General features: G+C 42.4%; 2 protein-coding genes across 2 annotated transcripts; one reads left to right on the top strand and one right to left on the bottom strand.

The window, feature by feature from the left end:
• The first annotated feature begins 9,296 nt into the window (after positions 1 to 9,296).
• Positions 9,297 to 41,184, top strand: FHIP2B (FHF complex subunit HOOK interacting protein 2B). The gene is made up of 17 exons (XM_063448480.1): positions 9,297 to 9,478; positions 21,020 to 21,098; positions 21,481 to 21,689; positions 23,981 to 24,085; positions 24,193 to 24,312; positions 26,226 to 26,336; positions 27,180 to 27,382; positions 27,462 to 27,573; positions 29,544 to 29,620; positions 29,898 to 30,087; positions 31,360 to 31,520; positions 31,598 to 31,714; positions 31,847 to 31,925; positions 32,568 to 32,711; positions 34,011 to 34,151; positions 34,585 to 34,685; positions 39,351 to 41,184. The coding sequence occupies exons 1-17, from the start codon at positions 9,434 to 9,436 to the stop codon at positions 39,451 to 39,453; spliced, it is 2,097 nt and encodes a 698-aa protein (XP_063304550.1). The 5' UTR covers positions 9,297 to 9,433; the 3' UTR covers positions 39,454 to 41,184.
• An 8,204-nt stretch (positions 41,185 to 49,388) lies between these two features.
• On the bottom strand, positions 49,389 to 60,361 carry NUDT18 (nudix hydrolase 18). The gene is made up of 4 exons (XM_063448479.1): positions 60,345 to 60,361; positions 54,790 to 54,947; positions 54,426 to 54,639; positions 49,389 to 51,301 (listed from the first exon to the last, which is right to left on the bottom strand). The coding sequence occupies exons 2-4, from the start codon at positions 54,943 to 54,945 to the stop codon at positions 50,754 to 50,756; spliced, it is 918 nt and encodes a 305-aa protein (XP_063304549.1). The 5' UTR covers positions 54,946 to 54,947; positions 60,345 to 60,361; the 3' UTR covers positions 49,389 to 50,753.
• Positions 60,362 to 67,689: the final 7,328 nt, after the last annotated feature.

Genomic DNA, 67,689 nt, shown 5'->3' with positions numbered 1-67,689 from the left:
TCCCGGTATTTCAGGGCGGACGGCTCGGATCTGTTCCCAGAGCTGCTGCAGAGGTTCGGTGTATCGGCAGTAGTGAAGATTTCTGCCTTACAGCTCTGGGTGCCCCTCCGCTGTGCCGACTGTGCTGTTGGGTTCGTGTGCACGGGGGGTTTGGTGCCCCATCCCGCCTCAGAGCCCGGCGATATCTGTTGTGCCGGACGGCCATCTTGGAGACCCGAGGTATCTGTATATAGTAGCTGCGCCTCGCTGCAGGACCTATCCATGAGGCCACCTTTGATTCAGCTTGGCGGTGAGTTACTCCCCGGCTGTGTAAAGCCTCCCTGAGACCTGTGCAGAGCCAATCAAAGGTTTCCAATGAGGACCTGTGTGTCCTAAGGCTGGTGCTCTGCATTTCAGGCACTGGCTGGGTGGCCTTCGTGGACAGGCTGTGTGGGTTTGTTGCCCCGCTTTGCTTCACCTCCCTCTTGCTTGCTTTAGAGATGTGAATGGGTGTTGCAGGCTGCTGCTGCGTGCCTCGAGTTTTGCAGTCGCTTGCGTCCGCCATTTTGGAGGCCCTCACCTCCGGTCTGTTTGTTCCGGCTGTCGGTCCCGACTGCAGGCGTGCAGCCGAGCCAGCTCCATGTGGCGGGGACCGGGATATCCCCCCCGGTCCGTAGAGGGGGATGCTTGGTGCTTGCTCGTGGCCCGGTGTGGTGAGCAGGAAGCGGCCGCCTTCCCAGCCCGTCCAACCCTGTAGGCCTCACTCCGCCGTTTCGGTTCCCAGGCATTCTGCGCGATAAGTCGGGTGTCCGCAGGTGTGTGCTGGTTTCCCCAAGCTTTATATACGCAGTATGTGGTTCCTTCTGCGGTTCACCCTCAGATATTAGGCTGCAAGTGTTCCGATCGGCGGGAGCTCGAGCAGAGCACGTCTTGCTCGCTTGCTTGTCAGGCTCCGCCCCCAGAACTAAATTTTTTTAAAAAATTCTTATTTTCTCCCATTTTTTTTATATTTTATTCAGATTAAATTGTTTTTTTATACCTAAATATTTCATGTTAAATGAAAGCCATGTTTCCCCTGAATAAAATGATATATAATAAGTGTGGGTGCACATAATATGAAAGAGGCGAATTACGCCTGAACAGACATATAGCGCAAATTCAAGTCTTTGTTTACATTTTGTTTTGATCACAACGTGTACATTTGGCTCAGTCCTTAACCCCTCAATTTGAACGCCAATTTTGGCCAGTGTTTGTGATCAAGTGGCTACTAAAAAAGACTGGACATACCCCATTTGCAATATCTTGGGTTGTCTACTATTCCAAATGGTATGCCATCATGGGGGTAATTTTCATTCCTGGGCTACCGTACGGTCTTAAAGGCAACATAACCAACCTGGCGAATTTCAATGTAACAAAACTGAAATGCACGCCTTATATATTTGACTCTGTAACTTTTGAAAACACCATAAAACCGGTACATGAGGGGTACTGTTATACTCGGGAGACTTCGCTGAACACAAATATTAGGGTTTCAAAACAGTAAAACGTATCACAACAATATCGTCCGTGTAAGTGCCATTTGTGTGTGAAAAATGCAAAAAATTTCACTTTCACTGACAATATCGTCGTTGTAATACATTTTACTGTTTTGAAACACTAATATTTGTGTTCAGCTCAGTCTTCCGAGTATAACAGTACCCAGTGGCGTACACATGACCCATGGGGCCCCGGTGCGAAAATTGATCCGTGGGCCCCCCCCCTCGCGCTTACTCTGTGCGGGCCGGGGCAGCAAAACATGGCGGCGGGCACCTGGTCGCAGGGGTTGCAGGGCTGCGACCGCGGTATGTACGCCAGTGCATGCAGATGCACACACACTTAAAGGACCACTACAGACACCCAGATAACATCAGCTCAATTAAGTGGTCTGGGTGTCAGGTCCCTCTAGTTTTAACCCTGCAGCTGAAAGCATAGCAGTTTCAGAGAAACTGTTATGTTTCACTGAGGGTTAATCCAGCCTCTAGTGGCTGTCTCACTGACAGCCGCTAGAGGCGCTTCCGCCATTTTAAGACACTGAACGTCCATAGGAAAGCATTGAGTAATGCTTTCCTATGGGCGGTTTGAATGCGTGCACGGCTCTTGCCGTGCATGCGCCTTCGGAGCTGAGAGGCGGAGGGATCCCCAGCGCCATGGGAGTCCGCGCTGGAGAAATGTAAGTGCTGAAGACACACACACACACTCTCACGAACAAATGCATACACACTAGCTAACAGACACACACATTTACTGACAGAGACACACTCAGCGGCAGACATACATACGCACTCACTTACAAAACATACACTCTCACTGACAAACACACACTCACTAATAGACATCAAACAGACTCACTAACACACACACAAACACACTCAGTAACAGACACACACAGTAACACACTCACTGACACTCACTAGCAGACACACACACTCTAACACCAACACTCACACTAACACACCCACACTAACACTCACACACACACTAACACTCACTCACACTCTAACACTCACACTCACACACACTCACTCACACACTCCCACTTACACACACACTAACACTCACACACACTAACACTCACACACACTAACACTCACACTCACACACACACTTACATGTTTTTTTTTTTAAATTTAATCCCCCCAGCCTCCCTACCTTTTGGAGTGCTGAGGGGATTCCCTGGGGTCCAGTGATGCTGCTGGGCTCCTATGCGGCTGGTGCGCGAGGGAGCACTCTCCCCTGAGTGCTTCCTCTTCAGCTCCCTCGCACGCCGCGTAGGGATGCTGGCGCCGGAAGATGACGTCATCTTCCGGCTCCGATATCAGTGCGGTGCGCGAGGGAGCTGAAGAGGAAGCACTCAGGGAAGAGTGCTCCCTCGCTCCCCGGCCAGCCTGACTGCCCGCCGGGTGTAAGCAGGGCCAGCCTCAGGGGGCCCTGAGGTGGCCGGCTCCTGGGGCCCCCAGGAGAAGAGGCTGGCCCAGTGGGTACATACAGGGTCGCAGGGGCGGCCGGGCCCCGTGGTGGGCCGGGCCCGGTCGCAGCCGCGACCCCTGCGACCCTGATATGTACGCCACTGACAGTACCCCCCCACCATGTACAGGTTTTATGGTGTCTTGGAAAGTTACAGGGTTAAATATAGTGCTAGCAAATTAAATTCCCTGGACTTTTGGCCTGGGTTGTCAGGCAGGTCCCGCAAATTGTAATTAATAAAATTACCTAATTATGTAAAATTATTACATAAATATATACGTAGAATTATTATATGTATATATATATACACATATGTATATCATTTTTAAAAATTATTTTTATTTATATATATATATATAGGTATTTATATAGAGTGATATATACGTATATACTTATGTATATAGATATGTTATTTCGTTCTACATGTATTTTGATATCAATATATATATTTTAATTTTAAAATACAGTTAGAACGAATTTACACATATTTTTTTACTTATTTATTTAATTTTTTTTAACGTATTTACATATTTATTTATTTTATATATAAATATATATATATAATGAAAATTATATATATATATATATATATTAAATCAATATCATTGTACGTGTATTTTGATATTTACATTTATAATTATATATATTAATATTAACACAGTATTAGACAGTGTATGTGTATATATATATATATATATATATATATATATACACGGTACATATATATATATATATATATATATATATGATCACTATATGATCTAAGTATATATTTTATTTTAAACTGTAACTTTAAACTGTAACTGTAACTTTTTTTTTTTTACTTTTTACAGGCAGCAGGGGGATTACCTGTCATTATAGGCACTCCCCCGCTGGCATTGACATGGACGGCTATGCCTGTAAAGTGCTGTGGCATTTACTGGCGCTATAGTGTAATGTACAGTGTTGGCGTTTTAAGGGGTGCTTGTATATAGTTTTAGTGTTTTAATACAGTGGGGTGTTTGTATGTAATTTTTGCGTTTGATTGTAGGGGTGTGTTTGAATGTAATGTTCACTTTTAAATGTGGATGTACATTTGTGTGAAGTATTTGAAGTATTTGTGTCTGAGTGAAGGGGTGTGTTTGTATATCCTTTTGGAGTTTGAATGCAGTGATGTGTTTGTATTTAATATTTGTGTTAGATTCATAGGCGTGCGCAGCTTATTGCATAAGGGTGTGCACCCTAAAGCACAAACACACACGCCGCGTATATATATATATATATATATATTTATATACATATATATACACATACATACACACACACACTGCTGTGTGTGAGGGTGGTGTGTGTGTGAGGGTGTGGTGTGTGTGTGTTTGTGAGGGTGCTGTGTGTGTGTGTGAGGGTGCTGTTAGTGTGTGTGTGTGTGTGTGTGTGTGTGTATGTGTGTGTGTGAGGGCACTGTGTTTGTGTGAGGGTGCTGTCATGTGTGTGGGTGCTGTGTATGTAAGTGTGATGTATGTTTGAGGGTGCTGTTAGTGTGTGTGTGCTGTGTAAGGGTGCTGTGTGTGTGGGTGCTCTTTGCGTGTATTGTGTGGGGGTGGGGGGACCATTTAGTTCACTCTCGTCGATGGACACTACAGGGGCTTGGTCACAAGGACTGCGGAACCTGACAGGCCCCTGTTCAGCAGTAATCTTTCCCGGTGCTATAATCACAGCACTGGGTAACATTCCGCGGTGCCCCTGTGAACTTTTTTTAAATGTGACAGCTGGCTAGCAAGCACGGGCCAGCTGCCACATAATTAACCCTTTCCTTTTCACGGGTTTTTAACTATTTACCCACTGGTTGCTAGTGCTGCCATTGGGCAAATAGTACTTCAAATTATTGATTCACTTGGAAAAAAGCAAGTGAATGCTAATTTGCAAAATGTGTATGCCTCTGGATGCATTCAGTTATGAATCTAATTATACATTGCTAAAGCACCAAATGCATCTGGTTAATGGCTGCAGATTCGTTCGGGCCATTCAAAATCTAACTATACTTGGCTTTAGTAAATATGAGAATAGCCATTGTGGTAGGAATTCGATCAAAGCCGCTTTATTGTTATACATAGTTACATAGTTACATAGTTAGATAGCTGAAAAGAGACTTGCGTCCATCAAGTTCAGCCTTCCTCACATTTGTTTTTTGCTGTTGATCCAAAAGGCAAAAAAAAACCCCAGTTTGAAGCACAATTTTGCAACAAGCTAGGACAAAAAATTTCTTCTTGACCCCAGAATGGCAGTCAGATTTATCCTTGAATCAAGCAGTTATTACCCTACATTGAAAGATTATATCCTTTAATATTCTGTCTTTGCAAGTATGCATCTAGTAGCTGTTTGAACATCTGTATGGACTCTGATAAAACCACTTCTTCAGGCAGAGAATTCCACATCCTGATTGTTCTTACAGTAAAAAAAACCTTTCCTTTGCCATATAGACGAATATTATTCATGGTTATCATTAAAAATTTACTTTAATATACAGCTTGGGTTTGCATATTGTCTGGCGGGGACGGGATAGGCAACTTATTTTAGACAGAGGTTGTAAAAGTGTAGTAACTAAATACACTGAGTCAAACCATTAAACCCATCTGCCTAATATTGTGTAAGTCCCCCTCGAACTCGAAAAACAGCTCTGATACGTTGAGGCATAACCTCCACAAGACCTCTGAATATGTCCTGTGGTTTCTGGTACCAAGACATTAGTGGCAGAACTAATGTAGAGAGGACCCTGGTGCAAGATTGTTTTGGGGCCCCCTTTAGCAAAAGGATGGACAAAGGGTAGGTCCCCATCTGTCAAACTACCACGATGGTAATGTTTCTGTTTGATTGAGGAGGTGTGCTTGTATGTAGTGTTGGCTTTTAAATGCGGGTGTACATTTGTGTGCAGTAGTGGTGTTTGAATGAAGGGGTGTGTTTGTATATTTTTAAAATTTGTATGCAGAGGTGTGTTTGTATGCAATGTTTGTGGGTTTGATTGCAGGGATGTGTTTGCGTGTTGGTGTTTGATTGCAGGGTTGTATGCACATATGCATATGTGTGTGTCAAGGGGTGTGTATGTATTGATCTGTGTGCAAATTTGTGTGTATCTGAGTTTGTGTGAATGTGTCTCTCTGTGTCAGTGTGTGTATATGCCAGTTTGCGTATGTTTCAGTGCGAGTGTGTTTGTGTGTATGTGTGTGTCAGTGTATTAGTATGTGTGTGTCTGTATATCTCTATAAGTATGTATGTAGTGGCAGTGTTTGTGCATATGTGCATATGTGCATACAAACACACAAACACTGCTCACAAATACAACCCTTCAAGGATGGGCAAATGGTAAATCCCCAGCTGGCATATAATCGTGATAGTTCGACAGATAGGCATCTACCCTTTGGCCACCCTTGTGCTAGAGGGTGCACAAAAATATTCTTGCAATAGGACCTGCTCTACATTAGTTCTGCCACTGGATATAAACACTGACAGATTCTCACACTTGCAAATTCACACATTGACACACAGATACACGTACAGACAGATACACTGACACAGATACTCACTTACAGATTCACAAACTGACAGATTCACACATTGACACACACTGACAGATCCACACACCGACAGATCCATACAATTGCATATTCACACATTGACACACGGATTCACAGACTGACAGATTAACATACTAAAACGCAGATTCACAGACTGACAGTTTCACACATTGACACAAAGACTCACACACTGACACATTCACACACATCTTATATGTATTTACAGCCACATACCATTTGTGTAGAGTAGGGTGGTCCTGCTGATGCTGGCTGATGGGCCCCATGAGTGTGCGGGCCCCGGTGCAGGCACACCAGTTGCACTGGCGGTAGTTCCGCCACTGATTAGCAATAATTCCTGCAAGTTGTGAGGTGAGGCCTTCATGGAACAGAATTGTTGTTCCAGCACATCCTACAGATGCTCAATCGGATTGAGATCTGGGGAATTTGGAGGTGAATTCTTGGTCATGTTCCTCAAATCATTCCTGAACATTTTTTGCAGTGTTTCAGGGTGCATAATCCTGCTAAAAGTACTGCAATCAGGGAACACCATTGTTAAGAAGAGAGTAGGAGGTACATGTCAAGGTAGCATCAACATAAATATCAGGACCCAATCACTGTGTGCTCTGACACGTTTTTATTATGTCCAGAATTAAAAAATTTCAGCAATATGAGCTACAGTAGCTCTCCTGTGTGATGAGAACGGACAGGCTAGTCTTCACTCCCCACGTGCATCAATGAGCCTTGGGCACCCATAAACCTGACGCCGGTTAGCCGGTTGTCCTTCCTTGCACCACTTTTGGTAGTTACTAACCACTGCATACCAGGAACACCCCACAAGATTTGCCATTTTGGAGATGCTCTGACCGAGTCATCTAACCATCACCATTTGGCCCTTGTCAAAGTCACTCATATATTTTCGCTTGCCCACTTTTCCTGCTTCCAACACATGAAATACAAGAACTGACTATTCACTTGCTGCCTAATAGATCCGGCCACTTGATCTGGCCATATTAGTAATAATATAATCAAAGCTATTAATTTCACCAATCAGTGGTTTTTATGTTGTGGCTGATCAATGCCATGTTGTAGTGAATAGAAAACGGACAGGCTTGAGTGGAGGAATTTTTCCAGATAAGCTATTTTTGCCTCAGTATTGCTATTTCAAGTCAATTTGTAAAAATCTGGAGTTTAGTGAATAACCCCATGAATTGCAAAATGTATGCAACAATAGATGATTTGGAAAGAAAAACCTCAGATACACATACACTGACATACATTCACTGACAGACAGACTCACAGACACATATACGACACACATTTTCTCGTGCACTCACAAATTGTTATTTTTCTTTATTTTTAAGTTAAGTCCATCCAGCCTCCATTGGTGGACCCGGGGGGGGGGAGAGGGCAACCCCCCTGAGGCTCTTCCCTGCTTGCTAATGCAGGACTGGCACTGTCCAAGCGCTGCCAGCCCTGCAATGTGCCTTCACGGACCAGAGGGGAGATCAGAAAGAGGACCTGGGAGCTCAGCCTGCAGCTCCTCTGGGTCCTACTCTTGCAAGCACGGAGTGTTGCCGCGGTCACTCTCACCACTTGGACCACCAGGGATTCTCCACCGGAGCACCAGGGATTGAGAAATGCGGAAATTTATTTATTTTGAAAATGTATTTATTTTTATTTTTTTAAAATTATAAAAAAAGCCCTCCTACACTCCTCATCACACATTCACACACTGTCCCCCCAAACACACACTGCCCCACACACATTGGCCCTGCATACACACAAAAATGCTCCTATGCCCTACTACAGCCGCATATCTCAGCAGACCCCAGGTAAGTTGTCTAAAGGTTCTTAAACGGTTTGACTATTTACTCTGGGAGGGGGTCCCGGCACTCCTGGCACCATAACCACTGCACAGAGCAGAGAACATGGATTATTTCTTTAAATAATCTACAAGTGCTCCTCCCGAGATCAGGCTCTGGATCCGCCACTGCCAGCCTCCCTTAATTTGGGAGAGCTGAAGTGGATTATTTTAGTGGGGTCCAGTGTGGGGCTGCTCTTATCTTCTTACACTGCTCCCTCTTGCATAGTTTAGTGATGCCGGAGCACAGAGTTACATCATATTCCAGCTCCCGGGATCACAGCAGGAAGCGCGAGGGAGCAGAGCAAGAATACACAGAAATCCGCGATCCCTTGCCAGCTGCTAACAATAGGAAGACCCGCCTGTCTCGTGGGGCCCTAAGGTAGCCAGCTCTTGGGCCCCCCCATAATATGAGGCTAACAAGGCATCTGCTAGAGGTTTTTTGCCACCCCCCTGAAACGTGCTGGCCAAGGCAAATGCCTTGCGGTAGATACAGATATAGATAAGCTACTGCAACTCCTCTACAGTCACATTTCTGTTTTTTTCAGCATATTTTCTTGCATTTGGTTTTCAATTCACTACAATATTTAGCTAATAAACTCCATTTATCAAAATGTCTTGGGACAAAGCGTTAAAGAAGGAAACTTTTAGTGGAATAAAATCTATTGAGAAATGTGCCCAATACACAGACTGCTGGTGTGATATTTACTCTTATGGTTATGAATTTGCATTAATAAACTCTGGCCGCCCTAGTTCAAGCATTATCAGAGTGAATACATGTCACTAATGTCTTGCTACATTGTAGTAGCAGTTGCCGTGTGGCCAGTCAGCGTGTTAAAGCGAGCATTACCCCCGGGTGAAGCCGTGTGCAGGGGGCGGAGCGGCAGGGAGAGAGGGCGGGCCGGGGAGAGCACCCAGGAAATACCGGGGACTCGCTGAGGCCTGAGTGGAGGAGGACACGTTCATGCTTTGTCACAGCACTCGGGCCGTGTTTCATTAGGACAGTCCGGCCGGCTGACGAGGCCTGTGTCCCGGGGCCATGTGGAAAAGCCTCGGCGCTCTCCTACAGCAGGCTGTGGAACCGGTGAGTGTCTGGGACACCAGGATCAGGCCAGGCCGAGGCTTTACAGGCCCGGATAGAAGACCAGCTTGTGGACCTTTATAATAACTATCATTGTAATACAGGACATTAGTTAATGTGGATAAACAATCACCTGATTATTTGGCACACATCCTCCCAGGGTGCATATGTAGCCAGTGGGACCCACACCTAGTTATCATTGTTTGCTTCCTTAATAGCCTTCATTTCATAACCCCCTCATCGCTTTTAGGGTAAGGGGGTCAGGAAAGCATGCATGCAATGCACTTCCAAAAAGTAAATCTCTCTTTAATTCTTATGTGCAATTATCTGGTCAGCTTCCAACCATTCTCAGTTTAGTTACTATTTTAATGTTGTTTTGTTAACCCCTCACATTTATTTAATCAGCGCTCCACTACACATATTTTTCTGTATTACTATTTTAATGTGTCTGTAACCCATACTGCCCAAGTGTCCATATTTAGGAGAGACAGTCCCTATTGTGAACTAAAATCCCTGTGTCTCTGCATATTGTTGGTGTGCCTGATTATGTACAACACAGCTCCACAGCAATAATAAGCAAAGTAATGTGGTTTAAAAAAAAAAAGTTAAATGTCTTACCTCCTGTTTAGTAACTTTACATGCCCTTGTGTCTCTTCCTGTCCCACCAATGCTAAACTTAATGACCTGTAGGAGGAGGGTTTAAGGTGATGGATGACACTTGGAGATTTAAAAAAGAAAACAACAAAATATTGCGTTCTATAATTATAAAAATTGCACATTTTACTTTCATAAATTATTAGTAATTCACCAAACATTTCAGCCATACTCCTAAAATTAAAATATCCCTGTTTGTCCTTTTGAAATGTTGGGATGTATGCCCCTAGGAAAGCATTGGGAGTCTAATGTACATGCACAGCAAATGTCACGCTTTGCCAATCATATGGTCTCTGAGGCCATCTGATTGAAATAGCAAACTTGGCTGTTTTGGAGGAATCGCCTCGATTGTCTTTCAGTATTTTACAGGTTTTGTTGTTGGAAAATCGGCCCAGGAGGCTCCTCAGTTCTCCAGCATTTTAAATTAATGCAAAGGGTCATTCTAAGCACTTTGCAGACATGAAACCTTTTTGGTTTTTTTTTTGCCAAATGTCTATACTATCCAAATTGTGTATACAGTGTCCAAGGACAAGGCTATCTATTTTTTTTCCTGGTGAGAACCAAGCCAGGGACTGCTCATTTCTAGTCTGTGGCTCAGCTGGTGGCAAAACACAGCCAGGTTCACTGAGCAGTGAAATAGGCTCTGTATAAACTGGTAGCAGTTGCAGACAGGGGATAAACTACTCGTCCCATAAACTTGTGCTGGGCATGGGTTTATAAAAATCAGAATGAGACACTCCTGATAATTTTATAACATGACAGGAGGCTTCCTATTTTGCATTAACTCTCTTTACTAAACTCCACAGCAGTAAAGAAAAACGTAAAGAGTAACAAGTAAATCACTGAGCAGCATAGTATATAAGGGTCATGCTGCCTGCACAACTTCCTCTTTCTTTACTGCTCCATCGCAGACAGGTCAGACTTTTTGCTCCCCTGGAGCTTTATTTACTTATTGTACATTAATCTTGATTATATTCTACTATTATCATTATTTGCTTTTACTATTATTATTATTGCTTTCTTTTTACCTGTATTCTTGTTCTGGGCTGTGGGACTAGGGGCTCTCTGTGGGTTTCCACCCTTCTTTCCTGCCCCTCTAGTCTTTCTGGGACCCCCCCTTGGCTTCCCCTCGGTTTCCCCAGGTTCCCCCACTGCCCTCCTAGCCTGGAGTGCCCTCCTGGGCTTCCTCCTTGCGGCCGAAACCATTCGCGGCCGTTTTCGCGCCGGCCCGCTTCCAAACGCAGCCGGCCTCCAAAAATTTAGTCCCCGGCTTGCGGCCTACACTCGCGGCCGCCATTTTGGATCGCGAGATTTCGCCCATCTTAATTTTACCTCGTGCATCTCATTGGGGGCTCAGTGTGACTGTACTAACTTGCTGTTACCCCTACATTGCTGGTTTTTTCACCTCCTTTGTGTCTGGCACCCCTCTTTATATCAGTATCACATGCTGTGACATAGCTCTGCATTGCTGGACAGTTGAGGCTGTCTCATATAGTGTGCTGCACTATGCATTATATCAGTATTACATGCTGAGACATTACTTTGCAATGCTGGACAGTTTGTGACTGTCCTATATAGTGTGCTGCACTATGCATTATGTCAGTATTACATGCTGTGACATTGATTGGCATTGCTGAACAGTTTGAGACTGTCTCATATAGTGTGCTGCACTATGCATTATATCAGTATTACATGCTGTGACCTTACTTTGCACTGCTGGACAGTTTGTGACTGTCTTATATAGTGTGCTGCACTATGCATTATGTCAGTATTACATGCTGTGACATTGATTGGCATTGCTGAACAGTTTGAGACTGTCTCATATAGTGTGCTGCACTATACTTTATATCAGTATTACATGCTGTGACATTACTCTGCATTGCTAGACAGTTGGGGCTGTCTCATATAGTGTGCTGCACTATGCATTATATCAGTATTACATGCTGTGACATTACTTTGCAATGCTGGACAGTTCGTGACTGTCTTATATAGTGTGCTGCACTATGCATTATGTCAGTATTACATGCTGTGACATTGATTGGCATTGTGCCTGTCTAGGATTACCTGCTCAGCATTCCATCTGCTTCTAACAGACTGCTATTCAGTGTGACTGTCCAGGATTACCTGCTCAGCATTCCATCTGCTTCAAACAGACTGCTACTCCTATCAAGCTCTATCCTGTGGCTGGGTCAGTCAGGTCAGTGCTGCTGCCTGTTTATTATTGTGACCTGCACTTAAGGGTCCCAACCCTGTGCAACCGGGGTGAGCCCCCACTATAAATACGCTGCTTATTGGGAGACTAGCTGTTGCAGTTCTCTCTAACTGGGTGAGCCCCAGTTTTAAAAGGTCACTACTATACCCTGCTGGGGTTTATACTGGGCTCTGTTCCCATACTATTAAACTGACCCTACGCCTGCTCTCAAGACCTGGGTGCCCGTTTATTACTGTGCCTTTCAGTGACATACCAGCCTACCCTTATCATGGAAGATTCCCAGAACGTCCCTGTGGACTTCCAGGCCATGATTAACGCAGCTTTCGCTGCCTCTGTGGAAAGGCACTCTCCAAGGCCCGAGCTTCGGCTCCTGATGTACCTAAAACCCGCAGACGTCCACGTCACGAGTCGGACTCCGAACTGTCCGACTATCAGACAAGGGATGAATCCCGCCCTACAAAACGCCATGACAAAGGCGAGGACTATGCACCCAAACCACCCAAGGGTAAGGCACCTGCCAAGCGTAAATCTGCCAAACTACACACCCCGGCCCCGCGTCAGGAGTACTCTTCAGATGAAGAGCAGGGCCCTGCCCAGTCTATGTCAGTGCTGGATGAGTGGCAAGCTGACGCTTCTGAGTCGGATTATGACGCATGGGGCTCGGATGAGAAGTCTGTCTCCGCTTTCATGCGGGAGACCCTCCTGGGTGCGGCCCAGACAGGAGGTATCGAGGACACTGCGGATGCAGAACCTCCTCTTGACTCAGACACCATTGTGGACCCCTCAGGTCAAGCGATGTTCAACCCCCGCAACATACGGCACCTCAGATCGGGTGACTGGTCGCCTCCAGAACACCTTTCCAGGTTCATGCACCTGTGGCTCCGCAAACCTCTGGAGAAAGAGGTCCGCAGCCGACTCAGGTCTGAATGCCCACGCCCTTCCCTGCCGGATAAGGTCGCTCAGACCCCAGAATTTGACAAGGTTATGACGACCTTTATGATGCGCAGTGGCAGAGACCCTCGACGAGGGGTAGAGAAAGGCCTATGGGGCGCCCAAGATAACCTACTGGATTCCGTAGGCCCCCTGGCTCGCATTATGTATCTGGCGGATGACGCCTACGCCAAAGCCGATTCTTTCTCCACCGAAGACATCAGGGAATGGGCACATGATATTCGTGAGTGGGCACTACGGTGTTTTGTTTCATCGGAAACACCAATGTTACGCTCTCTTCGGAGAGACGAAAAGCAGCGTTATACCGTATTAACGGTAAATTGGCAGACCTTGGCACAAAGGAGATTGGGCCCCAGGCACAAGGGAAACTTTTCGGTGAACCGTTCCTCAAGGAACTAAACAAACATGTCAACGTGTTCACCTCCCTAATAAGGCGCAATCCTCTATGCGCAGAGTTTTCAAGAGCAACCCTACCAGAGGGGTTTTTGGAAGGGCTGGCCGGCAACGGGGCCGTGCCGCCAGCCGATTTTGGCCTTCAGGCCCCCGTACTCAACCTACTCCATTCTATCCAACAAGTGTCTACCAGCAACGACCCTTTTCCAGAGGCTCGGATAGAGGCCGTGGACCCCGCGGACGCGGACGTTCCTGCTTTGCTGCAGGTAAGGACCCATATTCCTCCGTTGTTACCATGCACCCGCACTGCGGGACGTATTTCCCTTTCTTTCCACAATTGGGCCGCCCTATGCTCACCTGGCAGTGTCCCTACTGGGATCTCTGGGTTTCATGGTGAACCAACAGAAATCGGAGCTGACTCCTACCCAAACGATACAATTCCTCGGCTTCGAGATCGACTCGACGACTTGCACTCTGAGACTACCAGCCTCAAAGATCACAGCCATTCGCAAGGAGATTCGCAGGGTTCTCCGACTCCTCTCTGCTTCCATTCAGGCCATATTTCCGGGTCCCCTCCACTACAGGGCCATGCAACGTCTCAAGGCGAAGTACCTATGCCACAGGCCTACTTACGACCAACCCGTCCCGGTAACGACGGAGGTTCGCGAAGAGCTGTCATGGTGGCTGGACAGCATGCAAGCCTGGAACGGCAAGACCATATTCGGAGGCACCCCAGATTTCATATTGGAATCAGACGCCAGCCTGTGGGGATGGGGTGCCACCAACGGAACCATCTTCGACTATTGCCTCCCTCGCAACATCACGCTACAGGCAGAATACTTACCGGGAGAGATCAACCTCACAACCGACTGGTTCTCTCGCCACTGGAGAGACGTCAGCGACTGGAAGCTAAACACGAGAATCTTCAGGGCACTGGCAGCCCGGAGGGTCCCTTTCACCTGGATCTGTTCGCTTCTCGCAACAATCACCAGACTCCGGAGTTCTTCAGCTGGCTCCCGGACCCGGAGAGCAAGGCGACGGACGCATTTCTCCAACGATGGCCAACGACAGGAGCCTACGCCTTTCCCCCATTCTCAATGATTGCGAGAACATTACACCAGATGCGGACGCAACAGATCAAACTGGTTGTCATAACACCCTTGTGGCAGAGCCAACCATGGTTCCCGAACCTCCTGGCCTCCTCCTACAGGGACCCTCTCCTCCTACCCTCCTTCCCGGACCTGCTCACGGATCCCAAAGGGTATCTCCACCCACTCCTCCTGGAAGACCGGCTACCCCTGGTGGCCTGGTCTCTTTCCGGGGTTCCTGGCGAGTCAGCGGACTATCGCAGGCTGCTAGGGACCTCTTCTGGGACTCATGGGCCCTGGGAACTAGACGCTGTTACCTTTCAGCTTGGGCCTCCTGGTCTACTTGGTGCATGGAACGGGACTCCGATCCCTTTACAGCACCTATTCCCATGATTCTTAATTTTCTCTCCTCCTTGTTCTCCTCTGGCCGCTCTTATCGTTCGGTCAACGTCGTTCGCTCCGCGATTTCGACGGCTCACACCCCCGTCGGGGATCTCCCGGTCGGCAAAGACCCTCTGGTCTGCCGCCTACTCCGCGGTATGCGGCTCCGCCGCCCCCCGGCCCCCAGATACCCTCACCTATGGGACGTGGGACTGGTTCTCCGCTTTTTCAGGGATTGGCTTCCGAATGACCGCCTCTCCCTACGCCAACTATCCGCTAAGTGCGCTTTCCTCCTTCGTCTAGTATCTTTCCGACGGGTTTCGGACGTTCGGGCTTTCAACGTGGACGCTTTCGAGGTGGCCCCTGAAGGGGTCACGTTCCACATTTCCCGTCGCACTAAGTCGGGCTCGACTTCGGTCTTTTACCCCTTCTTTCCCGACGACCCGCAGCTCTGTGTCATGTCCACCCTTCACAGATATGTTTCGGTTACCTCCTCACTCCGGTCCTCTACGTCGGGCCAACTCCTAGTCTCCTACGTACGCCCTCACGCCCCAATCTCGGTCACCACACTGGCCCGATGGATCCGATGGATCCTTTCCCTCGCAGGTATAGACCCCGCGTTCGGCGCCCACTCCGTTCGCGGAGCGGCGGCGTCTTCAGCCTTCCTGGCAGGGGCGTCCCTTTCGGATATTCTCCGAACGGCGGACTGGTCTAAGGAATCCACTTTCCGTACATTTTATTTTCGCACTCCCCCTTCTGCTGGGATGTCTCTTCTTCAGCGTTAAAATTGCAAAATAGGAAGCCTCCTGTCATGTTATAAAATTGAAGATTATGCTAGCTTTAGTGTACTAATAATCTTAATTTTAATAAGGACAGGAGGCGAGTATTTTCCCTCCCTTCTGTTCCCTACCCTGACTCCTCGGGGGAGTGGATCTTAAGGTGATGGATATTGGGATTTATTTTATAGTCACTCTACCTTCTGGACATATTTGGAATCTCTTCCATCTCTATCCCCAGTATTGCCACCTAACAGACAGTTTTAGTTGTACAACATACTTACCCTAACACATATTTAGCCTCTGGCCAGTTTACTATCTGTTTGTACTGATTTAATTTACACCATTTTGTTAAAACACACAGGCGTGAACTGTTACGGTTCATTACCTAACCGATTTTATACTCTCCTTTCAGTGTAACCCTCTTCAGGACCTCCACTGGTCGCTGGTTTGTTAACCTCACGACTCTGTAAGATGGGATGACGGCTTCGTTTGGTCTTACCTCCTATCTCGTTACCAGGAGTCTCCTCAAGTTCCGCTCGCCAGAGACCACAGTTACAGTTTCGTTGAGTTTCTGGATGTTCGAGCATCTATCTGGACTTGGATGTCGCTTCAAGAAAGAGGAAGTTGTGCAGGCAGCATGACCCTTATATACTATGCTGCTCAGTGATTTACTTGTTACTCTTTACGTTTTTCTTTACTGCTGTGGAGTTTAGTAAAGAGAGTTAATGCAAAATACTCGCCTCCTGTCCTTATTAAAATTAAGATTATTAGTACACTAAAGCTAGCATAATCTTCAATAGGCTGTGCTCTCGTATAACATCCGTTGTGTACTGTAAGCGCTGGACTAGCTAAACCTGCTCACACATGAATATCAAACACACACTCTACCTGACAAGTGCTTCAAACGTTGACCCTCACATTTGTATGCACACATAGTATGAAAGGTAGCAATAAGTGCTCAGACTAGCCTGTACAGTATAAACAACATCTTTAAGTTCTCGACCGCACATGTACTAGGATTAGCATGTTATGCAAAAACTTAATTGAGTTTACAGTAACCTTGAGTGACAGCAAGCCACTAGACATAGTGAGAAAGCCACATAAGACTAAATGCATATTGTTTATGCCTGGATATAACCTGTTTTAATCTTATTGCACCAACTTGTTTTGACTACAGTAATAGCATATTGTTCGTATGGTTCCAAACGCAGTATCAGTAATATGTTAATATCCTTCTCATACAGCTATACCTCTACTTTATGTACATAAAACGAGGCTGACAATCCTTGAGGTTTTTTTTTTTTATATTGAAATGTAATATCCCCACCATCATGTATGACTCTTTATTGTCTTCCCCTCTTTATTCTGTATCCATGTAATCTTATGCCTCAATAAAAGAAAGATTGTCAAAAAAAATAAAAAATCAGGCTGTTCTCTGATGAACAAATATGGAGGTGATATTTGAATGCATTATCTCTAACATTCAATATATATATATATATATATGCGCGTGTCAGTTTTTAAGTAGACATTCCCTTTAATCAGGATAAGGTAACATTTAGCACTCCAGATGTAATGGACTATATCTCCCTTAATGCTCTTGCAGCTATAATGCTGGCCGAGCCTTAGAGGAGAACTTGTCCCCGCTATCAGTGAGAACACCTATGAGTCATAGCTGCAGCACTGGAGTGTATCTCCTATCAGCCTAGGACAGTTTGTAAGATATGTAAAATCTCGTGGTCACTACTCTATCCTAATTCTCCTTGGCCTGTCTGCGGCTTTTGACACTGTTGATCATCAACAGCTTCTTCTCATCCTCCGCAATATCGGTCTACAAGATATTGCTCTCTCCTGGTGCTCCTCCTACCTCTCCCAGCGCTCTTTCAGTGTTTCTTTCTCTGGCTCTGCTTCTTCTCACCAACTCCTCTCTGTTAATGTCCCCCAAGGTTCAGTCCTTGGTCCCCTACTGTTCTCCATCTATACTGCCTCCCTTGGTAAACTCATTAGCTCCTTTTGGCTTCCAATATCATTTCTATGCAGATGACACGCAAATCTACCTGATCTCTCCCCGTCCCTCTTGACTAGTGTCTCTGACTGCCTCTCTGCTATTTCTAACTGGATGGCTGCCCACTTCCTTAAACTAAACTTGACCAAAACTGAAATTCTGGTCTTTCCTCCCTCAAGTGTTGTTACTCCTGTGTCTGTCTGTCTCCAAGTCAACTGGGCTACCATCAGCTCCACCATGTGTTCTCTTTGACTCCAACCTCTCCTTCAAGCCTCATGTCCAATCTATCACCAAATCCTGTCATTTCCATCTCAAAAACATTGCGCATCCGCCCCTACTTAACGCCAGATGCGACTATGATATTGGTCCATTCCACTGTCCTTTCTCGCCATGACTACTGTAATCCGCTTCTCAGTGGTCTTACGTGCTCCCAACTTGTGCTGTTACAGTCCATAATGAATGCTCCAGCGAGGCTCATCTTCCTGTCCGCCCGCACCTCCCATGCCTAACCCTTCTGTCAGTCCCTACATTGGCTTCCTATAAAATATAGAGCTCAGTTTGAAATTCTGGTTCTTGCTTTCAAATCTCTACATAATGCTGCTCCCACCTATCTATCCTCCCTTATACACAAGTATGTCCCGTCTAGGCCCTTATGATCTGTTGAAGACTTACGTCTATCTTCTGTCCATACTCCCACCCCTGATGCTCGCCTTCAAGATTTCTCCAGGGCTGCACCGTTTCCCTCCTCCGTTAGATGCTCACCCAGTTTCCACTCCTTCAAAAATCGTTAAAAACCCACTTCTTCATAAAAGTGTATCAATTAAACTGTTAATATCTCCTGACTGATTCCTCTTCTGCAACTGTCACTAGTCTAATACTATCCTTACCTTTTTGTGTCATTTTATCCCACTCCCTCTAGCATGTAAGCTCATTGAGCAGGGCCCTCTGTTCCTGTGTGTCCAACTTGTCTGGTTACAACTACATGTCTGTTCGTCCACCAACTGTAAAGCGCTGTGGAATTTGATGGCGCTATATAAATACCATAATAATAATAATAATATGTAATTATTTCTGAATTAAGGTGTACATTTGTGAGGGTGTGTGTCTGTCACTTATTATTAACAAAAGTGACAATTGTGAGCAGTTTAAATTGAATTTCAATTTAAGGCCAAAGAAGATTAATTTAAAGCATTGCTGACCAGGAGAGTTCTTCCATTTTGGCCTTTTTAAAAAAAAAACAAAAAAACTTTTTATATAAATTCCTGACAATTCTCACTATAGTGGATAACCCTGTGTGTGTGTGTTACATTTCACTGCTTGTGGCACACTGTACAAAACCCCATTCATAGTTTTGTCAGCTTTATCATGCTTTTCACTCACCACGTGCAATGAATAGAATTATTATAGGGGGCTACAATCCTTTGCTGGACAAAATCATACCCCATTGATGCAAAGAAGAGGATTGTTGTTTCATCAGCCCAAATACATAGCGCACAAGCAAAAAAGTTATCTGCGCACTATCCCAAATCCCTACACATTTAAATAACAGGAGGTTTTAGTAACACTCCAATGGCTATTAAGGAGCGCCTAAAGGTGCCTCCCCTGATGTAGATAGGGTGCTACAACCACCGTTTGCGGATTGGTTGCTTGACAGGTGTTTTTCTATAATAGGCTCCTCTGTGAATCCTATTATCCAATCTCCTCTTCAAAATCTGGGTGTGCCTCTCCACAGCCTCAGCTTGTGTTCTCCTTGATAGCTGTGTGTAAGCGCGTTCACTGGCGATATCTATCCGTTTCATTGCTGACTTCCTGTTCTTGTGAGTGATACCGACCACATGATCCCGAATTTCAGGTTTCTTTAATACTCATGAAAAATAAATTATACATAAACAAACGTTTTGAATTACATGTTGAATTTCTTTTTAAATACCAAGATCCGATTAAAAAGAAATCATAATATATTAATATATAATATATTCTAATTCAAAACGCTTGTATTAACACCAACAATGCACACAAATACCCAAACACATTCCTGACTTCAAATGACTTTACTCATTACTCATCCCTGCATTCAAGCACACAATACACAAAAAAAACAACTGCATTCATACGCCAACACTACACACAAATACACATTTTTTTTGTTGTTGTAAGAAAGTAATAAACTACTTTTAAAGCTGTTCTTTGTCTTTTTTTTTTTTTTGCGCATGTATGTGTATATCAATTTTATGCATTCAGCCCTCCATACTTATTTTAGTAGATAGTTTTGGCCCTCCAGAACAAACGGGTTTGGTATTCCTGTGTTTAAAGGGTTACTCCAACCACCATGACCACTTCTGCTTTTTGAAGTAATCATGGTGGTATGAGCCAATAAAAAGGTCCACTTAAAGGCTTTGATTGGATTCAGCGTGGCCATGTGACATCAGACGGCAGCGTGCCAAGAATGCTGGGAGTTTTCCCCAGCACTGGATTAAGGTAAGTAAAACTTCATTTAAAAACGCTATTGTTTGTTTAGGGGGGAACATATAGAATAATGCCAATGGAGCATTGTTCTAATAACAACCTAAGAGTTGGAGTTTTCCTCTGCATGGGGAAAAGTGATCTGTAGCAGCCAAAACATAAACAACAAAACCCTGCAACTGTTGCCAATGATTCTTTAACAATCTGTGTACATAATTATAGCTGGCAGAGGATAATGGAAATTGTAACTTATCAACAACTGAAGTCCCACACTGCTCTGGATATTGTCAAGAATCCTCTGGTATCCAGAATTGACTCTGTGAATACATGGCTTCCTAATGGAATTTAATACTGAGCAACAGTGCATATAATATATGTCCGCCTGAAATGTTTATTATTTCATGATTTACTTTATAGATAATATGCCCAGCATAACTTCCCAAGATGTAAAACTACAAATCTCATGATGCTTTGCCATCCTTTAAAATGTCAAAGCATCATGGAAATTGAAGTTGTAAAATATCTGTGGATCTATGTTTTGACCACACTTTGCATGGGGCAAACAGAAAAGGATTTTTCTTGAATCAAGGAGAGATCTTAATACTCTTTCTCACACAGCGAGAGCCACCTCAGGACTTGTTGCAATCCTTTGTAAAGCACTGGAGAGGAGTTACTCAGTACTACATTGAGAAAACAGGTAAGGGACATTCTCAGCAATGTACATCCCTGGTAATCTCTTTGCATGTTTAGAGCTAAAGCTAAAACATCTCTTGAATAAAATGGGAGTAATGTGTAAGTAGACCATGAATAGAGAATACGTGTGGTCAGTATAAACTGGGTTTGTGAAGTGTAACATTTCATCTGTGATGAGTATGCCATGGATCCTCCAAGCTTTCATTGGCGAGTACCTTTTTAAGGACGTCTAATAGTGTAGGACTTAAAATTAGAAGCCCTGCCATTGATATGAGATTGACTATTTGGTGGTATTGTTGGCATAGAGGGTAATTGAGCGCAGACTAGTGCACTCATTGTACATTTCATAACATGTAAGATCATTATGACACTGTGTCTATTGACAGATGAATCCCGCAATGCACGCGATACAGACATCCCATGGCTCCTCCGTCAGCTTACAGATATTCTGGTGTATGAGGAACAGGAGCTGAAGACTGGAACAGATGTAGAAAATGGAGGCACCACTGAGGCTGGGGATCATACTGGACCTTGTATGGAGTATCTACTGCAACATAAGATACTCGAGACTCTATGCACGCTAGCAAAGGCAGAGGTACTTACAGCAATACTAGCTGTGCCCTATGATACCTGCATGTGTCACTGAAATGCTATATTTGTTCCATATGAGCCTACATAGTTTTCAGTACTTGTCTGTTTGCCTTGCTATGAGAAACAAAATATAGAAGCACTGTGTCCTGTCTTTATGTCATTAATATGCTCATTGTAATACCTTTCCCTATCCATGCCTGTGTGCTGTGCAAATAATTTCAGGGCTTTTTCCTACATAAATTTTTTTAGAATTTCCCATTTTATTTGTAAATCTTTATTTTATTGAAGCAATAGATTTTCGTTACAGAAGATAAGGCAAGAATGAATAATATATCAGCAAGTATGCATACATTTGCGATAGCTTTCAACATCGATACATATTCACATGAATGTCATTTTATAGTATAATTGCTATGTCTTGTTGGCTCGGCTTGTGTGATGTTGGTACAAACACTGTGTGTTTACTCGAATGTATTGCCTGTCTGGTTAAGTGTTCTAAAAGATAATGCAAGACTATAGAGAGGGTCACAGGCCCGCGTCAGGCACATGGTTGGTAAGTCAGGCAGCGGTCAGCTCTTCAGCAATATTGAATAGGTATAAGTATGGACGGGCTGGTCGAGTTATGTCTCTGCTGTATGTCCGTCGTTGTCAGATCCTAGGAGCAGCTGGGTTGAGTTGAGTGCGCTGGGCTGTGTGAACTGAGCTGGTGTGGTGTGTTCTGTTATGTGTATGCTAAGTCAGGGGCTGGCATGCAAAGCATATATATATATAGTCTGGTTAACTACTTCAGGATATCTGATAAGGACTCAGCAGAGTATACCTCAGTGTGGCTAACACTAGCGATGTCTGCTTGATGGTGTAGGTATACAGTTAGCGTTCAGACTATAAATCATAAAATAATACACAATTCTTTAAGTTAAGGAAGGTACCCATAAAATGAAATGCTGGTTAGTGTCCATGCCAGGCATAGCATGCACAGTCACAACAATAGTATGGAATCAGATCACATCAGTTCATCACAGAAGCTGTGTAAACACCAGTCTGTCCTAGTGGGGCATGGCATAGGTGGGTGTCTGTTACCCATATGGTCCATCGCATGGCTATGCAGTGCCAGTCCACTTTTTCATGTGCCTTCCCTTCCGACATGGTTTGCACGGCTCCCGTGTCCCCCGGTTCCACCAGCGGGCGCTGTTGGCGCGGGTTTCAGCAGTATATCCAATGTCGTGGCTCCTTTGCGACCGAGGGCTGCTTGTCTTCGGCCTGAGGCCTTAATACGTGCTCGCGCCCTTTTGCCATTGATCCCATCACCAGGATCGTGGGCCCAGGGTTCCGCCGGATCTTGAACTTCTCCCTGGGGGTATGGCAGGAATTTCCCATTTTACACCACAAATGCTGGATTAGAAGCACAGCTGCCTTGGAGATTTTTTTTCCATTTCAGCTATTTTGGCCTTAAATTTTAAATTCACTTTTAATTCCCGACAATGCTCCCTTTAGTAAATAACACTGTATGTATTTTAAGTGGATTTTGTTTATGCATTGTCAGTGTATCTCATAGACTGACAACACACTTTTAATGTGAAATTGTATTTGATTTTTAAAAAATATGTATGCCACAGTGAGACCACATAGGCCATACTAGTCAAACTGAAAACATCTGAATTGGAAATTGTTGACTTTTTTTTGCCTAAAATTTTAATTTCACATTACCTTTTGACAGTTTACACTAGTGGACAGCCATGTGTATGTCATATTGTTTTCTGTCGTGTGTGTCAAACTGATCCTACAAACTTAGAAGAATCCAATATACTATTGTCCTGACTGTGTGTAACTATCACATTCTCAGTGTGTGTCATGCTTTCCCTTATTCTGTGTATGCCACAGCCATATCACTCACTTACAGATACACTCTGAGCACCTTACCAATGTATGAATTCTGTGACAATTACTGGGGTGCTTAGCCCAGTGCTTGCAGTCTATCATTGCTGTCCTCTGATAGACAACATTGGTCAAATAATGCTGAAGTGACTGATATATCCTAACATGGCATATCATAACGTGTGTCTTGGCACACCAGAAGTACTGAAACAAATGTATGTATGGTGTTTATATTATAAATAAAGTTATGGATGGATGACTTTGTGATTCGATTTAGAAAAAAAACTGACCAGCAAAGCTTTGGATTGTCAGTGGAATGTATTTTGTAGAAGTGCGGATTGAGACTGTCATTGTTATGTAAGAACAGCCAAGCTGCGTGTCTGTAGTTATCATAGCATATATTTTTTTTCCTGTTCCTAGTATCCCCCAGGAATGAGGCAGCAAGTCCTGCTTTTCTACACTCGCCTTCTATCCAAGGTACAGCGACCCCTGCTGCACTATCTAAGTGTTCATCGGCCTGTTCAAGTAAGTATGTGGTACCTCTCTAAACTGTTTAGGAATAATGTATCAGTATAGAGATTCAGTTGTTCTTCATGGTTGGGTAGTAAAATGCACATTTGTACCTACAACAGAAGCTGATTGCTATGACTGGTGATACAGGAGTCACTGCACAAAAAGAAGAGTTGCAATTTCTAGTTTCAGTATGCAAAAAAGTGGAGGAGGATCCCTCGCTGATCATTCACATCTTAGAGGTACCTCCATGGCATTATCACTTGAATACAAACAATGGGGGGGGAGGGGGGACGACGACGATACTATGGGACAGGGAATGGGGGGGGGGGGACACTATGGGACAGGGAATGGGGGGGGGGACGACACTATGGGACAGGGAATGGGGGGGGGGACGACACTATGGGACAGGGAATGGGGGGGGACGACACTATGGGACAGGGAATGGGGGGGACGACGACACTATGGGACAGGGAATGGGGGGGGGGGACGACACTATGGGACAGGGAATGGGGGGGAGGAGAACACTATGGGACAGGGAATGGGGGGGGAGGAGAACACTATGGGACAGGGAATGGGGGGGGAGGAGAACACTATGGGACAGGGAATGGGGGGGGAGGAGAACACTATGGGACAGGGAATGGGGGGGGAGGAGAACACTATGGGACAGGGAATGGGGGGGGAGGAGAACACTATGGGACAGGGAATGGGGGGGGAGGAGAACACTATGGGACAGGGAATGGGGGGGGAGGAGAACACTATGGGACAGGGAATGGGGGGGGAGGAGAACACTATGGGACAGGGAATGGGGGGGGAGGAGAACACTATGGGACAGGGAATGGGGGGGGAGGAGAACACTATGGGACAGGGAATGGGGGGGAGGAGAACACTATGGGACAGGGAATGGGGGGGGAGGAGAACACTATGGGACAGGGAATGGGGGGGGAGGAGAACACTATGGGACAGGGAATGGGGGGGGAGGAGAACACTATGGGACAGGGAATGGGGGGGGAGGAGAACACTATGGGACAGGGAATGGGGGGGAGGAGGAGAACACTATGGGACAGGGAATGGGGGGGGGAGGAGAACACTATGGGACAGGGAATGGGGGGGAGGAGAACACTATGGGACAGGGAATGGGGGGGGAGGAGAACACTATGGGACAGGGAATGGGGGGGGGAGGAGAACACTATGGGACAGGGAATGGGGGGGGGGAGGAGAACACTATGGGACAGGGAATGGGGGGGAGGAGAACACTATGGGACAGGGAATGGGGGGGGAGGAGAACACTATGGGACAGGGAATGGGAGGGGAAGAGAATACTATGGGACAGGGAATGGGGGGGGAGGAGAACACTATGGGACAGGGAATGGGGGGGAGGAGAACACTAGGGGGGGAGAGAGGAAGCGTGGGGGACTACTAAAAGAGAAGGGGAGTTTTTCATATTGGATTAATTACATTTATTTTAAAAAAGTCTAATATTAATAAAATTATATATATAAAAAAAAAAACCTTTTAAAAATCATAAGGAGAAAAAAGTCATTTTCAGTTTTTGGCCAAGGGCATCCTGAATTTTCATTTTGGTGCATCCCCAATAATAATGATAATAATAGTCAGGTTACTTGCATTTATATTTTGCAAGGTAGTTGTGCATACAGCAATTGATGCTCATTTAAACCATGGAATGGGGGGGGGTGGGTATTTGAGGATTAGGCGCACAATGGTCCAAACAGTGTTATGAACTGTAATTGTAATTCCTCTAGTGCGCTGAAGTGGTTTGTAAAAAGGAAGGAGGAACCCAAGTGTCTGCAGCAGGCACGACCCATTTATTTGTTTTCATTCTTGTTGAAACACTCTCTGTTTCGCACTCTTTTGTGTGAGATAGTTCATTTGTGTGGGCATAGCTTCTCCTTTGTTATGAGTGTAGTGCAAAGTTTTATTATCTTTATTATTATTATTATTATTATTATTATTATTATTTTATTTTTATTTATTTTTTTCTCCTGTAAGCCTAGTAAAGGAGCATATGTTGTGTTTATCAGGCAAACATTTATTGGGAATAACAATCATTATATTTAGAATTTTTTTAAAAAAGCTTTCACCACTACATATAGCTAATGCAAATGTGTGTAATCATCCTGTTTTATTGTTATAGGGGGAAACTGTGAGCAAATCTAAACGTGAAGAGGAAGTAGCATCTACATCCTCCAATCAGAAACCTAAATATAATCTGTTTAAAGCTCTGCTGAGGCTGTGTACGTGCCAGGTAAATGGAGGGGGTAGGGGAGAGGATTGACATTAAAGAGATAAAGATTATATTATTGAATCCAAAAATAAATATTGGGCAGAAAAAAAAACATTTACATATTTTTTTTATTTTTTTTTAAATTCTTGGCAACTGTATTCCGGTGTGAGGGTAATTTTTAGTATTCTTAATATCTGTTTTGTCAAGTATTCTTTACAAATGTAGTATATGTTGTTACATCTCTTCCTGCAGACTATAATAAAATGAACACTCCAAACACCATAACCACTATAGTGCTCTGAGGTCGCATGGTGCCATGAATGCCCAGGTGCTTCCCTGTGTAAGTTGTCAAACCTTTTGGTAACAGTTTGACTTCTTATCAAGGGTTCACCGGGTGCCGCTCCCTACTCTTCTCTATCCAGAAGCTCTCGGCTTTGAACGAAGTGTAGAGGTGCAGGATCAGCTGCCAGTGATCAGCTGATGCTTTGAGCCATAGAGCTGGTCCTGTACTGCTTGCTTTAGCTCAGAAGAGAAAGCAGCAGTACTAGCTCTCACTTCCTGCTGGGAGGAGGCAAGGGCCTGCACCGAGCCGACCAAAGGTTGTCAATCTGTTTAAATACTTACAATGAGTGGAGTGCCAGAGCACTCCACACACGATAACCACTGTAGGATGCCATAGTGGTTATGGTGCTGGAATATTCCTTGAAAGATTATTAAGGTTGAATGAATGTGGATGCTTAGCTACTGTCTCTTCTCTCATTCTATTCATCGATTATCCAATATTAAACACTGATAGACAGTGGTGTAAAGGTGTGGAATTTAATGAGAACCCATACTACACTGCTCAAACTTTCCATTTTCTAGTCACAGCAGGGGAAAATTGCCGTAAAAGCAAAGGAAATTCTCCTTGGAGTGCTTCGAGCAGCGCAGGAGGAGGGGCCAGTGAATCTTATTGCACAGAGTAACCTAAGCAAGTGTGTAGCAGAACATCTATGTGATCTGCATGCCAGCATTCCATTGAACACTCCTCCCTATGACATCAGTGCGCAGGATAACACAAGCTGGAGGTCAGAGGCACAGATTGATTGATGAAACACAAATTTTTGTATTCGGTAACTGAGATTGCAATGTTTGCTTCATTTGTAGGACAGAGATTGGTGCTAATGAAGCAGATTCCTCTACAGATGACCCTGCTGCTGTACAAAGGTTTCTGTGTTGGGTGGAGTATTGTGATTGTCTTGTTCAGGAGTCACACAAAGTGAGATATTTCCCTATATTTTTATCTGTAATCTTTTATCTTCTTTCCCTATCCTTACAGTTAGTGTCATACCCTACTTTTACTGTTCAGAGCTCATCCTAATCATACTCCTCTCTCAGCATTGATATTCTCTGCTCCATATAAATATGTATCTCGTGAAATAAGCAGTGATCCAATGGTCACCCTAAAAGCATGGGGTGAGCCAACGGGCAACAGGATAATAGTAAAAAGACCCAACATGTTGTTAGAAACTAATATAAGATCACAAAATAAGACAATGGTAGACTCATTACACAATAATTTAAAAACTAATCTGAGGGAGGAGATAATACTCTCTACCTCAGCTACACACCTCAGTTGAAATAAGTGATTGTACCTTAAAGATAAGTGAGGATGGATTCCTAATCCTAATATCTACTATCTTGGTACTCTGCTATATCATAATGAGGAATCCCTAAGTGCAACAAGTATGCATAGGATTAATCCTATTAGAGAGGAGGAGGAGGCCAGAGGGTACTTATAAACGATACCGGTAATAACCTAGGCCCCTGTGACGGTCTCAGTAGGATAATGCGATAAAGAGATATAGATCAAACCTCTCTTCATATGACTAAAAAGGGCATCCCTTCGTATATATAGCTCCAACCAAACAATAGGGAAACCCTTGTACTACAAGCGGAATAGGGTAAAAATGTGCCCTAATACTGGGAGGAGAGTAGTGCCCACTGTTCTTTCCCTAATTACCTCGGCAATGCAAGATGCTAGTGTGTACCTAAACCAAATATCCCTCAAGAGAGTCTAACATAAAACAACATTAAAGTGTAAAACAAAAAGTGCTACCCATAACGTGAAACAAAAAAGAAAAAAAGATCAGAAGTGGCCCGACGTTTCGGCGTATATGTATAAACTTTGCTAAAAATATGGTTTGATGTTCATCTAAGTTACCATAATAATCCACAAACACAATCTGTTTTAACTAATAACACAACTTATTGTATTGTTCTTGCACATATTGAAAATATAATTAAAATATTCAAAGTATAGGTTGGGAAAAGTACATGTAAATCCCTATGCTAATGATTTCCACAAAAGCTAATTGAGTACCAAACCTGGTGCCCAATTAAAGAAACCGAATTGGAGGTGTGGCTTAAAGCTATTTTGACTGATAAAAAGCACTCAAGCAGTTTGCTTGCTATTCACACACAAAAAAAGCAACTGTTAATGTGAATCATACCTCACAGAAAAAGAGCTCGAAGACATGTGATCAAGATTTGTTGCATTGCATAAAGCTGGAAAGCATTACAAATTTAGCTCAAAAAGCTTAGATCTTCATCTTTTCACTGTTAGACAAGTTGTCTATAAATGGAGAAGGTTTAGTACTGTGACTACTCTCACTAGAAGTGGCCGTTCAGCCAAGGTGACTCACTCTACAATTCTCAATGACATAAATAAATAAATACCCTACAGTAACCGGTATAGAAGAAATCATTTGAACTGGTTAACATCTCTGTTCATGAGTCTCCTATATGGAAAACATTGAACAGACATGGTGTTCATGCAGGACACCACGAAGAAAGATACATATTTTAAAAAAAATTCATGGGATGTGTTCAATAAAAGACACAAAATATTATTATTGTTTGTGTTTTTAGCTTACACAGATTGAGCTTGTCTTGATGAAGATGAGATTACATTTTATGACCAATTCACGCAGAAAAACAACTAATTCAAAAAGGTTCACATACTTTTTCTTGTCACAGTATTTACACCGTACCTTCATTTTTTTAAAAGTTATTATTCATTTCTCATCTATCCAAACTTTACTGTTTTAAGTTGATAATTTCTATTTTTGCACATTAATTGACTGTGCATATGATTATGCCTTCTTATATTTTTGTTATATTCTTCTCCTCCATTCTATAGTTCTTCCATTGCATACACTGATGTTGCATTTTTTAAATTTTTTTCAGGTAATTGGTGGGGAGATAGCAAGGTCTTTAACAGATGACTACTTGCTTGGACTACTGCAGCCAGAGCTACTGCAGGTGTAAGTAACCTGTGTATAGAACCGCAAAGAACAAAATAGTTTAGAAGTATCAGAACTGGCAAAAAGTAAGCGTAGTGCAACAGTGGTGTGACCACTAACATTTCAAACTGCAAAAACTATGCAAAAGAAATGAGCACATAGTGAGTTACTTTAGAGTAGTGTGTTCAGGTGTAGGGGGATATCTAGTGATGGTTCAGTAGGGTAGTGGCATTTTGAGAGTGTTTTGTGTGTGGATCCAAGAATTGGATTTGATCATCGACAGTCCTTCTCTCTTCAGGTCAGAACTGAGCATCCAACGTAGCACAGCAATCCTCACAGCAGTGCTACAACGCTTCACTGCTTCCCCACTTCTGCATCAGATTCTCACCTTTATACTGGGAGAGGAGAGGAACTCAGAAAGTCGTGACAGAAAGAATCCATCACTCCGGGCCCAGCTCATCCAGAGATGTAATCATCTGTCTGATGAGGTGATTTGCAGCAACATTTGCTATTAGCTCACTCCACTTTCCCTGGGTCACACAGAGCTGTTGGTAACTGGAGTACACAAAACCAGCATGTCACTGACATCATACACAGGCATGATATATAAGATCAGTGCTGCTTGCCAAATGTGTTCTCTCTCTGCAACACTTTTTATGAGATGTACTTGTACTCCCTATGAATGTAGCCAAGAACCAAAATGCCAGGCAAAAAAGAAGCAGTCAGTACAGAAAAGTGCATGCTATGGACATGTCCTATTCTGACTTTCTGTTACAGGATGTGGCTTGTATCGGCACTGTAATTGACTGCATTCTGTACCACAAATTTTGCAATTTCTTCTAAGGTCTTTGCTTGAGATCAAAGCTAGGGGATAACATGCATGCTCCTTGCTAATGAACTAACACATGGCATATCACGAAACCAATACATAGAGCCATTGAAACTGTATTAAGAGACGTTTGTGATGCATTCATTAAACTAGGATATATGCAGAATTGACAAAGGAATTCCAAATTGTTGGCCCAAATAACAAACCTGGAAGAAAAATAGAGTATAATCTAGATTTTTCTGTTCTCTTATTGGTTCTCAAAAATCCTGTTTATTGTATAAATAAATACTACTCCTCAGGTAGCAATACACTCTTTTCAGTGAAGTAGACTAATGTTGGTTTGCTTTTCATTCATTCATTCTATGAATGAATGGCGGGAGGGGTGGGGGTGGCTTGGATTAAAATCTAGTATCATTATTATCGTATTTAGGTATCCATTAATACTTTCAGGGTTATTTACTAAAATGAGAATTCAGAGTGAATTTCAAATTTAAGGCCAGAGTAACAAAACTGAAAGCATAGCTAACTTTTTTCCATTTTGGCTATTTATTTTGGCTATTTAAATTTGAAATTCTCTTTGAATTCTCAGTTTAGTAAATAATGCTGTATGTGTTTCAAGGGTTGATCTAACACTATATGACATATGTTTCCTATACCCTATTGGGCAATTTTAGCTCGGTCCTCTTCATTTAAAAAGTACAAAAAAAAAGACTTTAATACTTACCTGCAGAAACGCTGCACATTCAGACTCCTACCACCATGACCATCTCAAATTAAACTGGTCATAGTGGTTGGAGTAACTCTTTAAAAGTTTTTTGTTTAAGATAACTCTTCTTTGGTTGTTTTATGGAACATATAAACACACAGCTGTCACTTGTTTAAGCTCAAACACAGCTGGCAAATTACTGATATACAATTGTGTCTTTCTCAGATAAGCCTAGCATCCTTACGACTGTTTGAGGTCCTTCTTCAAGTTCCAGTGGATCTTGTCCTACAGAGTCTGGTGACTCGCAACTTAGAATCGCGGGGTTATCTAAGTAGAGCTCAGGAGGAAACCCGAGGGCCAGAAAGTGATGCTTGGGAAGGCACAGAGTAGGTACATGGACGGCTGATACTAAAAATGCACATATTTGTTATAGTTCTCTAACAGTTAATATTGTACAACACAGAGAGCTGGAGGAAGACCCCTACTTCACTGATGGTTTCCCAGATACTGGGTTTCGACTGACTGAGCGAAAGCCAGCAAAAGGGACAGAGCCACTGGGAAGAGAGCAAAGTGTCAGAAGGTGAGCAAAGTAGTGTCTGTGGTTGTGGTGAGAGTATAGAATAGAAGATATGTGACATTATTGAGGATAAGTTGATGTAATTCATTCTGAACCATAGCATTTCTGACATTTTTTTCCCTATGTTCTTATCAGTTTCCTATCTCTCGTCCCTGAAGAGATGAAATCATCTGGCTCTGGTTTTGAGTCTTACCTGCAGGATGCGTTAGTCCAAGTAAGAAAGCCACATATTTTACATTGTGCTGGTGCAATTCAAATATAACAATTTAAAGGAACACCATAGGCACCTAAATTACTTTAGCTAAATAAGGCAGTATTAGTGTATAGATCATTCCCCTGCAATTTCACTGCTCAATTCACTGTAATTTAGGAGTTAAATCACTTTGTTTCTGTTTATGCAGCCCTAGCCACACCTCCCCTGGCTATGATTGACAGAGCCTGCATGGAAAAAAAGCTGGTTTCACTTTCAAACAGATGTAATTTACCATAAATAATTGTATCTCAATCTCTAAATTGAACTTTAATCACATACAGGAGGCTCTTGCAGGGTCTAGCAAGCTATTAACATAGCAGGGGATAAGAAAATCTTAATTAAACAGAACTTAGATAGGGCTCTCTTTACAGGAAGTGTTTATGGAAGGCTGTGCAAGTCACATGCAGAGAGGTGTGACTAGGGTTCATAAACAAAGGGATTTAACTCCTAAATGGCAGAGAATTGAACCGTGAGGCTGCAGGTGCATGTTCTATACACCAAAACTGCTTCATTAAGCTAAAGTTGTTCAGGTGACTATAGTGTCCCTTTAAACGCACTCTACATTATTTCTTTCTGATAAGGATTTTGTGTTTTTACATGTAGTTCCAAGAAATACGTAAAATGGTTTCTCACTGGGAATGGACAGCATCAGGTCGTTCTGCAGGAAAAAGTTGCCATAGTGAGATGTTTTATGAAGGCCATTTTCTGGAAGTCCTTTTTGATCGCCTTGGAGGGATTCTTGACCAGGTATTTGAGATGTCATTTAAAACTTTTTTTTTTCCTTTTTATAACTGTAACTGCCGTGCATTCTCTGCAATTAACAGTGCATTACACTCACCTTGTTGCATTTCTAAATTTATTGCAACTGGTTATACAATTCTCTTATCCTCATTCTTGCCATGAAAGTGTATAATAGGTGGTGTACAAACTGAACATGGTTCTGCATAGAAAAGTATTAATTAAATCAATCCATTCACTATCAGCCATATATTTTCTTCTGTTGCCCTAGCACCAGGGTGGGCAAACTTCAGCACTCCAGATGTAGTGGTCTACATCTCCCATAATGCTTTTACAGCTCACATCTGGAGTGCCAAAAGATGCCTACTCCTGACCTAGCACATCGACAATTCTTTACCCAGAGATAGTCTCCAGTGTTACATAGAAACATAGAATGTGACGGCAGATAAGAACCATTCGGCCCATCTAGTCTGCCCAATTCTCTAAATACTTTCATTAGTCTCTGGCCTTATCTTATAGTTAGGATAGTCTTCTGCCTATCCCACGCATGCTTAAACTCCTTTACTGTGTTAACCTCTACCACTTCAGCTGGAAAGCTTTTCCATGCATCCACTACCCTCTCAGTAAAGTAATACTTCCTGATATTTTTAAACCTTTGCCCCTCTCATTTAAGACTATGTCCTCTTGTTGTGGTAGATTTTCTTCTTTTAAATATAGTCTCCTCCTTTACTGTGTTGATTCCCTTTATGTATTTAAATGTTTCTATCATATCCCCCCGTCTCGTCTTTCCTCCAAGCTATACATGTTAAGATCCTTTAACCTTTCCTGGTAAGTTTTATCCTGCAATCCATGAACCAGTTTAGTAGCCCTTCTCTGAACTCTCTCCAAAGTATCAATATCCTTCTGGAGATACGGTCTCCAGTACCGAGTACAATATTCCAAGTGAGGTCTCACCAGTGTTCTGTACAATGGCATGAGCACTTCCCTCTTTCTACTGCTAATACCTCTCCCTATACAACCAAGCATTCTGCTAGCATTTCCTGCTGCTCTATTGCTAGGGCAACAGAAAAAAATATATGGCTGATAGTGATGGATTGATTTACTTAATACCTTTCTATGCAGAACCATGTTCAGTTTGTACACCACCTATTATACACTTCCATGGTAAGAATGAGGACAAGTGTTGGGCTTCATGACTTTATTTTGGGGACTATCAATAGCACATCTTCAAAATATTCTATTCTTAACACTTATCTCACAAATGTATTTTATCATAATACGCTCTTCCCTTTTTTCCTTCATCTCCAGCCTTATGAAATGAATTTACTGGTTACGTCCTTGCTGGCTCGTCTTGCTCTCTTTCCCCACCCACACCTCCAAGAATACATACTGGATCCGTTCCTTAATTTGGCACCGGGTGCCCGCTCCCTGTTTTCTGTACTTGTTAGGGTAAGACCCAGGGAAAGATGGGGACTGTGTATTCATGTGTGTGTGTGTGTGTGTGTATATATATATATATATATATATATATATATATATATATATATATATATATATATATATATATATATATATATTAGGAACTTACCCAGGTCATGGAACTTTCATGTAGCTTTAAGTCAAAGAGAAATGCTTAAAGGCAGGGGGATAAATATTTGTAATAATTTGTATTACTGTGCCTTCAGTTCCCTAAGTAGCTAAATCAGAGAACAAGAGTTGCAAACCTCTTTTATTCGAATTACTGAGTTTTCATCTCTTGCTGATAATTCTTGTCCTTGGATGTAATGCTACAGCTTTATTGCTTGTTTTTTGAAAATCTCTCTCTATCTATTTTCCCCTTATCAATTCTGTCTTTGTGATAGTTTTCCTCTGTACCCTTCAGGTGGTTGGAGATCTTGCCCAGCGAGCTTTACGAGTTTCTAATTTTCAGGAAACACTTTGTCTGGTGAGACGTCAGTTACTTGGAGACTCTTCCAATGAGAGGTGAGCGTAACCCCTAGCTTCTAGAGTCAGAGAACCCCAATTCACATAAACCGAGATGACTATTTTTTAGCATGCCAAGTAATCTGATATAAAGCTTCAATAAGTTGGTCTGATTTAAACATGACTTGTTAAGGAAAATGTATTTGGTTCAAAGTGAAAAGTTTAAAATTATACAATTCTATATAGAAAGGTTTTGTAACCGTATTTAGCACGGTCACATAAAAGGACTGTTTTAAAATTAAAATTCACAATTTACTATGTGCTGTGAGAGAAAATGGCAATGTTTAAAACAATGATTGACCGGAAGCCATGGTTGATGTGCAAGGATCCAGGATATAGATAAATATTGCTGTGTGTATTCTTACATTATTGTTGCAGAGGTGACATGGCGCATATATAGTGTATAGAATAGATCATAGCTCTGAAGTTTCACTGCTCTTCAGGAGTTAAATCACTTTTGGTTCTGTTTATGCAGCCATAGCCACACCTCCTCTGGCTGCGACTCATAGAGCCTGCATGAAAACAAAATGGTTTCATTTACATTCAGATGTAACTTGCGTTAAATGAACACTATAGTCACTAGACCAACTACAGCTTAATGTAGTTGTTCTGGTGAGTATATCCTGTCCCTGCAGACATTTTAATGTAAACACTTTTCAGAGAAACAGCAGTGTTTACATTGGTGCCTAGGGACATTACCAGTAGAATTCACTCAGACGGCCACTAGAGGTGCTCCCTGGTCAGTGCTGCACAATAGTGGAAATGCCTGCACCGGCAGACCCACGTGGCGCTAGAATAAAGGTAAGTAAAATACCTTTTTTAAAGGGGGATAAACTGGGCTGGTCACCTAATTAGTTAAATACTATAAGGTCAGGAAAACACTTTTTTATGTTCCTGACCCTATAATGTTCTTTTTAAAGTTTTTATCTTCTTCTCTGTAAATTGGACTTTGATTACATGCAGGAGGCTCCTGCAGGGTTTAGCAAGCTATTAACAGAACAGGAGATTAGAAATTCAAATTTAAACAGAATTTCCAATAAAGGAAGAAACATTAGATGACTCTTTATAGGAAATGTTTAGTAAGTAACATGCAGGGAGGTGTGTTTAGGGTTGCATAAACAAAGTGATTTAACTACTAAATGGCAGAGAACTGAACCATGAGACTGCAGGGGCATGATCTAAACACAAAAACTACTACATTAAGTTGTTTTGGTGACTAGTGTCCTTTTAACATTTTATCTATATTCAATGGTATCAAACCAATGGATTCATTATGGGGGGGAGGTAAGTGATTGAAAACCCCTCCTGTCTTGAGTCAGTGGATGAAGACATTGATGCAGGGCCGGTGCTAGGATTTTTAGTTACACAGGCGAAGATGCATTTTGGCGCCCCCAACCCTCATTAAAAAAAAAAAAAAAAAAAATGCATCTTCACCTGTGTGTCTTTCCTCCCAAGCCACAGGCACACAGGCATCATTTTTCAGTCACACAGTCAAAGTCATACAGGTACACTGTCATACAAAGACAGCAATAATCATACAGAGACATACAGACACATACAGTCAGAGACATACAAGCAGAGATATACATGCATACAGAGACATGCAGGCATATAAAGACATACATGCATACAGAGGCATACCGTCATACAGACAGGCATACAGAAACATACATACAAAGACATTCAGGCACGTACATACAGGCATAAAGAAGCATACATACAGAGACATACAGGCATGCAGACACATACATACATACATACATACAGGCATGCAAAGACATACACACATACAGATACATGCATGCATACAGAGACATAACGTCATACAGACACATACATATAGACAGGCATACAGACACATACATACATACATACATACATACAGAGGCATACCGTCATATAGACACATACATGCATACAAAGACATACAGGCATACAGAGACACACACATACGTACATACAGAGACATAAAGGCATACAGTTACATGCATACAGAGACATATATACAGACATTCAGAGACAAACATACATCCAGTTACATACATGCATACAGAGACATACAGAAACATACGTACAAGACATACAGGCATACAGAGGCATACCGTCATACAGATACATACATGCATACAGAAAAATACATACTCATACACATACTCGAACACACACACACACTGACAGACACACATACTCACATGCGCACACACACTGACAGACACACTCACACACACTGACAGACACACTCACACACACTGACAGACACACTCACACACACTGACAGACACACTCACACACACTGACAGACACACTCACACACACTGACACACACTCACACACACTGACAGACACACTCACACTCACATGCACAGACACAAACACACACAGTAATTAATAATCTAAATTAAATTGAAATGTCCCACCCAGCCTCCCTACCTGGAGAGCTGGCGTGGGTCTCTCATTGGTGGTCCAGTGGGGCTGCTGGGAGGCGTGCGGCTGAACTGAATTAGGAGGCGGCGAGGGAGCTCTGATCTCTCTGACCGGCTCCCTCGCAGGCTGTTTTCTGATGCCGCGGGAGCCGGAATATGACGTCATATTCCGGCTCCCGCGGCATCAGCAAAAGGCGCGCGAGGGAGCCGGTCAGAGTCCTCAGAGCTCCCTCGCCGCCTCCTAATTCAGTTCAGCCGCACGCCGCGCCGCTCCGGGGATCCAGGAGGTGACCAGGCAGGAGGGAGCACTTCCCTCCTGCCGGTCACTGGAATTTTGCGCCCCCAGAGCCGGTGCGCCCTAAGGCGGCCGGCCGCCTGTGCCGCCTTATGGACGCGCCGGCCCTGCATTGATGAACACATGTGCATATACCAAACAAGCCAGAAGACTCACATTGCTGTTACTACTGCAAGGGATTGTGGGTGAGAATATGCAAGTGAGTTAAACAAAGAACCACCTTTTTGCCTCATCTGATATCTTGAACAATTGCCTCTGAATAGAGGTAGCATTTTTCTATTTCTGAATGTGTTTTCTGCTGTGGGGTGGACAAAATTGCATTTTGAAAATTAAGACAAGATTATGAAAGAAGAAAAATGCTTTATCAGGGATGAAGCATATCTGATGCACTTGCCTTGTTGGCACTTAAAACATCTCACACGGATTTGATCAGGTTTCAGACTACAACTACTTCTATGGACAGTCGGGAACTAAAATGCTGAGAACAAAATCCTCTAAGTAAAACAGGAACCTCGGAGATGTCTTGGATTTTCCATAGTTTTATCAGTGTATTGTAGCTAATTGATTAGTTTACAGTATTTATGGAATATCTATTTAAAGCTTAGTCTCAGATTACAAGGTATACATTATTCTTCCCAGTTACTAGTCGGATTTTACCTCATCCCACTGTTTGAAGTCACATTCCCCTTTCTGTGGCTTTGCACCACTGCATTAAATGAATGTTTCTGCTGATCTAGCACTGTATTTGCAATCACTCTTTTTATGCTTTAAATATTGTTTTTTTTTTTAAAGGGACTCTGTAGTCTTTGTAATCATGTAATCTCTTTGAATTGATTATAGTGGCCCCCTGGCACCAGCCCTCCATTCAGTATTAAACTATTCAAGGAGTTTAACCCTGAATGAGGCTACCTGGTTACCTTCAGCCTGGCCTCAACTATAGGTGTGAGATTACACACTTCCTTGTAGTAATCCCCATTCATACTGGCAATTGGAGCTCTATAAGGCAAAAAGCAGTCAGCTGATACTCTCAGCCAATCATAGCCTCACCATAAGTCAAAGCAACTCAGTGGGGAAACAAACTCTTGTTTAGTATTAAAACATAAAAACATTAAAAAACGTTTTACACTGGGATGGTAGCCAGTCTAATGAGCTAAAGCAGATACAGTGTCTCTTTAAGCATTTGCGGTCCATCTGCCATATTATTAGTTGTTGCTCAATGTGTTTTGTATTTGGTTATTTCAGATTTGGCATGAAATCTATAAATAGTGATTTGAATCTGATTTCCATTATACGTGGAAATGTGACATTTAGCTAGGCTAGACTGTAACTATGCAGTTCCCAAAATATGTCTTTGTCCGTACTATATTAATATTTATTATAATAACATAATAAGCCATTAAAGGACCACTCAAGTCACCCAGACTCATCAAAGTAGACTGGGTGCAGTGGTCCTGTAATGTTAACCATACAATGTAACATTTTGTCATGTAAAACTTGGTCACATGACATTGCAGCTCATAATAAAGCATTGAATTCAATGCCTTGCTATGAGAAACATTGGATGCTCACCACGCATGTGCATCAGGTCCCCAATGCTCCTCTACGACAAGCACTAAATTGGACCAGCAATAGAGGAAATAATGCCTTCTTGGTGACATTACGGGAAGCTGAGAGGTGAGCAGTGCCAAGAGTATTCAGGCTTTAAAAAATAAGTAAAAATCTTTTTTCCCCCCAGGTCTTTACACAGAAAAGGGGGGCTGAATCTAACTAGGTAGAGGGGCACAATAGCGTTAGGAGTGCAGGTTTGCATTCCTAATGCTATAGTGTTGCCTTAAGTGATTTATTGATTTCCTAGTCAGTGACGAATAATTAGCACATTTTTCTTATGCAGCAGCACACACACTAATTGCATTATTATCTAATGATTACCACTTTTGTTGTTTTTAGGTTGGCCCATGTGACTCTTTGCCAAGGAGTCGTGGTACTAGAGGAATTCTGCAAGGAGCTAGCAGCAGCAGCCTGTGTGACCCACCACCCTCTTGGCCAATAGATAGTGACTAAGTATTTCCTGCAATAGATTCCTGTGGAAACACTAGGCCCAGCAGGAGTATAAAATGCTCTCCTGTACCTGGGGAAACATGTGCAATATCAAACTCTTTTCCCACTATGTGGGTAAACTAAACTCCTCCTATCCTACTCTTTAACCGATGGCAAATCTTTGGAGCTATGGCTGTTGTGGACTCTTGGCTGGCTGATAACCATCAACCACTGCTGCAATTCAAAAGGTTTGTCATCATTGCTCTATATCAGTGGTAGGAAACCTATGGCACTGAAGATGCCATGGAATAGATCTCCTCCGATGCTTTGCCAGCATTATAGCTGCAAGAGCATTACAGAAGATGTAGCACACAACATTAGGACTGTCGAAGGTTGCCTACCCCCGCCCTGTCTTTGCACTGCATTGCTTGTTTATGCCACCTTGTGCCTTACTGTTGCAGAGGAATTAATCAAATACAGTGCTGCTACAACTCGGCAGAAGTTTGCTTCCCTAAACTATTGATTCAGTTGTCAAAATCTGATCCTGTTGAAAAGGGTCAGCCAACAGCAGCACAGACACTATCGATTTACTGTTATTCCCTGCATACAGGTAGAATATTTGGTGTTGCAAGCACTAACACCAGTAATACCCTAATCTCCATCCCTGGTTTACATCAGTGTTTTGTTTTCTACATTTGCTGTATTTGGTTGTCCTTTCCTGCCAACCATCATCTCAGAAGATGGTTTATCCTCCTTTGCAGCATATAGCTTCTATCTATGTCCAGGTATCTCTGTGTAGAAATTTGGAGAATCAGTCATGTTTCTCAGTTTGTAACTACATATATAGACATATATGTACTATTTTTGATGAAATCCAGCCATAAGTTTTATAGTACTACAGTCATTTTAATTTACCCATCATGCCCATTATATTACAAAATGTTTTTTTTACATATAGATATATGTATAAATAGATCACTATTTATAATGACTGCTTATTTTATATTTATACACACAAAAGTGTAGTTTCCAAGGCAAGTTTGTAATACTGTTAATACTGTTTAATGTAGTAGAACCGGTGATCTTTACATTTTATTGACCATTCCAAACTAATACTGAAGTTCAAGAGAATCCGTTTTAAACAGACTAGCATCACTTTGTGACAACTGTCTCATTCAAAAGCTTTAGTTTTGAATGGTACAATTGCCTTACTCAGTAGGCTAAAAAGCATGTATGACATACTTTTCAAAGTTGTTCTTTCTTTCTATAAGTTTGTATATCGGTTTAAAAGTTTTTGCTATGAAGGTTAAAACATTTGATGCATGTCCCTTTAAATTTCTCTCATATTTGTTGCAATAATATTGAGCCTAAGATACAAATTAAATACCATATTAAAGGATCACTATAGGGTCAGGAACACAAACATGTATTCCTGACCCTATAGTGCTACATCCACCATTTAGGTGGCTTGCCTCCTATAAAAGTTTAAAACTCGCCTTATTTCCAAGGCCGTGCGAGTCTGCCAGCGCTGGCTCCGCCCCGTTTGTGACATAAAAATGGCAGATTTTTCCCTTTGGGAAAGCATTGAATTGGTTAAAATCGGCACTGGGGCGGGGCCAAATGTCGTCAGGACGTCCTCCTAGAGATGCATTGAATCCATGCATCTCTATGAGGAAAATCCAGCATCTCCATTCAGAGCGTGGGGACACTGAATGGCAGGGCTGCTTACTGTGCAGCACTGAGCCAGGAAGCCCCTCCAGTGGCCATCAGAGGAGTGGCCACTTGGAGGTGTCCATGTAAACACTGCATTTTCTATGAAAAGGCAGTGTTTGCATAAAAAATCCTGAAGGGAGCTATTATACTCACCAAAACAACTACATTAAGCTGTTGTTGTTCTGGTGACTATAATTACCCGTTAAATATTAACTTGCATTTAGTGATGGTTAAAAAAAAAAAAAAAAAGAGGCTCCATTCAGTAATTATCTATTTTTGTTTCCTGATCAATGTATTCACTTGCAGTTCTGCAAGAATAATGTTTAGATCATTTTGTGCTAAATGCAGCCAATTAATTGTAATGTATTAAGTTTAAAGCGGCACTGTCATGCCAAACTTACCTTTCCTCAATCTCTTCCTCTTCTCCCCCTCTCTCAGGATCTGTTATTCTTTTCTTCCTGTCTTCTTTAGTTTTCTTTAAAATCATAAGACAAAGTAGGGACTCTTTGTCTTATGGAGGATTTCTCCGCTTGACCAGCTCAGACCAGCGGAGGAGCAAAGTGTGCTTCATTTCCGCTGGTCAGAGCAATTTTCCCATGATCCCTAGCTTTCCTCCCTGTTCCCACAATGCTTCCTGTCAGTATTGCCGAACGTCCTGTCACTTAGACAGAACGCCGGCAAAACTGCCGAATTGCATCCTAACAGAATGAGCACTGTTTCTCCATTGGTGTTAGGATGCAATTCGGTACTTTGATCGTATCGGAATTTAATTCTAATGAATGAAACTCCGATCCTATTAATTGCCGCGGCTGCATCTTGCAGCCGCTTAGTAGATAACTCCCTAATTCCCACGGTATCAGGGAGCTATCTACTAAAAGGCTGAAAGACCTAAATTGGTCTTTCAGCCAAATGTACTAATACTAAGTAAAGACTACTTAGTATTAGTAAATAATATGCCCCTACTCGTTATACCGCGAGTAGGGGCATGTCTAGTAAGCAGTGAGCAGCCTGTGGCTGCTCACTGTAAAAAAAAACAAACGAAAACCTAATAAACCTACTGTCCTTCCCCCCCCCCCCCTAATAAAACAATAAGGGGTCCCACCCTAATAAAACAATAAGGGGGGGGGGACCTACTGGCCCCCACCCCTGCACGGTGGGTGGGGGACCTAATAAAACAATAAGGGGGGGGGACCTATTGTCCTCCTACCCCCCCCCCTTGATGGCCCCCACCCACCGCTCAGGGGGGGAGGACAGTAGGTCCCCCCCCCCCTTATTGTTTTATTAGTTAAAGATGGGGGGGACCTACTGTCCTCCCCCCCGGCCCCCACCCCTGAGCGGTGGGTGGGGGCCCTAATAAAATAATAAGGGGGGGGGGGGGGACCTACTGTCCTCCCCCCCGGCCCCCACCCCTGCGCGGTGGGTGGGGGCCCTAATAAAATAATAAGGGGGGGGACCTACTGTCCTCCCCCCCTGAGCGGTGGGTGGGGGCCCTAAAAAAACAATAAGGGGGGGACCTACTGTCCTCCCCCCCCGGCCCCCACCCCTTAGCGGTGGGTGGGGGCCCTAAATGACCCCCCCCCCCCCCCCCCAATCAAGGTGGCTAGGGGTCCCAAGCCCCTAGTCACCTCCCCCCACCCAAAACATTCTATCCCCTACCTACCACCTCACCCTAAAAATAGTGAGGGGGGAATAAAATAACTAACCTGTAAAAAAAAAAAAAATTAAACTTACCATTTGACGTCTTCCTTTTTCTAAATTCTTCTTTCTTCAGCCCCCAAAAAAGCCAAATAAAAATCCATCATACCGTCCAAAGAACTTTCCCACGCTTGTAAAATGACACAGAGCACTGTGATTGGATGGCTTGAAAACCATCCAATCACAGTGATCTGTCATTTTACACAGCGTGGGAAAGTTATTTTGAATTTTGAAGTTGGTTTAAGCCAATCAATCAGTGTGTTCTAAGCCTAATTGCAGGGCGGGGCAAGGCTTTATAAGCCTTGACCCGCCCTGCGGAGCTCAGTACGCGGCGTGCCCTCCATGGGTGAACATGGATTAATTTTTTTTTTGCGCTTTTTTTTTTTTTTTTTTTAAAGTGCGACGGTATGATGGATTTTTATTTTGCTTTTTTGGGGGCTGAAGAAAGAAGAATTTAGAAAAAAGAAAACGTCAAATGGTAAGTTTCATTTTTTTTTTTTTTTTTTTTTTACAGGTTAGTTATTTTATTCCCCCCTCACTATTTTTAGGGTGAGGGGGGTAGGTAGGGGATAGAATGTTTTGGGTGGGGGTGACTAGGGGCTTGGGACCCCTAGTCACCTTGATGGGGGGGCTTAATTTAGGGCCCCCACCCACCGCGCAGGGGTGGGGGCCAGGGGGGGAGGACAGTAGGTCCCCCCCCCCCTTATTGTTTTATTAGGGCCCCCACCCACCGCTCAGGGGTGGGGGCCGGGGGGGAGGACAGTAGGTCCCCCCCCCCTTATTGTTTTATTAGGGCCCCCACCCACCGCTCAGGGGTGGGGGCCGGGGGGGAGGACAGTAGGTCTCCCCCTTATTGTTTTATTAGGGCCCCCACCCACCGCTCAGGGGTGGGGGCCAGGGGGGGAGGACAGTAGGTCCGCCCCCACCCACCGCTCAGGGGTGGGGGCCAGGGGGGGAGGACAGTAGGCCCCCCCTTATTGTTTTATTAGGGCCCCCACCCACCGCGCAGGGGGGAGGACAGTAGGTCCCCCCCCCCCCTTATTACCATTTTTTTTTTTTTTTACAGTGAGCAGTCACAGGCTGCTCACTGTTTAGTGGACATGCCCCTACTCGCGGTATAGCGAGTAGGGGCATTGGGGAGATTTTAATCTCCCTTGTGCTATTATGGGGGTCATATTGACCCCCATAGAGTGAGGGGGGACCTGGGGGGCTTATGAAGTGGTGGGGAGCTCTGCTCCCTGCCGCTTCTATAGTTGCATATTACAAGGAGGGAGCTGCATGCCGGTAGCTCCCTCCTTGTAATAAACTGAACGAACAAACGAACTCTGATACTCAGTGTTAGTTTGTTCATCTGATTTTTTTCTATTCATTCATTCGTCTGTCTGATGAATGAATGAATAGATGAAATTCCCGTTCGCATGTCCAGGTGTTTCACTGGGCATGTGCGGGAATCTCACAGTCTGTGTAGTGTGGGTAGATGACGTGTCCCACAGGGACTTCACCTACCCACACAAAGATGGCGGCACCCTGAATAAAGATCATAAAATAGGTAGAATAAAGAATAAAAAATAGGTAATGTGGGGGGCTTAGGGGCATTTGGGGGTGACTAGGGGGTCGATTGGATGTGTAGTGGAGGTGGGAGGGGGGTTAAAAAAAAACGGGATTCGGCATGACAGTGCCGCTTTAAGATTTGAAAGTGACACACTATTATTTTAAACTGATTTACGGAAAGAAAATTTTATTTTTATGGGATCATTTGTAATATAATAACCAAGCTCCAGTGAGCATAGCTGTAATTACTACTAAAAGACTTGGTCTTTTTCTTAGTGTGGCCGCTGCATCACAAACTTTTAACCCTCAGAGATTGTTACTGATAAACCGGAAGCTACAGAAAACCTTTCCTTTTCTTTTCATTAAACCACTGTTGAAATCATTTTAAAAGATATTTATTTGCGATATCCAGTTTTTAAATTGTTGTGTAATGATACATAGATACATAGATAATAACTGATGACAATATCACTTTAAGTAAAGCTTGTGCGCCAAAATTCCCTGGAGGTATCACTGACAGAGTCCTGTCCGGTATGGAATTACCTTGCTCAAAGGCATCCTGGAGGCTTGTTAGTTTTCTATACTTAGTATGTATATAGATATATTTTATAGCTTGTGCAAATGCAACTGCTATCCACGTCCCTAGAAAATGTACTTGACAGCTCAGAGGTTTAGTACAAAAGAGTTTATATCTGGGTCACTGGGTATACAGTATATGCACACTATTTACTTCTAAATAAGGAGCTTGTTTGTTTTATGTTAAAAGTGCAATTTAAGAAGATTGTTTGTCCTTAATACATATTAATTTACCTTTAATTTAAATGATTATACTCCATGAAATACAATCAATAAGATCATTGGTTGCAGTTTGCCATGGCAGGTATTATCACACCAAAGAGTGAGAGGGATGCAGCGTACCATGTGCCAGGCAGAGTGATGGGAAGGAACATGCAGTCTTTCAGGCAGAGTAATGGGAATGAAGTGTGCAGTGTGTAAGGCACACTGTGCATCTGGCAGATTGAAGGGAAAGGAAATGCATCAGGCAGAATAATAGGATGGAAATGTGTCTGCCAAATTGAGAAATGTGCTACGTAGACTGAGCAGAAATAAATGTGTTTTGCATCAGGCAGAGTGAGGGGAAGGATGACCACGGTGTATGTCAAGCATCGGTAGGAGAATATATATATATATATATATATATATATATATATATATATATATATATATATATATATATATATATATATATTATAAAAAAAAAATTTAACCTGCGAATTGCAGTGACCAGAAATCCTAGGAAAATTGACACACACACACACAAAAAAAATATCCAACTCTAAAATCACATCTTGGTTATTTTAACCTCCATTTTGCAATTTGGCATTTAAACTCCTGTAACTTCCCATCCCTTTTGGACACAGTGGACACCATCCAATGAAGCTGCAGTAGTAATAGAATTCTGGGGTACACAGTGTGCGTGTACTTAAATACTAATTAGCATTACAAAGTGTGTGTAATATGTGTGGTTTCAGCATGACTTATTTTTTTTTTTTTTTATTATGTTTTACATTAAAAGTGAATTAACATTGGGGATGGAGTTTTTGTTGTTGTTACAAAAGTAGGAACTAAATAACCTAAAAGAATTGAGCAGTGAGACTGCAGAGACATTTTCTATACACCAAAATTGCTTCATTAAGCTAAAGTTGTTTTGGTGCATATAGTGTTTTTCATTAATAGTACATGGACAATGAAAACACCACTTGTGCTGTAAAATGTAGTGCAGCATACAGCATCCTGTCTTGACTTTACTTCGCCATTGCATGCATAAAATAATTTTTTCTCAATGTCAATAAAAAATATGCAATTGTAACTTTTATTTTCTTCTTTTCATGGACCATTTGTTTCTACAGTACCAGTAATTAATGTTCTTTGATTTCAGAAGAATTTAACAAGATAAAAATGTCACACCAAGTGAACTTTTCTTTCATAGATCATATGTAAAATAATTAAAAAAATTTGATTTGGTCAATTATCTGTTTGAACGCAGTTATTATTCTGCTAATTTTCTTTTGATGGTTATGGGACCTTTTTTTTTTTATTATTATTATTTATTTTTAGGGTGCATATATGTCACCTTTTCAGCAAGAATGTGTGGTACAGAAACGTAAAAAGGCATGTTATATAGAATGGTGTTGGTGCACTTTTTTTTTTTATTTTTTATAAATAAACCTCAGATAAACAGGGACACTGGAAAAATGTCAAATATATACATGATCACTCCATAGACAAGACTGTCTGAATAATATTCGGGTAAAATTAGCATAGGTGGGTTCCCTGAGAAAAGGCTGCTCACCCAAGTTCTCTATTGGCTGCTGTAAATAAAGGTCTCTGTTAGAGGAAAAAAAACAACATAACAAAAATGAAACCAAATTAAATGAAGGTCAGCTTATGGAGAAAGATCATGTGAGTTCTTCATATAGAGAGTCCCAAAGGAATCTGCCCCCTCCAGTCATGGAAGAGCTGGTTGTGAGCGCATGGACCGTGGGATAAAAGGTGTGACTGTGGAGGGGTTCCATGATTCCGCTGGGGGTCCCGCAAGTGAGGCTGCGGTCGGGTTAGGCAGTCCCAGCTTTTCTAGAAAAGTCGAGGCCTCCCCCCATCGAGTCACCACCAGAGAGCCACTTGCCCCCCATTGATGGGCTACAATTGAAGAGCGCAGTTGGGCAGTGACGGGCCAAACCATTTGTGGTGGAGAAGGGTAGCCCTTGTTAGATATTGGTAAAAGGCAAGTTGCGAGTTCTCAAAGGTCAGGGGTGTTTTACCCTTTAGTGCCGACATGATTTGGATATTATCTTGTAGGGTGATGCATCTGAGGTTCACGTCCCGAAGCACAGTGGGTTTGAAGTGAGTAAGGCCAGGGAGACTGTAGACTCTGTCAATGACTAACTTCTTTGCCATAGCTTGGAGCAAAATAATATCTAGCAGCCTCCTGATGTAATGAGGTAGTTCCTCCGCAGAGATACCCCCAATCTGTGCATTGTTGGTGGTCTTCTATCACCATTAGTTCAAGAGATAAGTATTGTTGAGCCGTGACAGCCTGCACCTCCGTTTTGATAAGTGTGAAAACAGTTGCCATCAATTTCTGCATATCAGTCAGTAATACCTACAAATCACGTTTGGTGGTCGGAGATGCTATCGGTTGTGGCGTGTGGTTTCTGAAAGCACTGACCCATAACCGGTATACAGACTGGTTAGTTAATCTGTGCGGGAGTGAATGTAGTCTCTGCACAAGCTATTGCAAAGTGACCCAAGAGCTTATCTAGGCATTGGAGCTTCAGCATGCGGTAGGCCCCAGACCTGCGCCTCTGTTGGGGTGGGTTTTTTGGACAGAAAATATCAATGCACCGTGCCTCGCAGAATCAGGCTAGGTGGTTTACAAAGTTGGATGAATTACTGGACAGCAATTATCAGCAAAATTACAATTTGTGCTGAGGAGCTGATGTAAATGGCTTCCGGTCAGCACAGCAAGCAAGCGCCGTCCCCCATTATGGGACTTTTACTTGCAATTTTTTTTTATTGATTTCACAAAGAAAAACATGATGAGCCAGGAATGACACTATGGAGTATGGCAAAGCAAGACATCCTGACAAACAACTGTACAATAAATGTGGCATCTAATAAAGTGAAAGTGTATTACATACAGAAACAAACTGTTGTGATTGACCTATTCTGGTGATAGTTCTGGGCAACTACCTAGGAGGGGCTAATGTAAGTTCCATTTTCATTATCATCAAGTGATTTTTGTAAGTTGTGAAATAATCAATTAATAGAGGGAGGAGGAATACCAAAATAAAGTGTCCAGGGGCTTGGAAGGAATGTCGGACAGGACTAAATTAGTTGTAAGCTCAGAACCTAGCTACTTTCTGTCATCCCCACAAGATATGGTAAATTGATACCCCCTACCTTCAACAATCTTCAAGACAATTGCTCCCATGTGGGCCAACTGCACCTAATCATACTATCTCAGAGATACCTTAGTGGTTGCCTTCCATAAATCACATCAACCATTGCTTGATAGAGAGAGAGCGAGTGTGTGTGTGTCTCCAGACACAAGAAAAGAAAATGCAACAGGAAACAAACAATAAAATCAGAGTAAACAAAACATAAGAGCAGGCTATTCTGTTCCTGTTCAGGTAGGAAATTAGTCCCTGGCAGTGGAAAAAGTTGAAAAGTTGCCCTAGGTACAAATGGTGAAATATGGCAAACATTCCAGGTAGCGACACAGAGTCACGAGTGAAACCACGTTTCTTGAGAAATGTCACTTGCATGCATTAAGCACACAGGAGCGCTGTTGTGATTAGCCCCCAAAGATCTTGGAGATAACATACACCCTTTAAAGTCAGGAATTAGGTTAGCGATCATAGGGATTGCCTCCAAATAGTGGTATTGCGGTACAAATCTGGGTAGAATGTAAGTAAAACTACTCTCAAAGGCATAGGGTGTCTGCCATAGAAATTTTATTACAATAGCTATATTATGCAGCAAAATATAATTTGACAGATATGCTTTAAACTAATGTTCATTCTTGTCATGCAAATACAATTTTATTTAAACACACATAAATGTATAGAACTGCACACATACATATATAGTATATGTACTGTAAATAATTTTAGACTTTGACCAAAGTATTTTCTAAAGATAGTTGTTTATGGCTGAGAAGATTTTTCACCATCTAGGCCAGGGATGGAGAACCTTTGGCTCTCCAGATGTTTTGGACTACACCTCCCATAATGCTCTTACAGCAAAAACTCTGGCAAAGCATCAAGGGAGATGTAGTTCACAACATCTGGAGGACCGAAGATTCCCCATCCCTGAACTAGACAATACTGGGATTTTGCCCAAACCAGCATCTATAATGTTTATTTAAGAGTATGAATACATAGAATATGCTTCAATACGTAGTTGAGTATATATATGAACAATTAAATGAACAGTAATTTAAAAAAAAAAGAGATTTTGTTTCTTTGAAAGTTTAGAATACTGCGCCACTATACCTTACCTTTGTTTCAGCCCTGTGACAGTCTCTTCTCTGCAGATGACTTCTGTAGAATCAGTCGCTTTACATAGAAAAGCACTGAAGACATACAGCACATGCGTGCCAATCACAGTGATCCATCAATGCAATGCTTCACTATGAGAGAAGCATAACCTGTGTGCAACTGCATCAACCTGTGTGATGAGGGTGAGTGTGAAGTCCTTTGAAAAACATAGGATGTAAGAGTCTCTTGTGCCTCTCCGACACGTGTTTAATGTAAATGTTTTTCATAACATTGTCTGAGAAAAGGGACAGCATCTACACACCAAAACCACTACGATAAGATCGAGTGGTTTTGATTCTTAAGAGTATCCCTTTAATGAGCATGATTCAGAATCTGGCTCTTTTAGATTGCCAAACATAAGCAGCAAACTGATATAGCATTTTCATCCTTATTCTTCTTTTTTCAACTGTTATAGAAAATAAATATCCTTTTTTAGTATCAGAAACAAACATAAAAATATGAGTGAGCACACAATATATAAATGTAATATAACCAGAAAGTAAGATGTGGATTTAGCCTGAAATACACAATAATAAAAAAAAGACCGTAGTGTAGTATATGGCATATTCTTATTTACCCAACTCACATGTTGCTGAGCCAAATAGAGAAGACTGAGACGTTTAGGGCTCCAATCAGGTACTCCTTGACATTAGGGATTGCTTTTATTGCCAAGGAGTACCTAATTGGAGCCTTAATAGTCTTAGCGTACTATAGTTGGCTCAACAACATGTGAGTTGGGTAAATAAAAATATACATATGTTTTAAGAAGATGTAATATACTGCATTATCGTCTGGTTTTATTGTGTATTTTAGGCTAATTCCATATCTTACTTGGTGGCAATATTAGTTTTCTATATTGTGTGTTCTCACACATATTTGTATGTTACATTTTACACTTTGTGTTGTGTGGAGTGACCTGACGTGTGGTGATAGTAGCAACAATTATATAAACAGCTAACAACAGTTCCTTCACTATATTATAGTTTATAAAAATAAATTAGCAGCTATCATTTTCCTTACATGAGTCCCAAAGCAAACCTCTGGGTGATCAACAGAAGCCTAATTTTAGTCATTAACTAATGAGGCCTGGCTTAATATTAATTGCTTAAAAGCATCAGTTGTTATCTATAACAAGAAAATACATGTCTTAAGCTATGTATACCCGCATGAGTCTGGATTGCATTATCTGTGCATTACAAGCATTTCTCTTTTGCATAATCATTGTAAACATGCAGAGCTCTGTGTGTGATAATCAGGTGTATAATGGAAGTAACGTTTTGTTCTCCAGAATGTGTTTCATTTTATCCTTCAGTTCTCCATCCTGTACTAGCACCCAGGAGAGAGCCTTTGATGTCATTACAGGAGGTTGTGGGGCATTGAGCCCTGCCATTATATTAAAACACACCCCATCTGCACCTTCCCCGCCTTGGTGCTGAATTCCTAAAATGCCACAATACTGGGGAGGGTCCTCCTCTAACATGCTTCGTAAGGAGGTTAGAATACTCCCTCTACAAGGTCCACTCCCAGTGACAGGAAGATGAGGAGGCTCAGTCAAGCTCTGTAGGATCCACATTTCCTCCTGGGAGCCAAGGCACAGTAAAACCAGACGCATGGCAAGATGGGGGGAAGGCAAAAGTGCAGGCAGAATAGATGGATGTGAGGGGAGAAGTCTGAACGCCTGACCCAATTGTATGAGGGGAAGAATGTCTTTGCAGCGGAGAGGCAAAGCAGAGGACATGTCCCACCACATGGCCTGCAGTGACTCCGAGTCTGACAAGAGTGTAGTCTTCAGAGAACCTCCTGAGATGGAAGACAATAGATGAGATTTCAACAGAATATTCAAATAATGGTTGAGGTGGCATTAAGATTAAGAAGTTAGAAGGTTTCACCTGTTTATCTGTCCTTAATATAAAAATATACAAAGAGCAGAACTGGCTAGACTCTGGTTGACAAGTAAAACATTAAAAACATTAACTCTATAAGATCTTTCACAGTTGTGTCCATTTAATATATAAATGCTTGTTCAAATGAAATTCAAAAGACATATACGTCCTGGAATGTGCCAGTGACCATGGTCACCATTTTTCTGTGCTACTAATTTTTGTTCTGTTTATGCTGAGGGCTGCCAACAGAACATTCTACATTTTACAGTTTTTTTGAAATGGAACCTAATTTGACAATTTAAAGAACTACTGTCACCTCATAACTATTTTTTATATAGTAATCCTATCATCAAGTTTTGAAAGGAAATAGATTTTTTTTTAATTAAGTTTTTGTAAAACAATTTGAGAAAAACGCATCTCTACCTTTATTATATGACACGATCCTTCAGTCATATTCATGCATCTTGAGTCAGACAGTGCTTCTGAGCAGGGAGTGAAGTAGAATGTCGGTTTTTAAACAGTCTGACCCAAGGTGCATGTACGTATATGGCTCATAGGTGCTAAATTTGCAAAGTCTATGAGGCAAAAAACGCTGGCCAAACAGACGAGAAATTAAATTTCTCTTTCTGCTAAAAGCACTAGCCACTACTATATATTTATCTTACATAATCTCTTGCTGCTCTCAATACAATTTGCCACATCCTCCTACAGAGTCTCAGCTCTCTCTTTGGATCCACTCTCATATATGTCCTTTTCTGTGCCACTTGCTGGCAGCTCCTCCTCTTCATTGCCACTGGCAAATGGAGTACCGCAAGGCTTTGTCTTTGGTCCTCTACTCTTGTCCATTTAGACTTCTCTTTATCAACAGCTACATTTCAAATATCACCCTTATATAGGTGACCCTCATATCTACCTCTCCACCTGTCCTTCATCCCCAATATGCAACTGCTTTCTTCATCCTGCCAAATCCACCTATGCAATAATTCCAAAATGTGTCAGTTTCTGAGCACTGATACCACTAAGCAACTCAACCACTTCCTTATTTCTCCTCTCAACTACTGCAATAACCTACCTACTAAGTGACCTTCCTTCAGTCCATCCTGAATGCTTCTGCCAGGTTCAACCACCTTTCCCATTGCTCCGTATCTGCTGTACACCTCTGTGAATCCCTTCAAGGGCTTCCCAATCACAGCAGAATTAAATGAAAAGTTCTTACCCTGACCTACAAAGCCCTTGCTAACCCCATACGCCACATTACTCACCAATAAACAAATATATTCCAGCCTGCCACCCAAGATCTAACAATAATCTGCTCCTTTCATCTTCTATTATCATCTAACTAGATTGTAAATTCCCACTGGAATAGAGCCCTCAGCTCTTATATTTGTTTGCCACATTTTGTATTGTCTCGGATGTACTGTAACTTTTGTCATTGTACTTGAATCAATTCAACCTATGTACAGAGCTGCGAAATGTGTTGGTGTTTTATAAACTATAATTATAACCTTTGAAAAAAAGTTACTTGTGCACTATTTTAAATCCCTATGTACATTTCGACAACTGGAGGTTTTAAGGATCACTCTAATTGCCATTTAAGTGTAAGCTCACCTGCCACGTCAAGGCAAAACCTCTTAGGTAAGTCTTACACTAGTAATTCACCCTGCTGTCTTCAGCCTGCTGTCTCTAATGAGACAAAGAGGACTATTTTTCTAAACCCCTGCACACTTACTAACCCTTAATAGGGAACACATGGGGTGGGTGGCAGCATTGTATAATGGCTGTGTAATACAAAAGCAAATACAAATATTCAAAATTAAGTCCCACTACCAATATAAAAATAGCCCTCTCTGTCTCATTAGAGATTTTAGCTTTAGACTGAAGACTGCGGGGTGAATTGTTAGTGTAGGACTCACCTAAGAGGTTTACCTTGACGTTACTAAAAAAAAAACTCCAGTTATTTCAATGTGCATAGGGATTTGGGATACGGACAAGTAAATGTTTTCTTTTTTTTTTGTATGTATTGGGGCTGATGTGTACTATAGCCATTGCTGCCACCCAGGAGAAGTGGGAGTTTGAGCGCAAGGCTTAATTTAGTTTGTTTATAGTAATAACCTTTCACTGTGAATAACGTTTCTACTATAAATGTCACTGGGTTTATGCATATGTGTATATGTGTTGGGAATTTCTGGCAGGTAGCTGTATCAATACATTCCATGCTATTTATACAGTCCAACACAGGCTGCAGCACTGGACACTTAGACCTGTTAACAAAGTAAAGTATACCAGGTTTTATCAAGGCTTTCGGATTTTGTGATAGTACGACCATAAAATGATTAACTGGCAAACTCTGTCAAAGTAGTCTTTTTGGCATATATATGATAGTAAATCCCACACGGTTTATGAATGGGGATGGGAGCCTTAGCAGATCAAACGCTTTCTTTATATGATTAATTTGATCCTGCTATTTATTAAATATAATGTTTGACCGGTCTAGTAAAATTGTTAATACAGGTTTGTGTAAGTCACTTTCTGTCCTTTATTATATGATTGGCAAATCTCTCTGACTTTAGAGATCTTTACAGTATTAACATGTTTCTATACAGCTGTTGCAGCACCCAAGCTACATTACAATATTTTTATTGGCTTTTATCAGCATCTAGTCAAACATCAAGCTAGCAGTGATAATTTACTGAATAATCTATTCCTCTACTCTTCAGATGGTAATTAGATTATCTGTACAATACCTACAGCAGACGGATATACTGTGGGATGTACATTCTGCAAATTTAACTATATCTAAATACAAACGTGTCACTGTCTTTAACATTCTAACACATATTTGTATCCCGAGATCTCTGAGATACATAGTATTCCTTTCTCCAGATCAAACATGACATCAGGGATGAGACCGTAAGAGAACACCCAGTACAAGTCACAGTATATAGATGGGAGGATGGCTTAAGATATATTTTTTGTGGGGCAGATCCTGTGTGTGTTAACACACTTAGTAGAGGTATTTACAACATGTATAACATACTAACCTGTGTGCTGAGCCAAAAAAACAAATCGAATCCAAGCAGTTCCCCTTTCCTCCACAGTTAATAAGGTGAGGGGCTCACAAAGGAGGCCAGTTTCCTCTTTCACCTCCCGGCATAGTCCTTCTACCAGCGTTTCGTCCTTCTCCAGCCTCCCAGCAGGTAGATACCAACTCCCCCAACACTCGGCTTTAGCCTCCTGCATCATTAACACTTCATCCTGCAGAACATTACACAACAGCATTAACAAGGCTATTCGATCTACCATCTTAATCCACCCCTGCAATATGTACTAACACAGAGCATCTCGCCCCCAAGCATTGCTTGGGTTTAGCACAAGTAAAATATTGCTTTTGCTGCCAGTCCATACCTGCTCATTCAGTATCACACCCATGACAATGTAGCAAGCATTACGTCTCAGTCGCAGAGGCTGAGGGTTACCAGAAGACACATCGTAAGTTTCAGGCACTGGGATGGCACCTCCATTCATGAGGGTCTTCAACTCCTCTTCTAGGGTGGAGGACATGCCTGGAGTAGGGCAACGATAATACAAGAATTATGTATTTACATATTATCTGCCTCTTCATCTTCCCATATACAACTATAAATGCTGTAAAGAAACAGCTCCCATGAAGGGGAGTAGGGAGGCATCTGGCAGGTTTGCCAAAACTAATCACCCCCACTGAAAATGGCATTATATATATAAATTATCATAGAAATAAATTATATATTCAACTGAAAATTTCAATGTATATTTTTTTTTTCATCAACTACTTATATTGAATCCAGAGTCACCATGACTGCAACTTCATGGGTGTCACACTATTGTAACACTCACCTTCAGTCTTTTATACTGTTGTTTATACTGCCCTGCCTCTTGCAATTAAACGCAGCAAGCACCCCCAATTACAACCATGGCACACCAAGCTGACCCGTTACCTCCAAAAATGTTCTAGAACTGCTGAATGCTGCTGGAGCCTTGACCCCAACTCCCCATCCAACTACCGCTCTCTCTCGCTATTGCCATTTGCCTCCAAGATCCTCGAAAGAGTTGTGTACATCAGACTGACTGACTTTCTCGAATCCAACTCTCTGCTTGACCCCCTTCAGTCTGGATTCTGCGCCGGTCATTCTGTCGAAACGTCTGTGACCAAAGTATCCAACGATTTAATTGCTGCTAAATCTCGCGGCCTACTCTACTCCTAATTCTCCTTGATCTTTCTGCTTCCTTTGACACTGTTGATCATCAAGAGCTTCTTTGCATTCTCCGTAATTTTGGTCTACGGGATACTGCTTTCTCCTGGTGTTCCTCCTACCTCCAGCGCTCTTTCAGTGTTTCTTTCTCTGACTATGTCTCTTCCCCCCCAACCACTCTCTGTTGAAGTTCCCCAAGGTTCTGTCCTTTGTCCCCTACTGTTCTCTATCTTCCTTGGTCCCTTACGGTCTATACTGCCTCCCTTGGGAAACTCATCAGCTCCTCTGGCTTCCGTTATCAATTCTATGCGGATGACACGCAAATCTACCTGCCCTCTCCTGATCTCTCTCCGCCCATCTTGACTCGTGTCTCAGACTGCCTCTCTTCGATCTCCAACTGGATGGCTGCTTACTTCCTTAAACTCAACCTGTCCAAAACAGAACTTCTGGTCTTTCCTCCCTCAAGTGTTATTACTCTTGTGTCTGTCTCCCTCCAAGTCAACTGCGCTACCATCATCTCTACCTCGAAGGCTCGCTGTCTGGGTGTTTTTTTTTACTCCAATCTCTCCTTCACCCCTCATGTCCAATCAATCGCCAAATCCTATCGCTTCCATCTCAAAAACATAGCGTGCATTCGCCCCTATTTAACCCCGGATGCGGCTAAGGTGCTGGTCCATGCTCTTGTTCTCTCTCGCCTTGACTTCTGCAATACCCTTCTCAGTGGTCTTACATGTTCCCAGATTGCACCGCTGCAATCTATAATGAATGCAGCAGCGAGGCTCATTTTCCTGTCCGCTCGCATCTCCCACGCCTCCCCGCTCTGTCAGTCCCTGCATTGGCTTCCAGTTAGATATAGGGCTCAATTTAAAATTCTGGTGCTTGCTTAGAAGTCCCTACATAATGCTGCTCCAACCTACCTATCCTCCCTAATACACAAGTATGTCCCGTCGAGGCCCCTACGCTCTGCCAAAGACCTACGTCTATCCCCTGTCCATACTCCCACCTCTAATGCTCGCCTCCAAGATTTCTCCAGGGCTGCACCTCTTATGTGGAACTCCCTTCCCTTCTCCGTAAGACTTTCACCCAGTCTCCACTCATTCAAAAAATCATTGAAAACTCACTTCTTCAAGAAAGCATATCAGTTAAACTGTAAGCAGGTTTTTATCCCCCACCCCCATGACTTCTCTCCTGCAACTGTCAAAAATTACCTACTAAGCCCTTAGTGAATACCTTTCTAACAACCTACCTCGTACCCCTACTTTTACCCTTTGTGTCACTATACCCCACTCCCTCTATAATGTAAGCTCATTGAACAGGGCCCTCCACCTCTCTGTTCCTGTGTGTCCAATTGTCTGGTTAAAATTACATGTCTGTTAGTCCACTACGGAATGTGATGGCGCTCTATAAATAATAATAAAATAATAATAATAATAATAGAACTGCATCTACTTTGGAGCACTTTCTCAAACAAGAAAATCTTCTATCATGATTCTGACATGCTGGCTTCACTGCTAAAGCATCAGTGACTCCATTCCTATACTCATATAAACATGTAAAGGAGAAACCACAGTGCAATGGAGTTGCTGTAACAGGTAGCATAAAAAAAACCATGTAAATCACACTGTGTCCTGTCAGCAAAGAAGTCTACCAGGACTCTATCCCAAATAATTGTTTGACAGCTGGGAGAGTGGTGTATTTTGTGTTTATGTTAGAACAAAGCATCATGTGAATTTAAAGGTCTGAGCACCAACGCAAATTTAGCTTAATGAAGCAGCCTTGGTGTAAAGATCAGGTCACTACAATATCAAAGTTCAATTTTCTAACGAAGCAGTATTGGTGTATAAATGATGCTCCTGCTGTATCATTTGCAGCTATTTAGATGTTAAATTGCTTTGTATATGCACCCCTAGCCCCACCTCACACAACCTCCACAAACAAAAAAAGGTCAAATTGTACAGCACAGTGTGTTTATTTTAGAAGTCCTTATCTCCGGTTCTCCTGTGCCTCCCACAGGAGGCAGTTGTACAGTTTAGTAGGCGATAGAATCTACCTTAAACACACTAAGCTCAAAAAATTGACTCCTTCACAGAATGTCCGCAGAGAGGCTGTGAGAGTAGCAGGCAAGGGAGGTGTAAATAGTGCAGAAAATTAAGGCGGTTGGACTGCAGGTATATGATCATACAAAAACTCTACTATACTAAAGTTGTTTTGCTGCTTAGACTGTCCCTTTAATGTACTTTTAAACTAAACAGACTTGTGTATATTCTCACAGACACACTTGTGCTACAATAGCCAGTTTGTAAAAAATAGCCCAGTAGAAGATTTATTTCAATTTGGCTATTTCAACATTAAAAATACATTTTCCTCATTTTCTAAAAATATGCTATTTATGTGTGAGCCAGGACGTTGCTGAGTATACTTAGTAAATCTTATGTAAAGGTTATGGAATATGTAGTTTACCAGACATGAATAAAACCATTTGGCTTGGCAAGCTAATATAAGTGTAGCTGCTTCTATCAGGGGCATAACTAAGAAGCCCACATGCAAGAATAAAAGAAGAGCCCTCCTTATCTCTCACCCTAATGCAATATACATGTGGTGGTTGGCTGAGTGTGACATGTATATGTCGGGTTGCCTGAGTGATTGTGTGTGTTACTTAGCTGATTGTAATTGGAGTTATCTGAGTGTGTGTGTGTGTGTGGGGTGGGGGGTTAGGGGTAATATTAGCATTACACATATTTTTAATTCCATCCTGCTTACCTTTCTACAGGGAGAAGGGTATCCCTGGTGGTCGAGAGGTGACCATGTGATCTCCACCTCCAGAGGCTGCAGACCAAATTAAAATGCTCTTCCAGCCCAGTGCTCATGCAATGAGTCTGCGTGTTACCATGGAAACCCAGCAACAGCTCTTTGACTCTTTCAGTAAGCACCAGAAGCGCTTAAAGTGGTTATTTATTGAGTATTTTGCCAAAATGACAATATACTAAATAATGGTTTTGCAGATGGGGGTCATTAGATGTCCTGACAGGAAGAACTACATGCCCTTTTCACAGTAACGACTGGTGCAACCCTGGTAGTTCCATCAATGGCTTTTACTCGGTTTATTATCATCTTCACTTGTGTTTTTTCATATATGAAGCTATTTCTGGTCACTAATGTGATCAGCTAACTTACAGATTTCCTCATAGAAACCTAACCATTCTTGTGATGTACACTCAAAATAATGCATTACAGGGATCCTATAGTGTTAGGAAATCTGTATTCCTAACACTATAGAGCCCTCTGAACTTCAATGAGCTGAAGTGGTCTGGGTGACTATAGTGTCCCTTTAAGTTCATGTAGGTTGTTTGATCATATTCCTTGGCTCTGATTGATCTCCAATCCATATGGCATTAACCATGAAGTGTACGGTGCACCCTCGTATTGATTTGTATGAAAATATAACTGTTCTCCCATATGTGTATTATATCAAATGCACACATACTTAGTAATTTCTTGAGCACATGAGTTACATGTTTAAGTGCTCTCGTGCTAAACTTGGCATTAAAGAAATACTCAAAAATATAATTTTATATTTATTTATATTATTCAAAGGGTCTATATTACACGAATGGCTGCCCGATTCGGCATTGATGGGGTTAAAAATCTTCTGAGTTCACATGTATTCCAAAACTGGGAGAATCTCCTTGGCAGAGCTCTTATATGGTTATTGTGCAGTCATCATGTCTCATGACTTGTGTCCAAGCAGATGATTCCCACAGATAAGCATTGGGATTCACTGTGCACATGTAGCAATCACTTGCTGTAAACTTTATCTATGATAACCACTCACTTCCATTCTGAATTTAAAACAAATGAGACAGGATACTTTCTTGGCTGTGTTGCTAAGTGAATTATGAATGGTTATGTCTCTTGAATTCAACATGTTTATAAAATAAGCCAGCAAGTACAAGCAATTGCCATTAAAGTACTCCAGCAAGTAAGAGTGGTTTAGGGGACTGGAGTGTTTCTTTAACATCCAGTGTATTTCCACAATACATGAGCACAACAGTGCTGAGTGTATGGGCAGCTCTGATTAGGATGCACCCTCTTTGTGGGTTGGCACATTGTCCAGACACTAATTGCATCACAGACAGGCCCACTGGCCAACTCAGATGACAGCTTTCCAAAGTCCATCATTACCATCAAAGCTTATTGTGGGCTTTTGGTACCAGATAGAGACATGTTCATTGTTCAAACAGCTCAAATGTGGTTTAACAGATAACTAGATAATGGTGTTCATATATCATTGCATAATAACCCCCTCAATAAGCTCTTTCAGTCGCTTGGAATGTCCTTTTAATAATTAATCACAATGGAGATCTCATAGAAACTGCAGTGACTGATGTTTTTCATGTAGCAACATGTGAATTTTACATCTGGCTGGTCAACACTATTCACATACAATCCCCATTGCAGATAAATAAAAATCTATAAATTGTTTATATTTCTAAGAGCTCTTCTACTGATTGAAAGCTTATATTCGTATTTTCTGTGTTTTGGGGCAAAGTCATGTTTTCCTATATATTTATCCCACCAGCACATCTACAGCAGGCCATTGTCACCATCACAATAGGTTTGAATTAAAAACCCCATCTCTTATTACACACAGCATGCACTACAATAAAGAGACAGGTCTGAATATCTTGTCATAATAAAATCTCATATTATAGCTGTCACTGCAGTGCTCACCTCCCAGCTCCAGACCCGGAAATACACTCTTTTCTTTCTGCACTGTGATTGGTCACTGTCAGAGGAGACTCTGCTCCTGATTGGCTTACTATTCTTCCTCTCGCTGTTGTAAATGTTTACATTCAGGAGAGTTCTAAACACAATGGTTCTAAACCAGTTTCAGTTTGTGTCTCCATTAGGAGAGCCATTTTGCTGGCGTCAGTAAAGTATGACCTCAGTAAAATTGTTGGGCTCCATAAGGATTGCTTCCTTTGTGTGGTTATTGGCTCAGAAGTTGTGTTTTCTAAGTGCCTGCCACCTGGCAACGCTATATCTGCTGTATGAAAATCATTAAGCAAAGAGGCCACTGCTTGCAAAGCTTCAAAGGCATTCTGATTGCATCTGTACATGCTCTCCTACTAGACAGCTACCAGATTATGACTGTGATAATGTGGTACTTTTCCAGCTGAGATTTAGTGATTTTAACTGGGTTGACACATCAAAAAAAAAGTGTGAAACTGGCTGCCAAGAAAAGTATTGTAAGAACTAATATGAGATTAACTAACATTCCATCACTGAGAGAGTTAATGTGACACTGCCTAACATTCCAGCACCGAAAGGATTAATGTACAAATCTGCCTCTTAGTTCTCAGTAATGTTCCTAGTGCGTATTTCTTCTTATTATTGTTTAATGTACCCAGCTTTGTTTCTTAGAATGTTACATCTTTTCTTAGCAAACGCGCAGATTGGTTCTATCCTTTTTAGTATTAATTGATGTAATAAAAGCACGCGTCTGACGTATTTCTGCACCCTATTCGCACGTTCTGTTGATCCATACACCAAGACAGCTCTCTCTCATGAGGCATAATTAAAGTATTTATTCATTCGTTTATTGATAAGTATTATTGTTTTTATTGAATTGGCTATTTTACACAATTTTAAATTTTAGTGACTAATTTAAAATAAAAAAAAACAGAAAAAAGCCTTCTCCAAGATGTTTTCCACAGACCATTTGACAAAGACCAGTGATCGATGTTGCTCTCTCGTCCAATGGAGGGCTTCAGCACACTCACAAAGGTTATATATAAGGATAAGGTTGGAAGATAGATAGAACATTACTAGCAGCCAAATGTTTGCGTAATGGGATTCCTCCAAGGATGAAGATGAAGGTTAAAGGAACGCTCGAGCCATCAAAATGTAATCTAAATTAAGTTGTTTTGGTTCCAGGCAGTGGTGTAACCAGAGTTACAGTTGCCCGAGGGCGGAACAAAGTTTTGCAGTCCCCCATATACCATCCCCCCAGCCGCCATTTACCCTGTCCCTCTGGTTGTAATGCTAAGTTAACACATCTAAAGGCTAGTTTTTGTTGATAAAGTGCATTACAATTTTTATTAATAAACTCTTCTTTACGCAATAGAAATAAAACCACTGACAAATCTAAGCATGTTTTGTGCATTTGAATGCATATATGTATTTATTTGTGTGTGGTGTTGGCATTTGAATGCAGTTGTATGTATGTATGTACTGTTGCTATTTGAAAGTAGTGGTGTACTTGTGTTTAGTGTTTGAATGTATTTGTATGTACAGTTGGTGTTTGATTGCTGGGTGAACATACCCTGCCCCGCATATACACACTGAAACACACACCAATACACAAACACATATTTACACTGACTGATACACACAGATACAGACTGACAGGGACACTCTCAATGGCAGAGACACACTTTCACTGATTTAAAAATAAAACACTTACTGACAAACACTCTCAATGGCAGATAAAATCTTATTTATTTGAAACACACTCACTGATAGGCACACTGATACTCTCACTGATTTGAAACACACTCACTGACACACACATGCACACACACTGACTGATACAGTGGCAGACACACACTCGCTGACAGACACACTAACATATTCTTGCACACACACTCACATGTTAATTTTATTAATTGTGGTTTGATTTTTTTAGGCTTATCCGGCCTCCCTACCTTTAGGAGAGCTGGTGTGGGTCCTCTACCTGGGGTCCAGTAGGGATCTTCTCCCTAAGGCCAGAGTGACGCCATAGTCCGGCTCCCGGCATCACCACAGAGGGAGGAGTGTGAGGAACTGGAAGATCCGCACGCCCTCGCTTCCACCACCACATCCTACCTTGTCTCTGTCACCGGTATATTTCGGCAGAGTAGGCACCTGCCATCCAGGTAAACAAGTGCCTACTCTGCCTGAAGGAATAAGTGTCGATCGGCCCTCTCGACCTCTCCCCCCGATATTTGCGCCTAGGGCAGCCACTCCATCAGCGTCCCCTATAATCATTGCAGCCAGGAGGCCCCCCAAGACACTCTTACCTCAAGGGGCTAAACAGTTCTTGAATGGTTTAACCCAAAAGTTACCTCCAAAGTATGTTTCTTTCCAAGCCAATTTTGTGAATGGGGAGTTACTGATCAAGGTAAAAGTGCATCTGGTGGCCTCCTGGCACCATAACAAATTTAATTTAGATGAAGTTGTTTTGGTGCATGGAGTGTCCCTTTAGGGTCAAAGAAAACTATGTTATAGGTTGGCTTACACCTCTGGTTTGAATCACTTTCCCTTCCTTCTATAAAACCTGGGGCCCGTGTATGGAATATGACCCAAATGAGTCAATGTGCACCACATGTTATAAAGAGTTAGTATACGCAGTAGGTGACAATTTCCCTTTTCTCTTTCTTTCTATATTTTCCTACTCTTACGTTATGTCAAACTCTGAAAATGTTCCAGTATTAGAGGGAGGAGAAACTACATGTATGCCTTGACACAATGTATATTTCATCTGCTCTCTACACCAATACCTATACTGATCTGAAATATCTCTTCACACAGAAAGTTTTTATAGTAACATACCAGTAGATTGTTTCATGTAACACAATGCTTTTGGGCAGGACGCAACATAGCTTCACTATAAAATGGGGCCTTTGGTACCTCTAGACAGAGGGTTACGAGGATGTATTATCTCCCTTGATCTGAGCTTTGGGACATAGAAGTGACTATACCACTGTTAGATTGCTGTATTATCTACCTTTTGTACCTTTTCTTTTGGGCTATTTAGTCCTTGTTTGTTGTAAATGAAAATATGCTGCCACATTACTTGCACATCTTTTATGAATCTGTGTTAATTGTGCAGTATACCCCACTCCCTCTATCATGTAAGATCATTGAGCAGGATACTCAACCTCTCTGTTCCTGTGCGTCCAACTCGTCAACTATGTGTCTGTTAGTCTACCCATTGTACAGGGCTGCAGAATTTGTTGGTGCTTTATGGAAAAAAAAAGAAAAATGCCATTTGCAAACGTAGACAACCAAGGATATTTAAAATGGGGGTATGTCCAGCTTTTTTTAGTAGCCACATAGTCACAAACGCTGGCCAAAGTTAGTGTTCATATTTGATTTTTTTTAATTTTCACACAAAAAAATGCACTTTCACTGATGATATCTTCATCATTATATGTTCTATATGTTCTATTGCTCTAAAACACTCATATTTGTGTTCAGCAATTTCTCATTAACAGTGGTGTATTTTGGTTTTGTGTTGCCCTAATCATTACTAAGCTCGGGCACCCTCTAAACTAAATTTGCCCCACACCTTTCCTGTCGAGACTGCACTTCTATCTCTTTAAGATCAACACACACTTTGACTTACATATACACAGTTATTGGCACAGACAATGTTTAACCATTTTGGAGCATTTTAGCAGGTTGTTTATTCAAACTACCCCATAAAGGCATATTATATCTTAAAGAAGACACCCCAGGGTATTTCAAAAGCCACAGTGAGTTTTTACTGTAGATTTTTCAAACCTTGTGTGTGCTATGGAAGTATAATACTTCATGTTGCTCAACTATGTTATCTGAGTACAGACATACCCCCTTATGTACCCAGTATATGTGGACGTTGAAGGTGCATATTTGAGACACAGTTTCAAACAATGAATTTTTACTCTGGGTCTACCCTTTTTTGAGTATTAAGCAGGTTGCTTATTCCAACTACACCAAAATATTTCAAAGGGATCATTTTATTGCACAGAAATATTGTAAAGAATGCTTCTCTGTGAAAAGTACTGTGTGACAGTAGTGATGTCGCGAACATAAAATTTTCGGTTCGCGAACGGCGAACGCGAACTTCCGCAAATGTTCGCGGACGGGCGAACCGGGCAAACCGCCATGGACTTCAATGGGCAGGCGAATTCTAAAACCCACAGGGACTCTTTCTGGCCACAATAGTGATGGTAAAGTTGTTTCATAGACTAATACGCTAGAGACAGAGAATGGTCAAAGGGAAAGCCGAGGTCAAGGAAGCCAGAAAATACACAATACCGTTTACACAAGCCAAGTCAGGGAAACCAGAATTCAGAATAACCAGGGAAAAGCCAAGATCAGGATACCAGGAAATCAGATTCACAATGATAAAGCACTCTCAGGAAACCAGGAACAGGAAACCACGACAGGGCAAGGTACTGGGGTGAGCTAGGGATTTAAGCGACGACACCCTGGTACGTCCCCCTCATCACGCCTTTTTTAGTCGAATGTATCGCCCACTGTCAGTCCCTTCGGGATCCATCCCTCATTCATCTTAATAAAAGTGAGGTAATCTAGACTTTTTTGACCTAGGCGACTTCTCTTCTCAGTGACAATACCTCCTGCTGCACTGAAGGTCCTTTCTGACAGGACACTTGAAGCGGGGAGGGCCAGAAGTTCTATCGCAAATTGGGATAGCTCAGGCCACAGGTCAAGCCTGCACACCCAGTAGTCAAGGGGTTCATCGCTCCTCAGAGTGTCGATATCTGCAGTTAAGGCGAGGTAGTCTGCTACCTGTCGGTCGAGTCGTTCTCTGAGGGTGGACCCCGAAGGGCTGTGGCGATGCGTAGGACTTAAAAAGCTCCGCATGTCCTCCATCAACAACACGTCTGTTATATTACAGTTCAAAAAGTTTTTTTTTTGTTAAATGCAAGCTATTGTGACACCAGATATGAGTGGTGGCACTGGGCAAGTGGGCACAGTATACGCTGTGAGCCTGACACACACGCTGGCAGACAACTAACTGCTATTCAATCTATTACTGTCAAAAATTTTTTTTTTAAATGTACACTACTGTTACACCAGATATGAGTTGCACTGGTGTGACACTGTGCCCTGGCAGGCCCTGAAACGCACACGCGTGAAGGAAACGGACTGCTATTATATTACAGTCCAAAAAGTTTAGTTTTTTTTAAATGCAAGCTATTGGGACACCAGATATGAGTGAGTGGTGACACTGGGCAGGCCCTGAAACGCACACTCGTGAAGGAAACTGACTGCTATTATATTATAGTCAAAAAGGTTTTGGTTTTTTTTAAATGCAAGCTATTGTGACACCAGTGAGTGAGTGGTGGCACTGGGCAAGTGGGCACAGTATACGCTGTGAGCCTGACACACACGCTGGCAGACAACTAACTGCTATTCAATCTATTACAGTCAAAATTGTATTTTTTTTAAAAAAATGTACACTACTGTTACACCAGATATGAGTTGAACTGGTGTGACACTGTGCCCTGGCAGGCCCTGAAACGCACACGCGTGAAGGAAACTGACTCCTATTATATTACAGTCAAAAAAGTTTTTTTTGTTTTTTTTTTAAATGCAAGCTATTGTGACACCAGTGAGTGAGTGGTGGCACTGAGCAAGTGGGCACAGTATATGCTGTGAGCCTGACACACAGGCTGGCAGGCAGGCAGGCAACTGCAATTACATTACACAGAAAAAAAAAAAAAAAGCAGACTGATGTTCTAGCCCTAAAAAGGGCTTTTTGGGGGTGCTGTCCTTACAGCAGAGATCAGATGAGTCCTTCAGGACTGTAGTGGACACTGAATACACTAGCCTAGCTATCAATTTCCCTATCAAATCAGCAGCAACTACACTCTCCCTCCTCTCACTAAGAATGCAGCTTCACAATGAATGTAAAATGGATGCTGTCCAGGAGGTGGGAGGGTCTGGGAGGGAGGGTCTGCTGCTGATTGACTGGAATGTGTCTGCTGACTGTGAGGTACAGGCTCAAAGTTTACTCAATGATGACGAATAGGGGGTGGACCGAACAGCGCATATGTTCGCCATCTGTGGCAAACGCGAACAAGAGATGTTCACCGGGGCCCAGAGGGGAGAAAAAGCGTCTACATCGGTGCCATGAACTCTCTGACATCGTCCACATTATGGACTTAAGTCTTTCTCAGTTATGTTATACTTATGCGTTTTTAAGTTGGAATGTTGCCCACTACTTTAAGCATACTTGCATACCGTCTCCATTAATGTGTGCTGGCAACGAACCAGTTTTTACTTGTTCTCCCCCCCCAGGCCCTCTGTACAATCCCTAGAGAAATCGGCCGGTATAACTGACCCAGGTGTATATGCAGGGGGACGTAAGCCTCTCTAACACGCTCCTGGCTCACTAACCTAGACCCACCTAGCGACCAGAGCGGCAACTGTTACACCCTGACCCATAGGTACTCAGAGCATTCTCACCCCGCATCGCTTAAGCAGGGGCTGCACGTTAGATACCCCACTGTTTTCAACATATAATAATAATAATAACCTTCACAATATACTAAAAAATGTGCTGCCTTACTGATGCCATCAACTGCATACCTTTGTTTGACAGAAAATACTTGCTCTAGCTGTTGTGGCTAAGCGAGATTGTATGTACCATCAATGCACAAACAAAATAAAGAATTAAAAAAAAAAAAAAAAAAGAGATGTTCGCCAGGAACTATTCGCCAGCGAACAGTTCGGGACATCACTATGTGACAGTAGTCACCATCCCTTAGAGCTGAAGATGGACATGTCAGGGTAGGGGCTGTCTGGGTAATTTCAGGGAAGTATTGTCTAACCTGGGTCACATCCGAAGTGGCGCTTGCAGCACACTATGCTTGTTGGGGAGTAGTCACTGGGTACACTCTGGCAGTTGGCTTGAAGAGGTAGGAGGAAGTGGGGAGGCCCAGGTCGTTTCCCAACAGTACTTACGATAGCAGGTTGTTCATGATTTCTACCTCTAACTCTCTGTTCCAGCAATCCGATTAAGGTAGACTTGGGCGGTAGCCCATGGAGCACCCGGTCCTATCCACCCGGGTGACAATCTGGGGTTGGACCAATGTACTAGTGTCTCTGGTGTCCCTTAGTCATTTATCGACATAACCTGCCGGTTGTCCTCTGACACTGCTTGAATGGAGTCAGTTTTCTTTAATGTCCCCAAGTCATTTTCAATCTTCTTCCAGATTGGTGGGTGGGAGTAGGGGACCCAGACTAGGGTTTTACACCTCCTGTAGGCAATGTGCCACTGCCCTTGGGGACCCAGTGTGGC

The sequence above is a fragment of the Pelobates fuscus genome, chromosome 3 (genome assembly GCF_036172605.1).
Source record: "Pelobates fuscus isolate aPelFus1 chromosome 3, aPelFus1.pri, whole genome shotgun sequence".
Lineage (NCBI taxonomy): Eukaryota > Metazoa > Chordata > Amphibia > Anura > Pelobatidae > Pelobates > Pelobates fuscus.
The sequence above is the reverse complement of the archived record's forward strand: the minus strand, read 5'-3'. Positions and strand labels throughout refer to the sequence as shown.

What these genes read in the sequence shown, in the direction of transcription:
- FHIP2B (XM_063448480.1), top strand. Translation starts at nt 9,434, where the DNA reads ATGTGGAAAAGCCTCGGCGCTCTCCTACAGCAGGCTGTGGAACCG. An exon ending in GCACGCTAGCAAAGGCAGAG is followed by an intron (nt 21,690 to 23,980) that starts GTACTTACAGCA and finishes TCCTGTTCCTAG; the next exon opens with TATCCCCCAGGAATGAGGCA. An exon ending in CAGCCAGAGCTACTGCAGGT is followed by an intron (nt 29,621 to 29,897) that starts GTAAGTAACCTG and finishes TTCTCTCTTCAG; the next exon opens with GTCAGAACTGAGCATCCAAC.
- NUDT18 (XM_063448479.1), bottom strand. Translation starts at nt 54,945, where the DNA reads ATGTCCTCCACCCTAGAAGAGGAGTTGAAGACCCTCATGAATGGAGGT. An exon ending in GTGTGATACTGAATGAGCAG is followed by an intron (nt 54,640 to 54,789) that starts GTATGGACTGGC and finishes AATGTTCTGCAG; the next exon opens with GATGAAGTGTTAATGATGCA. An exon ending in TTTTTTGGCTCAGCACACAG is followed by an intron (nt 51,302 to 54,425) that starts GTTAGTATGTTA and finishes CTTCCATCTCAG; the next exon opens with GAGGTTCTCTGAAGACTACA.